The 72,089-nt window shown below is 46.0% G+C and overlaps 1 protein-coding gene across 5 annotated transcripts; it reads right to left on the bottom strand.

Moving 5' to 3' along the window:
* Positions 1 to 17,127: 17,127 nt before the first annotated feature.
* On the bottom strand, positions 17,128 to 63,326 carry HELLS (helicase, lymphoid specific). Of its 5 annotated transcripts, none has more exons than XM_074958410.1 (22): positions 63,149 to 63,326; positions 62,245 to 62,366; positions 47,844 to 47,966; positions 46,441 to 46,500; positions 45,814 to 45,850; positions 45,628 to 45,692; positions 45,073 to 45,114; positions 42,856 to 43,080; positions 40,319 to 40,501; positions 39,995 to 40,138; positions 37,610 to 37,806; positions 36,865 to 36,961; positions 35,583 to 35,744; positions 27,435 to 27,577; positions 27,043 to 27,181; positions 25,998 to 26,081; positions 25,765 to 25,884; positions 25,420 to 25,536; positions 24,296 to 24,455; positions 19,363 to 19,459; positions 19,064 to 19,140; positions 17,128 to 17,633 (listed from the first exon to the last, which is right to left on the bottom strand). In XM_074958410.1, exons 1-22 carry the CDS (start codon positions 63,177 to 63,179, stop codon positions 17,536 to 17,538), a joined length of 2,523 nt encoding a protein of 840 aa, XP_074814511.1. In that variant the 5' UTR covers positions 63,180 to 63,326; the 3' UTR covers positions 17,128 to 17,535. The 5 variants fall into 5 exon arrangements, with proteins under 5 accessions (XP_074814511.1, XP_074814512.1, XP_074814513.1 ...); XM_074958411.1 differs by having other exon boundaries at positions 63,220 to 63,298; XM_074958412.1 differs by lacking the exons at positions 62,245 to 62,366; positions 63,149 to 63,326 and adding an exon at positions 48,449 to 48,559.
* Positions 63,327 to 72,089: the final 8,763 nt, after the last annotated feature.

Below are 72,089 nucleotides of genomic sequence, written 5' to 3'. Positions count from 1 at the left end.
GTATTCTTGCCAGCAAGTTAAAAAAAGTATGGATTGGATAAATGGACTAGAAGGTGAATAGAAAACTGGCTAGATCATTGGGCTCAACAGGTAGTGATCAACGGTTCGATGTCTAGTTGGCAGCCGGAATCAAGCAGAGTGCCACAGGGGTCTGTCCTGGGGCCAGTTTTGTTCAACATCTTCATTTAATAATCTGGATGATGGGATGGATTGTACCCTCAGCAAGTTCGCGGATGACACTAAACTGGGGGGAGAGGTAGGGTCCAGAGTGACCTAGACAAATTGGAAGATTGGGCCAAAAGAAATCTGATGAGGTTCAACAAGGACAAGTGCAGAGTCCCGCACTTAGGACGAAAGAATCCCATACACTGCTACAGGCTGGGGACCGACTGGCTAAGCGGCAGTTCTGCAGAAAAGGATTACAGTGGACGAGAAGTCGGATATGAGTCAACAGCGTGCCCTTGTTGCCAAGAAGGCTAATGGCATATTGGGCTGCATTAGTAGGAGCATTGCCAGCAGATTGAGGGAAGTGATTATTCCCCTCTATTCAGCACTGGGTGAGGCAACACCTGGAGTATTGCTTCCAGTTTTAGGCCCCCCACTACAGAAAGCATGTGAACAAATTAGAGAGAGTGCAGCGGAGGGCAACGGAAATGACTAGGGGGCTGGGGCACATGACTTATGAAGAGAGACTGAAGGAACTGGGCTTATTTAGTCTGCAGAAGAGAAGAGTGAGGGGGGATTTGATAGCAGCCTTCAATTACCTGAAAGGGGGTTCCAAAGAGGATGGAGCTCAGCTGTTCTCAGTGGTGGCAGATGACAGAACAAGGAGCAATGGTCTCGAGTTGCAGTGGGGGAGGTCTAGGTTGGATATTAAGAAAAACTATTTCACTAGGAGGGTGGTGAAGCACTGGAATGGGTTACCTAGGGAGGTGATGGAATCTCCATCCTCAGAGGTTTTTAAGGCCCAGCTTGAGAAAGCCCTGTCTAGGATGATTTAGTTGGGGCTGATCCTGCTTTGATCAGGGGGTTGGACTAGATGTCCTCCTGAGGTCTCTTCCAACCCAAATCTCCTATAAGTCTATGTCTAGCAAAGTTTTCAGTTTAAGCTCCCAGTGTCCTCTTTTGAAAGTGTTGTGCAGGTTTCCTTTGAGGATGAAGATTGAGAGGTCAGATACAGAGTGATCGCTTTGTGAAAAGTGTTCACCCACAAGTGATAGTGGTGGTTCTTCGAGTGCTTGCTCATGTCCATTCCATGCTAGGTGCGTGAGTGCCCATGTGCACGGTTGCCAGAGAATTTTTGCCTTAGTGGTATCTGTAGGGCTGGCTCCGGCACCCTCTGGAGTGCTGCGCTCATGCACCGGTATATGAAGCATCGCTGGCCCTGAGCCCTCTCAGTTCCTTCTTACCACCCATGACGGTCACTGGAATGCCTCTCTCACTCTTGCTCAGCAAGTGTGATAGTGGTCTCTTCAAACCGCTTCGGTATCTGAGGCCTGGTCTACACTACAAACGAAGGTCGACATAAACCGCGTTAAGGCAATCTAATAAAGTGTCTACACTACCTAAGTGGTCTGTAAAGTCCACTTCTGTACTGCATCTCCGTGAGAGGAGTCACATTTGATTCGACATCCACAGGTCGACACTGTGTTGTGTAATTTGAATGAATTGGCCTCTGGGAGGTGCCCACAGTGCTCCGTGTGACCGCTCTGGAGAGCACTTTCAACTCCACTGCATATCAGCCAGGTACACAGGAAACAGCTGCGCTCCTGTTAAAGCCCTGGGAACTTTTGAATTTTCATTTCCTGTTTGATCAGCATGGAGAGCTCACCAGCAGTTGATCATGGAGACCCAAGGCCGCAAATGCGCTCCAGCATGGAGTACACAGGAGGTGGTGGATCTTATTGCTGTGTGGGAGAAGAGTCTGTGCAGGCAGAGCTGCTATCCAACAGAAGAAATGCTGACATCTATGCCAAGATTGCACAGGGCATGGGGGAAAAGGACCATACCAGAGACATGCAGCACTGCCATATGAAAATAAAGGAGCTTCGGCAAGCATACCAGAAGACAAGGGAGGCAAACAGTTTTTCTGGTTCTGCCCCAGACATACCACATTTATGAGGAGCTGCATGTGATTCTCGGCGGCGACCCCATCACTACCTCAAAACACTCCATGGATACCTGCCAGGAACCCCGGGTGACCTTGAGCAACAACAAGGAGGACATTGTTGATAAGGAGGAGAATGCGAGACAGGCAAGCAGAGGATCCATTCTCCCTGACATCCAAGAACTGTTTTTAACGCTGGAGCCCATCCCTTCACAGGGCCAGTTAGCAGTGGAGCATGATGCTGGGGAAGGCATCTCTGGTGAGTACACATTTCCAGTCAAACTGTAGGAGTTACGTGCCATTATATTTTATGTTTAATTTGAACAAAAAAGGTGTAGTGAGTATTGGTGGCCACTCTAGCTACTCAGAGAATGCTCTCCAAAAAAGACTTTATGTGCACAGGGATGGCCCGGGAATCCTCCATGAAGATCTCTAGGAATTTTAAAGATTCCCTGCCACAAGACCTGGGCCAGGAGTTCAGGGCTATTCTGGAGGAAGGCAGGTCTGTAGCCAGAGCTTCTCTCCAGATTGTGGTGTTTGTAGCTGACTTGGCAGCCAGGACCATGGCTATGGCTGTCTTGATGTGGCGGAGTTAGTGGCTGCAGTCCTCTGGCCTCTCCCTGGAGGTCCAACAGTCTGTTCAGGTCCTCCCATTTGAGAGTAATGCTCTATTTTTGGAGCAAACGGATGCCAGGCTGCACTGCCTGAAAGACTTCCATGCCATGCTCCGTTCCCTCGTGCTTTACATGCCACAGGCCTCTAGGAAGTCATTCCTGCCTCCTCCACTGCCACCAAGATTCTCTGGCCCCGCGAGGCAAGGCTCCTATAGGAGAAGGGCCAGAGACAAGGGCTTCAAACACTGTTGTCCCACTCTGTCCTCCTCAGCCACCCAATCTGGCTCTGTGCACCAATCAGGTGGCCCAAAACAGCACAGGCGCCAGCTTCCTCCGGGCCCCAGGGGTGCTCTACCTCCTGCTCTGCCCCAGGCCCTGCTTTCACCCACCCCCACCTATCCCTTCCCCTAAGTCCCCACCCCTGCCCTGAGTTCTTGCTCCTGATTCACCCCCACTCCACCTCTTCCCACCCAGTTCTGCCCACTCCCCTGAGTGTGCCCATCCCCACTCCTCCCCCAGCACCTCCTGTATGCTGCAGAACAGGTGATCGTGGTGGGCAGGAGGTGCTGGGAGGGAGGGGTAATTGAACAGCATGGCCACCAGCAGACAGGAGATGCTGCGGGGAAGGAGGGAGTCAGCTGCTGGTGCTAATTTTTTTCCGTGGGTGCTCCAGGGTGCTTCTTGGACCCGTATACTGCAGCGCCTTTGGTCTCCGATGCATCGGGCCTGGGATGTGAAGCCCAGCTTGGTAACATCAGCACGCAAGGTGTCAGGTCACAGGAAGATCGTTCCCTGCATATAAACATCACGGAGCTCAAGGCGATTCAGCTGGCCTGCCAAGCTTTCCTCCCCTTTCTGGAGGGCAAGGTGGTCCGAATCCTAGCAGACAATACCATGGCAATGTTCTACATCAACAATCAGGGCAGAACCTGCTTGTCAGGCCTGTGCCAAGAGGCTCTCCAACTGTGGGACTTCTGCATCCAGCACACCATTCATCTTGTGGCCTTGCATCTGCCAGGCATCAAGAATGCGTTGGCAGGTCTCCTCAGCGGCTCTTTCTCATCTCACCATGAGTGGTCTCTCCACCCAGAGGTGGCCAACCACATCTTCTAAAAGTGGGGGACTCCCCAGGTGGACCTGTTTGCATCCAGACAGAACAGGAAGTGTCACTGGCTCTGCTCTGTCTGTGGGCTCGAAAGAGGCTTCCTATCAGACGCCTTCCTGTTCCCATGGCCAGGGTCTCTGATGTATGTCTTCCCTCCGATACCACTGGTGCACAGAAAGTTCCTGAAAATCAAGCGGAACAGGGTAAAAGTCATCCTGATAGCTCCGGCATGGCCGTGCCAACACTGGTTTGGTACGCTTTTAGAGCTCTCAATAGCAGCTCCATTAGAGCTCCCACTCTGGCCGGACTTGCTGTCTCACAACCACGGTCATTTCCGACACCTGAATCTAGCATCCTTCCACCTGATGGCATGCTTCCTGCGTGGCTGAATGTGGAGGAGCAGGCATGCTTGGCCCAAGTACAACAGATCTTGATGAGCAGAAAGGTAGTCCTGGTGCAGGCTATCTGGCCAAATGGAAACATTTTTCATGTTGGGCTTTGGGCAAAAACCTTCCTGCAGACCAGACCTCCCTACAATCCATCCAGGACTACTTGTTCCATCTAAAGCATCAAGGTCTGACTCTTTCAGCAGTCAGGGTTCACTGTGCAGTCATCTCAGCTTTTCATGGTCAGATTTCTGAAAGGTCTGGAGAGACTTTATCCTCAAGTTCATGACCCTATCCTGCTTTGGGATCTGAACCTAGTGCTGTCAAGGCTCACTGGCCACCCTTCGAGCCATTAGCTCCATGTTCCCTGCTGTGCCTCTCATGGAAGGTAAGGATTAGCGCACTCGCATCAGAACCAACCTATACAGTTTTCTACAAGGATAAGGTCCAGCTGTGGCCCCACCCAGCCTTCTTGCCAAAGGTGGCGTAGGTGCCGACTCTGTGAGTGATCCAGGGCTGGAGCATTCATGGGGAAAAAGTGGTGGGTGCTGAGCACCCACCGGCAGCTCCCCTAACCCCACTGTCAGCTCCCCTATTTCCCTCAGTGCCTCCTGCCTGCCGGTGGATCAGCACTTCCCCCTCTCTCCCCATGTCTCCCGCCCACAGCGATCTGTGGTGTGCAGGAGGCTTGGGGGGGGAAGGGGGTGGAGCAAGGGCATGCTCGGGGAGGGGCTGGAACAGTGTGGGAAGAGGCAGGGTGGAGCAGGAATGGGAAGAGGTAGAACAGGGTGGGGCCTTGGGGGAAGGGGTGGAGCCAGAGTCGAGCACCCCCCAGCACACTGGAAAGTCAGCACCCATGGAAGGTCATGTGTCACTGTTCCACGATAATCCGGATACATTCCTGATGGTATTCTATCCAAAGCCTCCTAAATCCAGTGAGGAATGCAAGCTACACACCCTGGATGTTAGAAGGGCGCTGGCCTTCTACCTTGAGAGAACAAAGCCCTTTCGTAAGTCGACATAGCTCTTTGTCACAGTGGCGGACAGGATGAAAGGCCTGCCAGTTCCAGCCAGAGAATCTCCTTGTGTATATCTGCTTGCATTATGTTCTGCTCTGGGCAAGTAGGGGTGTCACCACCAGTTGTCATGACTGCCCATTCCATCAGAGTGCAAGATTCAGCAGCAGCTTTCCTCGCTCTGGTACCAGTGCAGGACATCTGCAAAGCCTCGACCTGGTCTTCGGTCTACACCTTTTGTCATAAATATAAAGGGAAGGGTAACCACCTTTAAATCCCTCCTGGCCAGAGGAAAAACCCTTTCACCTGTAAAGGGTTAAGAGGCTAGGATAACCTCGCTGGCACCTGACCAAAATGACCAACGAGAAGACAAGATACTTTCAAAGCTGGAGGTGGGGGAGAAACAAATGTTCTCTCTGTCTGTGTGATGCTTTTGCCGGGAACAGAAAAGGAATGGAGTCTTAGAACTTAAAAGTAATCTAGCTAGAAATGCGTTAGTCTGTTTTGTTTAAATGGCTGATCAAATAAGCTGTGCTGAATGGAATGTATATTCCTGTTTTTGTGTCTTTTTGTAACTTAAGGTTTTGCCTAGAGGGATTCTCTATGTTTTGAATCTGATTACCCTGTAAGGTATTTAGCATCCTGATTTTACAGAGGTGATTCTTTTACTTCAATTAAAATTCTTCTTTTAAGAACCTCATTGCTTTTTCATTGTTCTTAAGATCCAAGGGTTTGGGTCTGTGTTCACCGATGCAAATTGGTGAGGATTTTTATCAAGCCTTCCCCAGGAAAGGGGGTGTAGGGTTTGGGAGGATTTGGGGCGGGGGGAGATGTTTCCAAGCCGACTCTTTCCCTGTTATATATTTGTTAGATGCTTGTTGGTGGCAGCAATAAAGTCCAAGGGCAAAAAGTAAAATAGTTTGTACCTTGGGGAAGTTTTAACCTAAGCTGGTAAAAATAAGCTTAGGGGGTTTTTTCATGCAGGTCCCCACATCTGTACCCTAGAGGTTAGAGTGGGGAAGGAACCTTGACACCTTTGCATTCCATTTCATCATTACCCAGCAGGCCTCTGATGACGTCAGCTTCAGTAGACCGGTGTTGCAAACTGAAAAACCATGAATGCTGAGGCCACCTCCAACAATACTGCTTGTGAATGACCTAATGTGGAATTGACATGAGCAAGCACTTGAAGCAAGAACAGTTTTCTACCTTCCACAACTGGTGTTCTTCGAGATGTGTTGCTCCTGTCCCTTCCATGAACTGCCCTCTGTCCCCACTGTTGGAGTTGACGGAAAGAAGGAACTGTTTTGAAATGTCTGCCAAATATCCTATCTTGGTCCTCAGTCATTCTTTATCACTGCATTGGCTCGAATGCCCTCACCTTGTTTACAATACAGCCACTTGATTCAGACAACTCAAAGGTTCCCTTGCTTACAGCATCCATAAGGTACTTGGCTGGGCTCCCATAAGCTAGAAGTGTAGCAATCTCTACTGTGCTCTGATAACCATGGTATGACAGGTAAGGTACTTTTCTTTGACCATCTTAAAATGTGCTGCTCAGTGAACTCTTGAAAAGGAACAGAACAAAGGGAAAACAGAACAAAGGGAAACAAGGTCTGCCAGCTCCTTCTCCAGTAACTCAAGATCTGCTTATAATCAGGAAGTGTTTATCCTGGAATATAATGAGAGGAAAGGAAGGCCGGGGTGAGGAGGGAAGGAAGTGGATTCAAGTTAGTGACAGACATCTGGGAAAGCAAACTCACCAGAGCTGCTAACTAACATGGCTGCTACTCTGAGATCTGCCACCAGAGCATACAGGATCCACTTGGTTTGGAAGCAGCTCATTTGTGCAAGTCCAGGGGCCTTGCACAAGTTGCTGTCCTTTGCATGGGGCCCTGATGAACGTTGCGTATTTTGTCTACTGACAACTTGATCCCAAGCCTCTTTCAATATATTTGATATTCACAAGACCACTCAAGTGAAAAATTTAAGAAATGTCAGCCTATGGATTATGTGCAAGCTATTTGTTTTTACTTTGTCCATTAATTTGCTGTCATTTGTTCATGCTTTTAGATCCAGACACCCTGGGTTCAACTACCACAGATGACCCACCATCATTTGTGGCATGTGATTGATCACTAAAGTCTCATGCCATTGTTTCTGATTTCTGATTGGATGAGACACTTTAAACAGGAGACTAATGAATGGCATCCAGCGTGATTTCATAGAATCATAGAATATCAGGGTTGGAAGGGACCTCAGGAGGTCATCTAGTCCAACCCCCTGCTCAAAGCAGGACCAATCCCCAATTAAATCATCCCAGCCAGGGCTTTGTCAAGCCTGACCTTAAAAACTTCTAAGGAAGGAGATTCTACCACCTCCCTAGGTAACGCATTCCAGTGTTTCACCACCCTCCTAGTGAAAAAGTTTTTCCTAATATCCAACCTAAACCTCCCCCACTGCAACTTGAGACCATTACTCCTTGTCCTGTCATCTTCTACTATTCTCAGTGGTATCCTCTTTGGAACCACCTCTCAGGTAGTTGAAAGCAGCTATGAAATCCCCCCTCATTCTTCTCTTCTGCAGACTAAACAATCCCAGTTCCCTCAGCCTCTCCTCATAAGTCATGTGTTCCAGACCCCTAATCATTTTTGTTGCCCTTCGCTGGACTCTCTCCAATTTATCCACATCCTTCTTGTAGTGTGGGGCCCAAAACTGGACACAGTACTCCAGATGAGGCCTCACCAATGTCGAATAGAGGGGAACGATCACGTCCCTCGATCTGCTCGCTATGCCCCTACTTATACTTATATTTGTGGTTTTTACTAATGGAACTCCAGGGATTAACAAACATTTCCATGAATAAACCAGTTGGTCTGAATCCTCATGGGAAATGAATAGCATGAATGACAAATGAGCTTACATGCTTGTTTATAAAAATACTGGTGAAATGCTTTTTGAATTATTCATCCTGCTCTTTTGAAGAGAGAGAGAGTTTTCATGGGTTTGCTACAGCCAATCTTTGTAAAACTACTAAAACTTAACTCATCATGGTTTGTGTTGTTTTGCATGATTTTCATCCCTGGCATTTACAGCACCTTCTGTTACTGCTGCATTTGGTGTCTCCTCTCCCCAGGCCCCCAGCACTGTCAAATGGGGAGTATACCTTGAATGGTGCAAGCACTGATTCCTCAGCAAGCTGCTGGAGATAAGCAGCTCAGTGGTAGTTGGGCGAGCATGCAGCTAGATATGAATATCGGAATGAGCTTCTTGGCAAGGATTAATGCTAGCTAGCATTGGTTTTGTTCCCCTATCCACTCAATGTAAATGGATCAATAGAGCAAGTTTTCAATGCTGTATGCAGGCAGTGAGGCTCCTGCCACGTCTTGTGTCCTAGAATGGATGGTTAAGGTTGAAAAGGGGCCATACAATGTGCATCTCTGTATGGGTGTTCTTGCAGGATTCTGATGGTTTTATCTGTGTTTCACTGCAGTAAGTGTTGGCCATGCAGAGAGGGGATGAATTCAAGTGAGGAGTCCACCAGCATGTTTGGAACGGCATCCATTCCCAAGTTGATCATGTGTGCGCGTGCATAAACGTTACTACTTCCAACTTGGAATAACTATTTTCTTTTTCAGGATGAAACTACCAATAGTCTTCCAACAAGTAACAGGAGAGAAATTAAATCCTTATTTCCTTGACAGAATACACACTCCCATCCACATCCACACCCCCAACTGGTGGGTCATCTGTGGTAGTGGAACTCAGGGTCTCTGGATCTAAAAGCATGAACCTCGCTGCCTGACCCATAAAACTGTCTACATGGTCCACCTGCTAGAGAGGGACAAAGACCCACACTGGTATTAACATGGGGGGTCTCTCTCTCTCTCACACTCTCTCTGTTAATCTGATTTTCCTAGGTACGCAGCACTCACATTTCCAGCTGAGCTCAATAGGCATTGAGGATGCTCAGCACCTCTTTGAAATCTTGTGTGTGAGTTGGGACATCCCTTTGGCAGTATTTTGAATGAAAGTCAGTCATTTTGGATTATTCTATTATATAGGCTAAAGGAAAACCTCTCACTCGTGTGCTGAGCATTTTCAGGAGGAAACTCCTGGTCCTGCAGTGTGGAGAGTGACAGCACCAGCCTGAATCTAGACAATAATGTGAACTAATGTATTTTGGATTAAATAAATGTTGGCCTCTATGGGCCAAATCCACCATTGTCATGAGTGGGTGCAATGCCATTGACTGCAGTGGTGCTGCAGTCACAGCCCTTATGCCAGCAGCGTATCTCCTGAGGCTTTCTGTAGCCAAGTATCTTGGTGCTAAAGTATTGGCTGCAAATTCCCAAAGTCGAGTGGCGTCTGAATAATGGTGAAGGAGGGAAACCTCCCAGAAATACAGCTCTCTGCCTTTTCTCTGGCTCTCCTACAGACAAGGAAGGGGGGTACGTCAAATCCTTGAGCAATAAAAGGAGGAATTCCCCGGAGATCCCAACCTTCCTGCTCTGCTTCAGAAGGGGAGGTTGGCTAACCCTTCCTCACTGCCACAGGAAGATTTGAAGCAGAGCTCTATGTGGCTCGGAAGCGAGGGTTGCCAACTTTCTGATTGCAGAAAACCTAACACTAGGGTGACCGAAGTTCTCTATGCAGAATACAGGATACTTGGTTAAATTACTCATATATAAGCTAGTTCAAGGGCAATCAATCAGAACTATGCAGTACAAACATTCAAATTAACATCTAGTTCACTGAGCCCCTGTTAAAAAGAAATACTGCATAGTTGGATTCTTTTTATTTACCTTCTTATCTTTAAGGCTCACAGTGGGAGGGAGGGAGGGTGGGCACGTGACACACCCCATTCCCCTGTCTTACACAGGGTGTATGTGACCGACCGACCCTCCCCTCTCTGCCTGGTGCTCTCTGCCCTCCATGCCTGGCTGGGGCCCCGGGACAGACCCACTCTCCTGGTACCCCCGGGCGTTGCGTCTTCCCAAAGCACTGTGTGGGGGCATGCAAGGTCATATGCCCTGCCCCTGCTCCCCAGATTTCTGCCAGGGTTCACACCAGAATGTGACTAGTAGCAGCCTTTCAGCAATGTGGGGGAGGGAAGGGATGGGAGCTGCTTCCAGCTGCAGGGAAGGAGGAGGCGAGGGGAGAGGGATGACTTGGCCTGTGTCTTTGCAAAGCTCATCTCTTCTCCCCCTACTCCTACCTCTCCCCCACTGCTGGAAGAAGCTTGTCCCTTCCTGCTTGCACAGTTTTGAAAGGCTGCTACTGGCCACCGACATAACCCAGCTGCAGCACAGACAGGAAGGGGTTAAACCCTAAGGATTAGGGTTGCCAACCCTCAAAGATTGCCCTGAAGTCTCCAGGAATAAAAGATTAACGTCATGTGATGAAACTTCCAGGAATACATCCAACCAAAATTGGCAACTCTACTAAGGGTGCATGGTGCACCAGAGCCCAGGGAACCTGACTGCAGGGGCTTCAGTGAACCCAGCCAGAGAGGTGGCACAGGAGGGGAGGGTGCCTACGGGATGGAGCAGTCCCGTGTTCCCTGGGGGCAGGACGCAGGGCAGGGGAGGCGGGTGAAGAGGATGCTAAACCCCTGTCCCGGGAGCTGCTGTGGATTCCGCAGGTTTGGGGTGTGAACAGCCTGGAAATTGCTCCCCCCCCCAAACTCCAGAGTTTAGCTGAGGGGTGGAGAGGCTTCCCTGTGCCAGCACTGTGTGGCTCTTTGGAATATGCAGGGCTTGGCTCCTTCTGGCCAGTGCCCTGGGTTGGAGGGTCTTGGGCTTTCCCAAGTGCCAGCTGGACATGGGACAGGGAGGGGGAGGTGGGGGCCGAGCTGAAGGACCAGCAGGGGGAATGGCTGGCCCTGCACGCTGCATCTTCACTCTGCCACCAGCCTTGCATACCCACCCCCATTGTCGGTTACTGGACCCTCTCCCCCCCCTCACTCTCCGCTGATGGTCAGGCGGCTGTGAGCAGTGATCCAGCCAGCAGCAGGACCCGCCGGTACTGATGTGGGGGAGACAGAAAATATGGGACAATTTGTCCATTTTTAAGAAAAAGTTGGGACACCTGCAGGAGGGCTTAAATACGGAACTGTCCCTTTAAAAAGGGGACATCTGGTCACCCCACTGAACACCCTTGCCCTGGCCTGTTCCTTTCCCAAGGCACATCCCTGCCCTGCCCCTTCTCTGAGGCCCTGCCCCCTGCTCAGGCCATTTCTCCCTCCCTCCATTGCTCACTCTTCCCCCACCCTCACTCGCTCATTTTCACCAGGCTGGGACAGAGGATTGAGGTGTGGGGGGGGTGAGAGCTCTGGCTGGGGAAGGGGGTCGGGGGGCCGAGGGGTTTGGAGTGTGGGAAGGGGCTCCAGGCTGGGGCAGGGGCTTGGGATGTGGGAGGGGGTGAGGGCTCCGGCTGGGGGTGCAGAGTCTGCGTTGGGCTGGGGATGAGGGGTTTGGGGTGCAGGAGGGGGATCTGGGGTTGGGGATTGGGGCATGGGGTTGGGGTGTGGGCGCAGCAGGGGTGCTAAGGCAGATGGGAACTGGCCAATGGGAGTGTGGTGCCAGCGCCAACTAGAGCCACTGCGACCCAGTACGGGGTCGTGACCTGTAGTTTGAAACCATTGAGTTACATAGTGAAGAAATGTATCACTATGGGAACAGGGTATCCAATATTGCTGGGAAGGAATGCACTGGATTTTATGATGCAGTACAACATAATTTTTGGAAGTTGTATTCACTCTAGTCTGATTTTCCAAATTCCTCCTAAGTGTAGCAACTGGCATCTGGAGCTTGTCAACAAAATATGTCTGATCCGATCTGAAAGCATCCCACTTTGAAAGTTAAAAATAATGTAAGTACTGGGTAAAAAGTTACTCTTTGGAAAGAGCCAGCAGCAGCTCTCTGCAAAGCTCAAAACAGGGACGGCCTTCGTGTCCTGCATAGCACAGCAGTGAGTGCACTGTGTGCATTTAACAAATAAATGACTAGTTTTGCTTCCCCCCTTGGAGAATTTTCTCATATAGTGGGTGTTGTCCATGGCTTCTGCCCTCTGCTGGATTAAATTGGATCTGCCCTGGAGTTTAGCAAAAGATTCTGCTAGGGGTGTGGAGTTAGTCTCTAAGGTGCCACAAGGACTGCTCATTGTTTTTGCTAGTGCTGATAGCTCAAAGAGATTTCACTAGCACAAATGGAAGGAGAGGGTTGAATCTGCAAAGCTTTATGCAAAGGCAGATGGCAACTGTAGTGCTATGTGTGGGGGGAACAGCACAGATCTCAAGGTGCAAAATCGGTCTCACGTTTCATCTGAACTCAGCACTTCAGGGATCTGTCTAGAATGTCTATAAAAGGCCAAATCCCTGAGAGCAATTATGCTGATATACAAATCAATAGGAAAGCAGATGGCAAGGGATTATTAATCAAATCCTGTAATTTTCTCGGGGAACACTGTCTTAAAGCAATACTGCCTTTAAAGCTTTCTAAAGGCAACTCTGATTCCTTAGAGGAAAGTAGTGCCCAGTTTTACAAACAGGCTTAGCATGCAAGTTAAAATGTTTTGCATTTCCCCACTGATCCAAACTCCACTGCAGACCTGACCATGAGTGCTTGCTGGCTCGTGCCTCAGCTCTGTTACAGGCAACTGGTGAAATTTCATTGAATAAAGTATTTGCTAAATATTCAACCATCGTGTGAGCTGGTGAACTAATAATCATACAAGGATCAGGCTGTGTAATGAATAATTCAACCATACATGGTCAATAGCAAAAAATTCTACCCTACCCCCCCCACCCTCCCTTCTGGGGAGGGACCAAAAGACCACACACCTCCTGGAGACCCACCCCCATATGGAATCCCCCTTGTTCTTGTACCCCCTGCCCTGGGAAGGGACTGATGGCCCCACAGCCCCCTGGGGACACCCTTTCTGCATCCCCACACAGGGAATCTCCCAGACCCCCTGTCCTAGGGTGGGAGTGGCAGAGCCCCATTCCCCCAGAGGGACCATCCAGTGCCCTCCATAAGGAACCATCCCCATGATCCCACAACCCTTGCCCTGGGGGAGTGGGGGTGGAATTGACAGACCCACACCCTGCAGGGGACCCCCCCCCCCGCATGATTCCACACCCCCTGACCAAAGGAGGGACCAACAGCTCAAACCCCCCCCCCCAACAAACCTGGCAAACCCCACTTTGGCCACCAGGAAAGGGGCAGGACTTCCCACTCCCACCTGCCTGCCCCATGATGGGAATTCCCCCCTGCCAGGCACTAGGGAGATGGGACAGAGCCCTTCCCTGACTCCCCCCCCCCCCCCCCGGCTTCCCATTGTTGAGGGAAGATGCTTTCTCCCTGCCCTCCCATGGACCCTCTTATCAGAGGGTGAGGTCCCCGCTGATCTGAGAATGAACCCCCCCCCCCACCAGTCCCTGCTCACCCATCAGAGAAATTCCCTCCATAACCGAGGGATGACACCCGCGATCTAGAGTAATGCCTCCGCCAGTTGCTGCCCCCGCCCCCAGTAGCTGGAGGATGACAGCCTTTTAGCTAATGTGACACCACCCCAGTCCCTGACACCTCGTCTCTCACCTTGCTGTCAGCACAGGGGCATTGTTATGTGTGGGCGCCCACCCCAGAAAGCCAAAGGGGTGCTGCTGAAAGCACTAGCAGGGGAGGAATGGTGTCCCCATCCCCAAAGGACTTGCTGGCTAGAATGTGGGAGCTCAGCTTGTGCTGATTTAGCCACAGCTGCACCAAGTGGTCATTGGGCAGTGGTGCAGGCAAGGTGGGGGTGCTGCAGCCTGTGGGCCAAGAGCTGCACTCTCGGCTCCTTTTGTCTGGCTGGTAAATTCAAGACCCCGAAAGGTGTTTCCATTTATTTTATGCCCCCCATAACCCTCCCAGGCTCAATGTGCTGCACATTTTTGCCTGGATGACAATATTGTTGGAGTTGTCTGAAGGGACAGCTTGGTGGGAGATAATGGGTGTTTGGTCTATAATTTACATTTTGGCAGCAGAGATGTGAACAAACTCACACCTGCTCTACCAAGCTATGCTGCCAAAGCCCCCCCGCATAGCCACAGCTACATCAGTAGCTTAGAGCATCTGTTTACATAGCTAAAGTCCTTCTAGGACGCCTTGTCTCGACTCAGAATTTCAGCACTGGGGGAAGAGGTGGGAAACTGGTGTATGGCTCTTTACAAACTGTGGTGACAGTGGCTGCAGAGATCAAAGCTTTGCTGGGGGTAGATGTAGCTCTATGCAACTTGTAAAAGAATTTGCAATTAATTGTGGGGGTTTGTTAGATTCTGCTCCAATTGGGCAGTGTAGTTAAAAGGCATGCCTTGTTCACTGGATGGTGGGAAGTGTAATAGACTACTTGGGTTTCAAAAACCTAAGAGGAAACAGACTTTTGGCAGTAGAGAAGGGCTTGACCTCCTTGCTCTCTGTTCTAGCAACGCTTGAGAATGACTACCCCCCTGCAGCCCGTCTTTCAAAGGGGCCAGTACCAGATACTTCAGAGCGAATGACCAGAACAGGGCAATTATGAAGTGATCTATCCCATTGGCCAGTCCCAACTTCTGGTAAACAGAGATTTAGGGACACCGTGACTGATGAACTTATCCTCATCTTATTCTTTTTTGAATCAAGTGCTACTTTTGGCCTTCACAACAGCACAACAAGCTCCACGGGATGACAAGGAAGTCCTTATGTTCATTTTAAACCTGCTGTCCACTAATTTAACTGGGTTACCACTGGTTCTTACATTACATGAAGGGACAAATAACGCTTCTGCCACACTCTTCATGAGTTTATAAACCTTTAGCCTATTCCCCTTAGTCATCTCTTTCCTAAGCTGAACAGTCCATCAAACTCTCCCCTTACGGAAGCGCTTCCATACTCATCGTTCTTGTTGCCCTTCTCTGTACCTTTTCCAATTCTTATATATCTTTTCTTGTGACAGGGTGACAAGAACTGCACCCAATATGCAAAGTGTTGGCATACCATGGAGTTATATAGTGGCAATATGATATATATGATCTTAACTATTCTTTTCCTCATGGTTGCTAACATTGTTTGCTTTTGCCAGGATTACTTTTGGAGCCCCTTTTTTTTTTTTTAAAATCAGTATTATAGTATCTAGCCACCACTGTGACAGCTCCTGCTGTAAGTGATAGGTTACATACCAAAGTTAGTAGCTCTGTAATTTCATATCTGAGTTCCTTCCAAACTCTCAGGTGAAGATCAGCTGGACCTGGTAACTTATCAGTAACTTTGTTCCAAAACCACCTCTATTTGGAATAGTTCCCTAGATGTGTCACCTAAAAAGAATCTCAGATATTGGAATCTCCCTCCCATCCTCTGCAGTGAAAACCAATGCAAAGAATTCATTTAGCTTCTCTGGAGTAGCCTTATCTTCTTTGCGTGCTTCTTTAGCACCTCAATCATCCAATGGTCCCACTGTTTGGCAGGCTGCCTGCTTCTCATGTACTAAAAAAACAAGCTACTCTTCAAATTCTTTTCTTGCCTGCATAATTGGGGCTTTCCAGCTATCATCTTTTCTTGGAAAAAGTTACTTCTCTCTTACCACATCATAAATGAAAGCTACTGCCAGCACCGGTGCAGTGGCTTTAAAAATCAGTTTCCTATACAAGGGTTCTGCTGCAGAATAGCAATTCATTCTAAGGGCTGCTGTCCAGCTCTGGTTAACTGTGGCCAGTAGGAGCTGCTTCTAAGGAAGGTGTAAACGTGCTGAAGGTAGGTACTAGGTTTAGATCTCATGTGGAATAATTCCCACATTTCAAAGACTGGCTTAAAGCCGCAGAGCATGAGGCTTAATATTCCTTAATGCCATGCAGTTTTAATATACATAAGAGATTTTTTAGAAAGAATCAGTGCTATTAGCCTTTAGGACGACTCTTTTTCCTTTATCTATTGGGTGCTTTTGAAACTCTCCCCTGAAACCACAGTTCAAGGTCCTGTCTATAACAGAAGAGTGCAGTGCTTTACTCAACTTAATTCAAACTGGTGAAAACCCTTAAATACCACTGGTTTGACAGGGGATTTAGGAAATCAGTACCACTAGGTGCTTTTGAAACTCAGTCAGTCTTTGTTATAACACTTCATTAGTTCTTAACTCACTTGAGCCATTCAGGATATACAGTACTTTACTTTCCACTGTAAAAAAAGTGTAAACTTAAATTCTGCTGTAAGCAGCTCAACTACACTACTACAGTCAAAGTATTGCTAGCTTCTGCCATAGTTCTTCCGGCTTTGGTAGCACTTGAATATACCAGTTTAAAATGCCTACAGTTTGAAAATGCTGTGTATTTGTACTGAAAATGTGTTATTACACGATGGGAGAGAGCTTTTGACTAGTAATGTAATATTTGCACATTGTATTTAAAAGCTAACTGGCCACTGAAATGCATATCCCAATTCATACCTCTTAGGGCATACTAAGCTGACTACAGACTGAAGGTGATAACATTGTGCCAGTTTACATGGCCTAAATTAAGATTTCTTTGGTATTCTCAAGGAAAGAGGTTTGTTTGTTTTTTTAAAAGGCATAGATCTTGAAATACCAGTCTGGCAAATTCCATGCTTAGGGCATGCAGTCTCAGGTGACTGCTTTAGCCCATTACCTTAAGAATATGCAAAAGTTACGCATGGAAGTTGCATATTATCTGAAAAGTATTTAACTTTGGTCACTTTCCCTAGTTTTACCTGCAAGGGCCCTTTCACAGATCAGAAAGAGGCATGATTAGACAAAATGTTCTTACACTGAAAGCTGCCTCACCCCCAATAAATTCACATGACAAAATGGACAAAATTTATTAGCAAAATATTTTGCAAAATTTAAAACTGAAGTTACACAATTGGTTCTAAACAGATGTACTAGACAGTCTTCCCATTCCCAATAAAATCATAATTGACACATTAGGTCAAATTAGAGAGAAAAAAAATTGTTTTTGCAAGACTTCCACAGGAAGATTTTGTACAACCTGGCAGTGTTTGTCGCTGGATCACACATGCTACCAAAACACCTGAAACATGTTCATTTTCTTAATTGTTCATGTGAGGTTTCCAAGTATGAAATTTTTAGGTATGCTACATCATGAAGTATGCTACCTGACATGTTACAACTCACTGAAAAGAAAAAAAAGAGATCTGAACCAGGCTTTGAGAAAAAAAAATCAGCATAATCAAGTGTCACTATATGTAAATGATGGCCTTACGAGATCAGCTGTTAGTCACGAGACATTTGGGCTGCACTTTTAGAAGCCAATCACACTTCAAAATACACATTCTGAATTGGAGTCTTCAGAATCTTCTAGGACCTTGAACACTCCCACTTTTTCTTTTTCAACTGATTCAGACTTTTTCATTTGGTCTAAGAGAAAAACAAACAAAAGTGAAGGTTAAACAGAATTGTGTAGTGTCTTACATTGGAAGTAGAACAGTGCAGAGAAAGAAGCTTGTGCTTCCTACTAGCAGATGCTGAATGAAATACACAGCATACTGAGTATTAGGTCTTGGCTACACTTGCAAGTTAGAACGCATTAAAACAGTCTCGGACATCCTAACTCCCGATGTGTCCATACTGGCAAGGCACGTAGAGCGCCTGGACTCTGCAGCTGGAGCGCTCCAGGTAATCCACCTTCACAAGAAGCATAAAGCTTGCTGCGTCCCGGCTGAAATGCCTGGCTGTCAGTGTGAACGAGGCATTGCATTACTGCACTGTGATTGGCCTCCGAAAATGTCCCATAATCCCCTGAAGTCAAGTGGCCACTCTTCTCATTGTTTTGGAATCGGCTGCAGGAATGCAGATATCCCCTTTCAAAGCTCTGTTTCTGACAGCTGGCATGCTTATCTGCTCTTGGACAACGCAACCATTACTGTGGAATGCTGCTTGCGGTTGGGGGGTGGGGGGGGTGGGAGGGGGAGGAGGGCTGCTGCCTGAACTTACAAGACAGCATGCTAACACACACACACACACACACACACACACACACACACCACACTCCCTGTCACACTCCACCCCCGCCCCATTTGAAAAGCACTTTGCAGCCACTTGCACACTGGGATAGCTGCCACAATGCACTGCTCTTTGTGGCATTGCAAGGACTGCTAATGTGTGCGTTTGCAGCTGACAGTGTAAACACAAGGCAGCGTTTTCCCTGCTGCAGTCTCTGAAGGCTGGTTTAACTCCCAGTGCTCTACATCTGCAAGTGTAGCCATGCCCTCAGTTGTCAATAGAGTTGGGCAGGAAATGGTTACCCCATCCCAAATCAGGAGGAAAACTAAAAAAATCTGAGACTTTTTTGGCTGAGGTCAATTGAAACATTTCATTTCAACAATTTCAAAATGTTTCATTTAACAGTCATTAAAAAAAACAAACTATAATTAGCATGTGTTTCAAAACAAAAAGCTGTTTCAAGCCCCCCCCCATGTTTTAAAAATGTCGTGTTCTGACAATTTTAAAGATTTTCGAAACAGGAAATTCATCAAAACAACCCCTCATTTCCCAGGAACAATTTCAGTTTTGATGAATTGGAATTTTCTGACCAAAAAAAGTTGTTAAGACTTCCTGACCAGCTCTAGTTGTCAATGTAGTAGTAGACAATGGTACTTCACATACATCCATTTTGTTTGAACAGAACACGGACATAAAATTTTATTAAAAATTTCTGTGGGGACCATGCTCTTGGGCAAATAAAGGCATTGGCAATTCTCCTCTGCTTTTACACATAAAATATAAGGGAAAAATTCTATATATTTTACTGTCAAATAGGAAAAGAGGACCAAATTAGTTTTACTTACCAATAAGGTCACTTCTATCCAGCAGTAACTCTAGATCTTTGTCACTGATTACTTTCTCTCTGGATCCTTTAACCTCTCTATAGAAATAAGAGTATCTTAGTCTAAACACTAGTTCTCAACATTTTTCCACATAAAGACATCCCCCCACCGCCTTTCCATACCAGAATCCCCCAGGACCTCCCCTCCCATATAGCAGAGACCCACATCCCATTTAGCAATATCGGAAGAGCAGGGTAGTTGAGATCCTCAGAAGCTTATTTGCATCTCCCAGGTCTAACAAAATGTGGAAGTTAACATACCTTTCATAGTCCCTGGATTTCAGTAATTCCATTAATTCCTTAGGATCCAAGCAACCCTTTGTTTGGATTAACCCAGATTTACCACCTTTAAACTGATCTATAAAAAGAGAAACCTTTCTTGAATATAAAGGCTGCCAAATTACCAATGAATTCTATAAACTGACATCTAATGTATGCTGTTAACCCAACACAGAAAGAGAGAAAGAACTATTCTTGGATATACTTGGATTTGTTGCCTAAACATATACCAAACATGCCCTAAATTGTGACGACTAAATTAAATAGTGAAAGTCAGAGCTGCATAAAAGGTTTTCATGTAGGCCTTTACTTTCTAATCGTGGCACGCAAAAAAAAAAATAAAAAAATAAAAAAAAAATAAAAAAATAATAAAAAAAAATAAAAAAAAGGTTGCAACACGCTGATTTGACATGCACACACACAGTGGAAAAGCTATTAGTTCTACTTACAGTAAAAACATTGCAAATAAAGTTAGATGGTGGATGCCGAAGTGTGTTCCGTTTGCAATGTTGCTGATTGAAACAAAGTGAGGAGTATTATCACTACAAGATAGAGAATAAATGAAAGATATCCTGTCCATTTTATTGGGGTGTATTTCGCTCAGTGAATTAGCTATAACTGTTTTGATTAACATTTTTAAAACAAAAACATTTCTTCAGACGACAACATCCAGACACCTTTTTGTACCCAAATCTGGATGTTTTCCAATTCAGATCTGACTGTGGGAACAGAAGAGAAGTCTTCCAGACAACAGAATGTACTGGTGTTGTAAAAACAAGAGAGATAGGTTCAGTCAAAGTATGACTGAAGATGAGACCTGGAAGGTTTAATGAAAGAGGGGTCATTTGGATCAGCTATCACGTCTATCAAGAAATGGTGTAAGATTAGTTCTAATTGGCTATAGTTGAATGAGGTCAAAGCTAAGGACAACACAACACATGCCCAGAAGGCTTTGCAGCTTTCTGTTACCATTGGACTCACCCAACCTTGCCTGAACTTTTGTACATTTACTGAAGCATCTGTCCATCCTTGTCTCCCGCATTACGCACTTCTTTCTTTCCTCAGTCACTTCTAAGATCTTGCTTTCAACTCCCACCCTGGCACCCCACAAAGTTTTTGTTAATTCTCCCTGTAGTGCTTTAGTACTTAACATATGCTACAGGTTAACAATGTACTTCTCAGATGTAGAAAAAGTTGCATGAAATACTGAGAAATAGTATGTAACCATTTTAAAGAGACACAATCAATGTATATACAGTGTGCAGAAGTAAGTTTACATGTATAACTTTACTTTGAGATTTCCTGACTTGAGATCTTAACCATAATCTTCTCTTAATGCAGCTTTTTTAAAGTGATGTTTCCTATGGGTTTTTTATTATATAGATAAAACAAAATGCATCAAGATCTGAAAGCTCTGCTGATTTGTAACCAATTCCAAATCTGGAGCTACTTCTATTTTACCCCTCAAATACCATCAAAGCACCGGTCCCATGCACATGACAAGGTTCACAAGAGAGAGTCCCTCTTCTGCAAACTTTAGGTGCTTTTCATAGATTTTTTTTTTTTTTTAAAAGGCTAGAAGGGACCATTAGATCTATAGTCTGACCTCGTGTAAAACAGGCTATAGAATGTCACCCAGTTTCCCCTGTACTGAGCTGCAAACCTTGTAATTTCCACCTGCTCCAGTGCATCTAAGTGAAACTCCTTGTTGCAAGCTTTACATCAGCCCTCTGTAACAACTTCCAGGACCCCTTAGGTCAAAAGTCACTTTGGAAGAGACCACTGCTTAAAATCTAGTACTTAGTTACAGGGAAGAGCAAAGTTTAGCAAATTAATGAGAAGAAAAATATTTGCATTAGTGCAATAGGTCAGCCTACTCAGTTAACACATTCCATGCCATCTGTCTCCTCTCCTTTAGTATAGGACTTTACATTTATTAGTCCCAATCCCTCCCTCGCCCTTGCTGCCTGAAGCCCTCATGTCTCTTATCTTTGTAGGTCATTTTACAGTTTTTCCTTTGTTTAAACTAAAATGGGAGGGGTAGTGTATCTGCAAATTGGATCAGTTGCATTTATACCAAAGAAATTCCTGAGAGATATGCTTTTTCTCCTATTTTAATAGGTCATAAAAGCCAAGAAATTTGCTGGCAGATGCTAGAGCAGTAACCAGGGTGGGTTGAGAGAGGTAGCCGCCCAGACCCAAAACCGCGGGGGCAGAAATATGGGGCAGCGTGGGTGGGGGATGTGGGGTCACTATGAAGAATGCCCCTCACATTTGAAAACGGTTGCCTTCTGGTTGCTTGGAAGCTAGTGGGAGCCATCCGACCCGCTCTAGCCTCTCCCCTGAAGGAGTCCAGCCCCTGTCTCCAGAGCCCAGCTGCCATGAGATGCTCCCTGATGCACTCGCCCCGCCACTGCCCAGCCTAGAGGAGCGCAAGAGCAGTAGCACGCAAGTGCCTCTGGGAGCATCCCATGGCAGCTGGGCTCTGCGGACAGGGGTTGGACTCCTTCGAGGGAGAAACAAGAGCAGGCCGGGTGGCTTCTACCAGTTTCCAAGCAACCAGAAGGCAACCGTTTTCAAACTGTGGGGGGTTCTCTCCATAGTTTGAAAACCTCTGTGTTAAATGGAAGTCAGAAATCTGGGGGGGCCATATGCCCCCACATACCATCCCCCTCCTCCCATGCCACCCCATTTTTCTACCTGGGCGGCTGCCCTACTCTGTTTATGGCCCATATCACCATGATGTAAGTGGAGTATAAAAATCAGAGTAGGCTAAAAGAGGAAGCATAGAATCATAGAAGATTAGGGTTGGAAGAGACCTCAGGAGGTCATCTAGTCCAACCCCCTCCTCAAAGTAGGACCAACCCCAACTAAATCATCCCAGACAGGGTTTTGTCAAGCCCGGCCTTAAAAACCTCTAAGGATGGAGGTTCCACCACCTCCCTAAGTAACCCATTCCAGTGCTTCACCACCCTCCTGTTGAAACAGTCTTTACTAATATACAACCTAGACCTCCCCCACTGCAACTTGAGACCATTGCTCCTTATTCTGTCATCTGTCACCACTGAGAACAGCTGAGCTCCATCCTCTTTGGAACCCCCCTTCAGGTAGTTGAAGGCTGCTATCCAAACCCCCCCTCATTCTTCTCTTCTGCAGACTAAATAATCACAGTTCTCTCAGCCTCTCTTCATAAGTCATGTGCCCCAGCCCCCTAATCATTTTCCTTGCCCTCCGCTAGACACTCCCCGATTTGTCCACATCCTTTCTGTAGTGGGGGCCCAAAACTGGACGCAATACTCGAGATGTGGCCTCACCAATGCCGAATAGAAGGGAATAATCACTTCCCTCAATCTGCTGGCAATGCTCCTACTAATACAGCCCAATATGCTGTTAGGTGGCAACAAGGGCACACTGTTGACTCATATCCAGCTTCTCATCCACTGTAATCCCCAGGTCCTTTTCTGCAGAACTGGAATTCTTGCCTGGGATTCTTCTGTCCTACGTGCAGGACTCTGCACTTGTCCTTGTTGAACCTCATCAACATCATTAATTCAAGACTGGCAAATATCACCCAAAAACTAGTAGTAGCCTATGATCTACACTTTGAAAAACATCACACCAAGAAATTTAATTCTCTCATTCTCCCTGTCCCCACCCAAACATACAGCTTTTGGTGTATTATGGGAAGTCCTTACCTTCCTCTGAAGTTTAAAGTACAGGCTACTGTCAGAGGCCCACCAGATTATTAAAAAAATCAGTGGATTCAGTGCTTATGAAAAAGGCCAGAGTGCAGAACTGTTAAAATTTCATCAACAGAATAATTATAGCAAAGATTTATCACAGTGCCCAATCAATATTCCTTCACCAGTAACTATTAGAGGGAAATAGTTCCACCCAACCATTTGTTACTTGGATTGTGCAGAGATTACCAACTAGGAAGACAAAATAGCAGCAAGTAAATTATTGGATTGTGTTGCATACAAAATGAGACATGATTTCATAACACAGTGCCCTAAAAACTATTTTACCTGGGTTATTTTATTACAGAAATTACTTTAGATAGTAATTTTTGGATAGTTTTTGTGGGCAGGGTCCTGCGAATACCATGATTCTAGGACTGCAAGACTGGCCATCTGGACCAGATGCTACAGAAAACCCCAGTAGGACTGTGTCTGTCTGTGTGTCTGTCTGTGTGTCTGTGAGAGAGATGCAAATTCTGCTAATTTGAACATTGTCACACAACATATTGTTCTCCCTGCCTTCCTCTGCCTCCCCATTTCAGCTGATTTCAATGGATGTGATCCAAAGCTAGACAAGTTTGCCTGTGCCGCTAGAAAGCCCCTTTCCCAAAGCTTCAGACCAAATTAAAGACAGAGTTCTGAATCTTGTCTGTCAGATATTTTCCTCCCTGAAGGTAGATAACTGTAAACCTGGAAGCTGATATTGCCGACAGCTGTCTCATGTCCCCAACAGTCATCCTGACCACTCTCGCTCCTTACTGTCTGGTTTCATTCCTGTTTCTCTCCCTGGCCAGCACACACTGTCCTTGCTCCTCACTCTCCCCAGCAGCCAGGAGGAGGTATAGCACACACTGACCCCAAGTTCCACATCAAGGGCCCATAATTTTAGTGGCAAACTAATGAGGCAGCAGTGTGAAATGCATGAAAAGAGTAATTTGCAGCCAAATTCAGCATCATGTCACAGAATTCAGCCTAGATGCTAAAGAATGCATGGAGTGCTGATTAGAAGGGCTAAGAGAAACAGGCATATTTAGAAAAAGGAGACGAACTACTTACATATAGAGAAATTCTCTGTTAACAAGAACAACTAGAAATAATCTTGAATTACAGCAAGAATTCCCCACAGTTAATGGAACAAAAAAGTTTTACAAGTTCCGAAGAATGAATTTACTAACTTTTATGAATAATCAACTTCTCTAGCTTCCTTTTGGCAGCAGCTCTCTCCACAATCTTCTGATCAACAGTATTTGCTGTCACGAGGCGATAAACAACAACTGGCTTTGTCTGACCAATTCTGTGACACCTATCTTGGGCCTGAAGGTCAGACTGGGGGTTCTAAAATGAACGAGATTAAAGAAATCAAATTAGCTTAATTGTTAAAAAAGATGCACAGTGAATTCCATTTTCCATCACTCAGCTTTCCAAGCTATCACTTTTCAGGATGAAAAATCTACCACAGGGGGTTTTGTATGGTGGGAAGAGGGAAAGACTGAGAAAAAACGATTCAGATGTTCTGGAGAATGAGTGAGAGATATTTATCCCTTTACTAAAAAAGTTGTAACTTAATTAAACCAGTTCTACAATTGAAATGGATGATGGAATTAGCCCTCACTGGGAAATACTTTTGCACCAGAATTCTCAATTTGTTTATTTGGAGCTCTTCATAGTTCCTGAAATGGGAAGAGATATGCTAAGTATGCTTGTGCAGCCTATGTAGCTGTATACTGAAAAAGTTGAAGATGTACAAGTCCATAGGGATTAGCCTCCTAACAGCTCTTCAACCATCCTCCTGAGGCTCACAGGAGGTAGTGGGGCTGTAGCTGGCTGGAGCTTTGGGATGTCAGTTGACTGGGGAAATTTTGGGCACCAGAGACCAACAAGGCAGCTGTTGAAATAGGGAAGTTTGCAAAAGTTGTCTGCCCAAGAGGTCTCAAACCTCTTTAAGAGCTTTAAACTTCTTCTCTCCAAGGTAGGCATTTTAATAATCATCAATACTCAAGCAGTATGCATTCTTTTCAACTAGCAGAAAAGCCTGTTTTTAAGGAAATTCAGGGGACCAGCCAGTTGCCTACAAAGCAATCTTAGTTGTGATCTTACGTGTTTTGAATAGGCCAGCACATTTTTACTTATTACCCTATATTTAATCTGAATATATATATTTTACTATGTAATTTTCACATACATTACTTTCATAGACTATCTGGTAGAGCATCCCATACCACAAGATGCTAAGTGAGTATCTAGGGTTACAGTAGAAAATTGTATGATGTAACATTTGAGAAACAGTATGTCATCTTACCCAGTCACTATCATAGATGATGACTGTGTCTGCTGCAGTCAAATTAATGCCCAGACCTCCAGCCCGTGTACTCACTAAAAATATGAAAACTTCAGGATCTGTATTAAATTTATGCATCTGGAAAAGAATACATCTAACATGAAATAGCATACAGAATAAAAGGATATGGTCAGTGGGTGTTTTTTTTTAACCCATGTTTTAAATTAAATCAGATGATGATTAAAAATATATTATTTGCTTTGTCTTTCTACAAGGCATTACATATAAAGCTTACCAACAGAGGTTGAATTTGTTGCAATTAGTTGAGTTGGATACATGCACCTAAGCATTTAAGCTATTACTTACATTTTCTTCTCTCTCTGTATAGGACATAGATCCATCCAAACGACTAAATTTGTAATTCCGCAGATAGCAATAATCCATCAAAATGTCCAACATCAGTGTCATTTGTGAGAACAGCAACACCTACAAGTAGTTAAGATTCCTCAGTATCCCTATTTTAAAAAATAAAACCAAACACCAAAGACACACAACAAGGCAACTGATCAGTTATGATCCATATTCATAAACAAAAATACCTTGTGTCCTCTCTTTTTCAGTTCTGGCAGCATCCGGTCCAAAAGTAGAAATTTGCCTGAATTCTTCACTAGATCTTCATCAACCTTAAAACAGAGTAAAAAGGAGAAGTCAAGATTTACAATCTCTCAGATGCATCAACATTCAGGTACTAGGGATGACAGTTAATGCACTAGGCTTCAACCTGCGTGGCTAATCCTATCCCATCCTTTTTCAGCCTAGATCATTTGATTGTGTCAACCATGAGTTGTGGCTCAAAGTTCCTGACAGCCTTTAAGTGGCCCCTCTGAATGATAGTGGATTCAACTAGCTGGCAGTCATGCTCATGTTAATTTGCAAGACTATATTTAGAAGGAGATCCTTTGGTTTTCATTAATGGCTTATTAAGGGTTAGTAAAAATGTTAGAGGGTTAAAGCTACCATACACACATCATCCAAATTCTTTTCCCCTTTTCAATTTAGTAAGAGGGTTTATGTAGTATAGAAAAGCTATTAAGATGATCTTTATATATATTCATTATAGGGCTGGGACAGAGGGTTGGGGTGCGGGCTTGGAATGTGGGGTTCAGGGTGTGGGAGGGGGCTTTGGGGTGAGGCCAGGGGTGAGGGGTTTGGGGTGCAGGAGAGGGCTCCGGGTTTGGAGGAGGCTCAGGGCTGGGGCAGGGGATTGGGGTGCAGGCTTATCTCCGGCGGCTCCCGGTCAGCGGCGCAGCCAGGGTGCAGAGGCAGGCTTCCCACCTATCCTGGCACCGCTGTCTGCATTGCACCCTGGAAGCAACCAGCAGCAGGTCTGGCTCCTAGGCAGAGGCACGCAAGCAGCTCCGCGCAGCTCACCCGTGGGCACTGCCTGCCCCCCACACTGGTTGGAACCAGACACTGAACTTACTCTCTCCCATATCTGCTGTAGGAAATTTCAAAACAAGACTGAATCACATTGGTAGGGTTCTGTGGAGAAACATACTATACAAGTCTAAAGCTGTTCACCAGCATTACATTACCTACAGTAATTTTCAAAAAACACTGCTTTGAATGCTTCAGGATATGTACCTTAAATTGCTGTGTGGCAGGGTCCAGTGGATATTCAATGAGATATGGATGGTTACAACATTTCCTCAGTAACATCATAATATTCTGCAGTTTAAGGTTGATTTCTGAATCCGTAGGAATGGTCATTTCTATCACTGGCCTTGCAAAGACACGTAATGTTATTAGTACAGCAAAACGTCAATGCATTTCAAGTGCAGTACAATCTAACAAATGTCTGGAAGGCCTACTGTGAACTAGATTTTCAGAATTAGAAAAAGGATAATGCAGCTTTTCATTTATCTTGATTCAAAATTTAGTTTCAATTTTATGTAATATTTCATAGTGTATTAAAAGGGATCTTCTAAGTTAAAGATAATTTTTAAAACAGGGATTTTTTTCTTCGAGATATGCACCTCTCTTTTTCTACTTCTTCTTGCATTTTGCTGATCAGTTTTTCCAGCTCATCAGGTGTATCACCATCTCGTTCACGGTAATCAACCGCTTTTCGACTCCGACGCTTTGGTCGTCCTGTAGGACTCAACTCCACTACTTCTTCCTGTAGCAAGTGATACAAATTGACAGTCAGCAGACGTTTCTCATGTGTCATTGGGGGGGAAGGGGAGAGGGCAGCTAGATGTGACCCAACACCTTGGTGTCCCAGTGATTCTCAACGTATCTGCTGCTTAAAGAGTCTCTTCACTAACAGTACACACTTCCCAATATTTATTATTGAAGGTACATTATTGGGAAAATATTTTATACTGCCCAGATTTCTCTGACATGGATGTAGTGAAGACTAGTCTGCAGCTGACATCAGAAAAAGACAGTTACCTTTTTCTGTAACTGGTGTTCTTTGAGATGTGTTGCTCATGTCCATTCCATATTAGGCGTCTCCCAAGCAGTAACAATGGAGACAGGTAGGAGTTAATAGATTGTCACACAACTCTGCCAAACCCAGCATGCACTGTGAACGTATGGACAGATGACCAAGTCACAGCTCTACAGATGTCCTGGATAGGGATGTGCACTAGGAAGGCTGCCGAGGATGCCTGAGCTCTAGTCGAGTGAGCTCCGACGATCGGCGAGACCCCCCGCCAGTTCGTAACATGTCCGTATGCAAGAGGTGATCCAGTTGGAAATCCTCTGCGAGGACACTGGAAAGCCCTTCATCCTATCCGCTGTGGTGATGAAGAGCTGTGTTAATTTACGGAAAGGCTTGGTATGCTGTAGGTAAAAAGCCAAGGCCCAACGGATGTCCAGCACGTGAAGACGGTTGGGACAGAACACCGGGGGAGAGGGGGGGGCGGCGGCGGTGAGATGTTCTGGTTCATATGAAAGATGGATACCACCTTCGGCAGGAAGGCTGGGTGGGGCCGCAGCTGAACCCTGTCTTTGAAGAAGACCATGTACGGCAGTTCTGAGGCCAAGGCTTTAATCTCAGACTCGTCTTGCCGATGTCACCGCCACCAGGAAAGCGACCTTCCATGACAGGTGGGAAAGGCAGCAGGAGACCAGCAGCTCAAAGAACCAAAATGCCACTGTGGGACAGGGGTCCGTACCTGCGGGAAGAGTCTCTTGAGGCCTCTCAAGCATCTGACCATGATGTCATGAGAAAACACCATCTGGCCCTGGATTGGTGGGTGAAAAGCAGAGATGGCTGCGAGATGTACTCTAATGGAAGAGTGCGCCAGGACCTGGTTCCTCAGATGAAGCAGGTAGTCTAAAATAGAGCGTACGGAAGAATGTGAGGGAGAGATGCCACACTCGGACGCCCAGCGGGAAAACCTCGTCCAAGTAACTCAGTCTGGTTGAGGGCTTCGTACTCCCTGGGAGGACCTGTTGGATCTCATCCGAGCAGGTCCGCCCCCCTGGGTTCAGCCACGCAGCATCCACACCGAGAGGTGGAGGGACGTGAGGTTGGGGTGTAATAGCTGACCGTGGTCCTGTGACAGCAAGTCCAGCTGGTTAAGCAGGGGCCAAGGAGGGGCTGCTGCCAGGTTCATGAGGGTGCCGAACCACCATGCTGGGGAGATCATGATAACCTGTGCCTTGTCTCTCTTTATCTTTGCCAGGACCTTGCTGATGAGTGGAATCGGAAGGAATGCATACATCAGGCTCCCTGACCAGGACAGGAGGAAGGCATCGGAGAGGAAGTCCTTGCCCAGACCTGCTGAGAACAAAACCGATGACATTCCCGGTTTTGCCTGGTGGCAAACAGGCCCACATGGGGAGTTCCCCACCTCTGGAAAATCATGCAGGCTACCTCTGGGTGGAATGACCACTCGTAGTGAGAGGGTAAGTCTCTGCTGAGGTGATCCACGAGCGTGTTCTTGACACCAGGGAGGTGACATGCTTCCAAGTGGATTTCATGGCTGATGCAGAAGTCCTAGAGATGGATTGCCTCTTGGCTGAGAGCCGATGAGAGCGCTCACCCTTGCCTGTTGATGTAGAAAATCAAGACTGTGTTGTCCATCAGGACTCTCACCACGTTGCCCAACAGGTGAGGTAGGAACCATCTGCATGCCAAGCGGACCGCTCTGAGTTCTTTGATGTTTATGTGACACATCCTCTCCTGTTGGGACCACATACCCTGGGTGTGGAGAGTGCCGAGGTGCGCACCTCAGCCAAGGTGTCAGTAACTAACTCGATGGAGTGAGGGGGGGTGTCGAATGGAACTCCCTCTAGAACTGTCCTGCGATCGATCCACCATCACAGCTAGGTAAGATTGTTGGGGGTTGGTAAGGATCTTTTCCAGGTGATCCCTGGACTGGGAATAGACAGTTGCCAGCCATGTGGACCCCAAGACGCAGGCAAACCCTGGCCATAGTCAGGGGGAATGTGGAGACTTCCGCGATGAGGTCTGCCAATGTCTGGAACCTTTCTAGTGGCAGAAATGCTCTGGCACAGGTCGAGTCAAGCACCACTCCAATGAACTCTATCCTCTGCACCGGAACTAGCATAGACTTTTTGTCATTCACCAGTAGTCCCAGGGAGAGGCACGCGGCTTGCAGCGCTGCAACACCCTTTTGGACCTGAGACCTGGAGCTGCCTTTGACTAGCCAGTCGTTAAGGTACAGGTAGATCTGGATACCCCGATGCCTGAGGTAAGCAGCCACCACCGATATGCACTTGGTAAACACCCTCAGTGCTGTTGCCAGGCCAAACGGGAGGACTGCAAACTGGTACTGGTCAGGTCCCCACCATAAATTTGAGGAAGCGTCTGTGTCCTTGAAAGATCGCTATGTGGAAGTATGTGTCCTTCAAGTCGAAGGCGGCATACCAGTCTCCCGGATCCAGGGAAGGGATGATAGAGGCCAGGGAGACCACATGGAGCCTCAGCTTCTTTAGGTACTTCTTGAGGTCTCGCAGGTCTAGGATGGGCCATAGACCGCTCTTGGCCTTTTGGATTAAAAAGTACTGGGCATAGAACTCCTTGTTTCTGTACTCGAGAGGAATCTCCTCCACTACACCCAGCTGCAGTAACCCATTTAAGTTGAGCTCGACTGCGCAGAGGGTGGAAGCGGGTGGCTCGGATGACATTTGTAGCCCTGGGCTTTCTTGTGAAGCAGGTCCTGCTGAGGCAGACTCGCCGGCCCTGAGGCTGTTGTGGTTTGTTGTGGTTTGAACCACTTATGCGCCAGGCCTGGGACGTAAAGGCCCAGAGTTTTGAGGGTGGTATAGTAGTCCTTTAAACCATGCAGCTTGCTGTCTGTTTGCTTTGCCAATAGGGCCCGGCTGTTGAAGGGAAGGTCCTGCATAGACTACTGAGCCTTGGCAGACAAGCTAGAGAGGAGCAACCAGGAGGCTTGCCACATGGAGATGGCAGAGCCATGGTGTGAGCAGCAGGATCTGCTGCATCTGACGCCACCTGGAGGGCCGCCCTGGCCGCAGTCATACCTTCGTCAATAACCGGTTGGAATTCCATCCTGGACCCCTCAGGAAGCAAACACTCGAACTTGGCCATGGCTTGCTGCATGTTAAAGTCATATCGACCAAGGAGAGCCTGGTGTTTGGCACTCTTAACTGAAGGCTGGAAGATGAATAAACTTTACGTTCAAAGAGATCCAGTATCCTTGAGTCATTGTTGTCCTTGCCTTTCCCTGTGGTTAACTGCCTCAACCACAAGGGAATTGGGGGGCTGGGTGGGAATAAGTACTCATGTCCCTTAGCTGGCACAAAAGTACTTGCGCTTGCCCTTTTGGAGATGGGGGGGGATGGAGACTGCCACAGGGCATTAGTAATCTTAGATACCCCTTCATGAGGGGGTAAAGCCACCATAGGAGGAGCAGAGGATGTCAAACAGGGAGTCCGAAGGCTCCTCCAATTCCTCTGCCTGAAGCCCCAGGTTAGATGTGACCCTCTTGAATAGTTTCTGGTGCGTCTTAGCATCATCCTGAGGAACTGGGTGAGAAGGCCCCATGATAGCCTCGTCTGGTGACAAGGATGATGACGGGGCGCAGGATCCTAAATGCCCATTGGTGGTCCAACAGCTCCTGGACCTGTGGGGTCTTTCCCCCCCCCGAAGCCTCAAGCACTGGAGGGGGCCGGCTTTGAGTGGGCAGCCTGGGTGACCCCACAAGGGTCACATGGATAGCATGGCACTGGCCAATGTGCTTGGGGCCATAGGATGGATTTCGGTGCAGATGATGTAGATGGCACCGGAGCTAGTCCTGCAGTCAGGGGACCCTGCTCCATGCTGGAGCTATAACCGGTGCAGTTGGTACCAGGAGACCAAGATCAGATGGGGCAGTGGCTCTTGTCTGACTGGTGTTAGTCACTGCGCCTCAAGGTAGATCTGTCTCAGTGAGCCAAATGCCTTGGTCGGAGCCTCGGGGACCTACTGCGTTCAGCAGATCAGTGTCCGAAATCCGGCAATCTATGCCTGACGTGACTCAACTGGTACTGGGAAGTTAAGTGGGACCACAAGCCAATTGCCAGGAGGATCGTCTCAAATACGACAATCTCCATCTTGGAGACAGATGACGATGGGCTAGTGATCACTGCTTTCGGTCCCCTGATCAGTCCGTGATTTGTACCGAGCCCTTGGAGACGCGAGGGGTTGGTCTTAGTGCTCCTGCCAGGGGGCACATGCCTTGGTGGGTCTGTGCCAGGCTACTGGCGAGGTATGCCTTGAATCCTGCTGTCAGTGCCCGAAGTCGGGAGACAGGAAAAGGGCTCCGTTGAGCCTGCTTCTCTATCTCTGAGGCGGAAGGCTTTCAGTAGGCAAGTGGTGGCGGGGTGTCCCTTACGATGGGGAATGGTGCCACTGAGGCAGGAACATACATAGAGGTCCCAAGGCGGGTTTACCCTGAGACCAGGGTACTGCCGGAGTGGGCAGCACCGGAATCGTCAGGATCTCCTGAGATAGCTGTAGGGCTTCAGGTGTCAATGGCACCTGAAGCTGACAGAGGCCTCCACTGCTATCCAGAGTTGCAGACAAGGTATGGGATGGGCTGCACCACTCGACTTGAGCTGGGGCCCAAATTTCTGAAGGAAGTGTTGAGCTGCCAGCATGGGTCTTGGCTTGCCCCAAGCCCTCTCCTTTCCCTTGTGGGAAGCAGGAGATCTTCCCCTCACTGTCTTCTTCAGCTTCCTGGCTGGCAGGGAGGGACAGCTCAGTGGTTTGGGCATTGGCCTGCTAAACCCAGGGTTGTGAGTTCAATCCCTGAGGGGGCCATTTAGGGATCTGGGGCAAAAATTGGAGATTGGTCCTGCTTTGAGCAGGGGGTTGGACTAGATGACCTCCTGAGGTCCCTTCCAACCCTGATATTCTATGATTCTATGATCCATGGAGGGGGATCGGTGCTGGCTCGTGGTAGTGCCGGCAGAGCACTGCGCATCAACGCTCTGGTGCTTGGTGCCAAGTTGGACCGTCGCTCCGGTGTCGGAGCGAGTGCCGACTCCATCAGGAACACTTTAAGAGGGTTGTACCGCTCTTTTTTCATCCTGGGTTTGAAAGACTTACAAATACGACACTTGTTACTTATGTGCCCTTCACCCAAGCACCTAAGGCAGCTACTATGGGGATCGCTGATGGGCATAGCCTGTTTGCAACGATTGCAGGGCTTAAAAGCATGCCCCATCCCCAGGCTGAGTCCCGTTCGGGATTAAAGAAGACTTTAAGAACTACTACCAAGGGTAACTAATTTGACTACTAACTATATACAACTATATTTCCACAGTATTCTTGCCAGCAAGTTAAGGAAGTATGGGCTCGATGAATGGACTATAAGGTGGACAGAAAGCTGGCTAGATTGTGGGGCTCAACGGGTAGTGATCAATGGCTCCATGTCTAGCTGGCAGCGGTATCAAGCGGAGTGCCCCAAGGGTCAGTCCTGCACCCTCAGCAAGTTTACAGATGACACTAAACTGGGAGGAGTGGTAGGATACGCTGGAGGGTAGGGATAGGATACAGAGGGACGTAGACAAATTAGAGGATTGGGCCAAAAGAAATCTGATGAGGTTCAACAAGGACAAGTGCAGGGTCCTGCACTTAGGATGGAAGAATCCCATGCACCGCTACAGACTAGGGACTGAATGACTAGGCAGAATTTCTGCAGAAAAAGACCTAGGGGTTACAGTGGACGAGAAACTGGATAGGAGTCAACAGTGTGCCCTTGTCGCCAAGAAGGCTAATGGCATTTTGGGCTGCGTAAGTAGGAGCACTGCCAGCAGATCGAGGGATGTGATCATTCCCCTTTATTCGGCATCGGTGAGGCCTCATCTGGAGTACTGTGTCCAGTTTTGGGCCCCACACTACAAGAAGAATGTGGAAGAGTCCAGCGGAGGGCAACAAAAATGATGAGGGGGCTGGAGCACATGACTTATGAGGAGAGGCTGGGGGAACTGGGATTGTTTAGTCTGAGGAAGAGAAGAATGAAGGGGGATTTGATAGCTGCTTTCAACTACCTGAAAGGGGGTTCCATAGAGGATGGATCTAGACTGTTCTCAGTGGTAGCAGATGACAGAACGAGGAGTAATGGTCTCAAATTGCAGTGGGGGAGGTTTAGATTGGATATTAGGAAAAACTTTTTCACTAGGAGGGTGGTGAAGCACTGGAATGCGTTACCTAGGGAGGTGGTGGAATCTCCTTCCTTAGGAGTTTAAGGTCAGGCTTTACAAAGCCCTGGCTGGGATGATTTAGCTGGGGATTAGGTCCTGCTTTGAGCAGGGGGTTGAACTAGATGACCTCCTGAGGTCCCTTCCAACCCTGATATTCTACGATATTACAGGGTTTGTAAGGTTCTCAAGAACGGAGAACAAAACAATGCTAGTCAAAGCAGCAGATGCCCCAGCACCGTCACTGGTGGCAAGAAGGAACTGATGGTGGGGAGAACCGGGGGTGCCCCTTATACTGCAGCATGTGCGCACCACTCCAGAGGGCACCAGAGCCAGTCCCCTATAGATACTGCTGAGGGAAAAACTTCCAGCACTGGTGCATGTGACGAGCACACACACCTAATATGGAATGGACTTGAAGAACCAGGCTCTTATATCTGACCCTACCATGTGTGTACCTGGCTTTGATTTATCATGCCAGTCAGGGTCCTTCTGATAACTTTTCAAGTGGGCCAGGGTCAATGTGCAGCCAGCCTGCACACCTGGGGCACATCCAGTTATGGCCAAAGAGACAATGTCACACATTATTGATGACTGCCCTCTGACAAGATTTGATGGCGGTCTGAGGTCTCTACACTTTGTAGAGGAGGCTGCCACAAATTGGTTTGGCAAGCTCTGCATTTGATAAGAAAATGACTCGAAGGTCACCCTCTTGTCCTACCTAAAAAAGTTATGTTGTGACAATAACTGAAGTATGACTACTGAAGATGTCCAGCGGTTTACTACTTAACTAAACATAAACTCTAATTTTTTTTAAAAAGTGGCTTCAATTCTCAGTACACAACTTTAGATACTGAAAGCCTCATTTTCTAAGAGGTGCACGGGGACTCATTGCTTTTGTGGACTATCACAACCACCTTAACTGTCACTTGAGCAAGAGGAAGGTCTCTTAGCTGTGATCTACAGAAATACCATTATGTCCTTTCTAGGCTAAAACTAGCCAAGGAGCAACATGCTTTCAATTCTATACCCACTGATGTCAACAGCAATGAATTCCAATTGAAATAAGTGGCAGAAGGATTAGGCCCAGAACTATTCACAACAAAAAGCTTTTGCTCAATTTTATTATTTTCTTCAATAACAGTCAGTGCTGAAGTTTAAAAAGACTTAAGTATATGGAAACTTTGACAGGGTAATAAGCCAATTTTGAGCTGAGAGGCAATGAAATAATAGACAAAAGTCAAAAATCTCAAATCAGGAAAATATTTTAGAGACCTGTAACAAAAAAAATTTGACACCAAAATTGATAAGGTAGAATGTTTCTATTCAACTTCAATGTATAGAATTCTAATATAACTAATGAGCTATACATCTGTACACAAAACAAAACTGGTAAAAAAAAGTGTTTTAGAAGTCACTACTAGTGTAACCAATGCTATGGTATTTTCATTTGTGAACTGTAATTGTTTTTATACATTTCTGAAGTCCACAGCAGTAGGTACCTCATTGTTTCCGAGCAGCTTTTTAATCGTCCGATTTACAATAGCAGTATAGAAGGTTTCTTGTTTCTTTGCCAGTGGTGCATAGACCACAACTTCTCGTTTAGGAGGAACCTCAAGAGCTACATCAGATTTCAGTCTTCTCAATAAGAAAGGCGTCAAAATCTAAAATGTAAACAAATACATATCACAACCATTAAACATGTGGGGCCAAGCTCTCTAGTGCAGTGGTCTCCAACCGTTTTATGCTCAAGATCACTTTTTGAATTTAAGGGCAACCCAGGATCTACCTCGCCCCTTGCCCGAGGCCCTGCCCACTCCACTCCCCCCCCTCCATTGCACACTCTCCCCCACCCTCACTCACTTTCAGCAGGCTGGGGGTTGGGGTTTGGGAGGGGGTGTGCGTTCTGGATTGGGGCTGAGGGGTTCATACTAAAATACTGAGAAATCCTTATAATGGTAATGCAGTTATTGTCTACATGCCATAGCTTTGAAAAGTGGCTATTTAAAAATTTTGAAAGTTACATTCTCTAGGAACTCTATGGACTTAAACATTTATGTGATCCTGACACAACAATGAAGTAGTGCCCCTACTGGATTACAGGGGTTGTCAGTGAAGAGTCAGCATTTGTCAACAGTTACCACATAGCATATCTGGGAGACAAGTTTTTCCGTAGAGCTAGAATAGGAAAACAGTGGAGACTGTTGGCAAGTATTGACTTAAAAAAAAAAAAAAAAATAGCGACCACCTAACAATAGTTTGGATTTTGCCTTTGAATAGGGTAATAAAACCCCATTACAAACTTGGAGAGTAAGAAGTGATCCCTGCCCACAAAGCTATGCCACTGCCAACAAAATGACCTGAGATAAAAATATGTTTGGGTCACATTCCATAAAAGACAAACTGTTGAAGTTATTTACAATGACACACACAACTCAACTTAATGCTAATGATAGTGCATGGTACCAGTTTAATCTGCTGGTGAAACATCAAGTGCTAAAGTGCAGAAACAAAAGTTGCAGTTAGCTTTAGTCTTCAGAATTCTCAATTTCATTCCAAAACCAAAATCAAAGACTTATGCCATTCTTTTAATCTTCTAATGTTGAGAAGGTCCAATACAAAATAAATGCAGAAAGTGCCAACAATGCCAAAGATACAACACCAGACCTGCTAAGTTGTGTTATGATCAACTCCAAAGAAGAAATCTGTTCTAATAATATGCTCGGGATTAAAGGTGCAATAAAACTTTAAAACAAGAACAGCAAAATCATCAAGATCCCAGACCTGGTGCAACATGTGTAAGATGTTCTGCTCCCTTTCTTTAGCAACAATATCTTCAGCAATTTCTGTAATGCTTGTAATGTCAAACCAGGACTCAAAGCTAGAGACAGACAAAACAAATTCAAGTTATTTCATATGCATTATTCATTGTTATTTGAATGTGTGTCAAACTCCAAATAAGTTTCTAAAGCACATTATGTATGAAAGATGTACAACGGTTAGAATTAAAACAAGCATTTCCTTTTATCTAAGGCCAGACAACTGTAAAACTGAATTATAACAAATAGAAATGTTAGCTGGAAAGCACAGTGCAATTTGTTATACAAAATAACATTATTTCTGCTGTAGAACTAGACCTTTGCAATCTCTTTCCAGCTTAGCACTGAATTCAAAGTTGTTTTTTGGCACTGCGATGTGACAGGTAGTCATGAAGGAAAACTTAATGCTTCCTGCTTGGCTCAGAGGGTTTTAATTTTTGCTCACTGGCTAAGATATGAAAATTGTTTCCCTCTCTGTAGAAGCAACTCCAGAAATGGGGGGGGGAAAAAAAAAAAAAAGTCACCTGAGGAAGGGAGAAACCATTCAAGCCCCTCCATCACTGAACAAAGATGAATCCAATCATTGTGTGATATGTTAATTTATGCAACTCAAATGAACAGACGGATAGTTGTAACGATGCAGGGCATTAGTTCTGAGCAGCTCATGCAGAACACACACAAACAGTCTGGGCCAATAGACCATGGCCTACCTTTTCAAGTCATCAAATACATCTGGCAGCAGGAAGTTAAGTAGTGACCAGAGTTCTGCCAAGTTGTTTTGCAAGGGAGTACCAGTTAACAGAAGTTTATTGTCAGCATTAAACCGTTTTAATTCCCTGATAAGACGACAGTTCATGTTCTTAATCCTATGTCCTTCATCCACTATCAGATACTTCCAGAAGCAATGCTACAGAAAGAAAAGAAGTCACCTAGCATTTCAAGAAACGTGATCTTTGCCACATTAAAATATATATTACAGACAGCACCAGTAGAACTGCCTATTATGGCTGCCCAACACTTCCCATCATAAGACCCTATTGTCATTTTCTTATAACTTTGCCAAACTTCAACTGTTTAGGCAAAAATTTCCCATGCCTGGAATCTACCTCAGGCTGGAAGTTTTTTGGGTTTTTTCTGGGGGGGGGGGGGGGGGAGGAGGAGATTGGGGCGCGGGAAGGGGAGGGAAAATTTCACCCACAACAGCCCAAGTTGTTTCCAAGAACAAGGCTAACAAAAATATCTTAAATTCATGTGACTTTATCTGGGCTCCAGTGGAGCAGGGAGTTAAAATCGGCAAGGACTGACCTGTGTGTCAGGAAAGTGTCTTTCTAAATATTCATAAAAACCCACCCCAAATTTGGCCATGTTATAAAGCTGTGGAAAAGTCTCAGTTTGTACACACTCAGTGAAGACCATGCTTGAGCAACGGGCAACCTTAATTCTGGCACTTCCTAACTGTTGACTTTGCAACCTTAATGTTTTTAATGTAGTTTGTGTAATATTTTATTCAGTATATTATTCAGGAGTGCACAAACTGATGTAGAACTGAAATGTTATTACGCTGGATATCGAAAAATGTGCTGCATCAGGAATGCTCCTTCTTTGACTCTACAGCGAAAGAGATGACCATTATTAAGCAACCTCCTGTCTTAAGTGACCACTCCAATGTACTGTACTGAATACAAATTCTACTCCAAAACCCACTGTGACAATGCACCCCATATTCTTCATAGTAATATTACTAGGATATGATTATGGCATAATTATGATGTGTTTTGTACAAGATAAATCATGTGGCGTGTCATTGAAAATGTTATGATTTGACGAACATAATTATACCATTTGTATGCATGTAACATATTTGTATCTGAAGTTATGAATACTGACTAGGGATCTGTATTTCAAATGGGCTTACTCTGGAAAACACCCATAGCCAGCCTTTCAGGTACAACAATAAAGCCAGACGGTACCAATGGCCCATCGACAAAGACAATGGACCCTGGAAGAACTTAATCTTCCTGTGAAGGTTCCACGCAGCCTGTAATTAATGGCTGCTATGACTCAGGGTGTGTATACACTACGCAGTGTGTGTGAACTTAAAAGTCTGCGTGTAAACGCTCTCTGTCCAGCCCCGTGAGTGGCGTTAGCTTTGTCAGCAGGAGAGCATTGCTTAGTTTGTGTTTTGTTTATTTGCTAGGTAATCTGCTCCGATCTGTTTCCGGTCCCTTATAATCACTTAAAATCTATCTTTTGTAGTTGTTAAACTTGTTTTTGCTTTATCTAAACTAGTGAGTTTGAGTGAAATGCATGGGAAATTGTAGTTCAAGGGGCAAAGGCTTTTGCATATTCCTCTCCACATGGGGGGGGAGGGGGAAGAGAGAGAGAGAGAGAGAGGCGGGAAGGGAACACTATGAGCTTATACTGTACAAATCCCTGTGCAGTGCAAGATGGTATAATTTTGGGTTTATGCTCCAGAGGGGGTGTGTGCCTGTGGAGCGGAGAGTCACTTTGGCTGCAGACTTTCTACTGGTGCTTCATGCAGTGGCTGGTCATAAAGCCTGTATGTCACTGCAGCTGGATGTGTCCCTACGTGTGTGAATGCTGGTGGAAGTGTAGGACTGGGAGTGGGTCTGCAGCTTATCACAGCAGCACAGTGAAAGAGGGAGCCCAGGCTGGTATATCAGAGAGCTCAGTGGTACCCCAGTTCCAGGTGGCACCCCGGGGGAACCAGTCATAATCACCTCCCCTTTAAACAACCAATTTTTGTCCATCTGTTGAGAGATCACTTAGGACAAGTTTGCATCAGGCTATGGATTATGCTTGCCTTCTTATTGTAATTTCCCTACCATTGTCCACAACCCCTTTTGGGTAGTGCATTCTACCTTTTTCATAAAGTTACTAAATATGCCAATCCAGGGCTCTAGACATGGAGGGAACAGTGCACTTGGAAACTGATAAAAGCAGCTATAACTGTTACAGTGTGACACTGCCACCGGGCAGATAGAATGTTTGAAGTTTCTACTGCAGTAGAAAGCACTGTTTAAGCTATATTAGGGATAATGAGGCATTCCACCTGTCAGGGTGCACTTGTGTACCTGCAAGGCATTTCTGTCTCTCATGGCTATTTCAAACGAAGTAATGACCACAGGATGAATTTGCAGTGAACCTTCTCGCCTGTGAATTTTTTGAACCAATTTACGACGTTCCTGCTGGGCTCCATGGTACAGCATTATGGGAATCTAAAAGGAGTTTTTATACTTCCATTAATAAGTAGCAATCAAGAACCCACACATTTTAAAGTAATCAGACTAAGAACTACCACTGAGGTTACAATACATATAGAAGAAGTTCCAAACCAAAACAGTTATGAGAATGAAATAATTTGCTCTTCTAAACACTAAAAAGTAAATACTTTTTACCTCTGGAGTGAATCTCTTGAACTCGGACATCCAGTTAGGAAGAGTAGACAAGGGACCACATACTAAGAATGGTCCAGGGACTCCTCTCTCTACCATCAGTGCTATTGTAGCAATACATTGGATTGTCTTTCCCAGTCCCATTTCATCTGCCAAAATGCCATTAATGCCATTTTCCCAAAGCATCTGCATACACAGAAAGATACACATGCCTAATAAGCACCAGGCATCCAGATGAATATAAACACCTGACTGCATTCACCATTTGCCTCCTGCTATCAATCTTTTCCCATATGCATATTTTCAGAGTTAGATGAATAAAATTTCTATTTGCCTAACTTAAAATATAAAGGATCTATGTGCATGTGCCAGTCAAATATTTACGCATACATGTGACCAGTTAGGTGGCCACCTGGCCTTGTGAACGTGCAAGAACTTGGACACATATCAGGTATCTGCATGCCCTTAACAGAAAGCTTATCCTTAACTGACGTGGTAACTTCGCTGGAAATTTTCTGCTGACACTTTTCATGCTTGTTTCTAAACTAAAAGGTAATTTTTTTTTTTAATAAAGTTTGGTAAAAATTCTGTTCGGTCATTTTTGAGTGATCAAAGCAGAATATAGATACAGTATTTCATATTCAGACACTTTAGTGTTTAGTATAAAAATAAATTTTAAAAGTTAATGCTTGCTCCATGAATAAATATGCTTTACAAGTTAAACAAATACAGAGACATAGCTAACAAAAAACCAGCTGCATAATTGTACTGTCATGCTTCTGTACAGAAGTAGGAATCTCCCTACATAGTTACACTGATATTTTAGCCAACTAGCCTTTATCATCTGCTTTCTAAAAATCAGCACATTGTTACCTTTAAGTTTGAGCCAAAAACAATCAGAGGAAAAAAACTTGCACTTGTATCCTTTTAAGCTTCTTTGGTGGATAAAAGGCAATTTAAAGACAAACTGGGAGAGGGGTTTGTGTTTGTTTGTTTTTTAAACATTAGAAAGTTAGGTCTTGTCTACCCGGAAAGACACTATGGCCACATCTATACTAGGAGCGCTTTGGTAGTATAGATATACCAGTATACTATACAGACAAAGTGTGCTCCTAGTGCGGACACAACATATCCCAGCAAAACTGCACTTTTTCCAGTAAAGCTTATTCCAACCCCCTACCCTGAGAGAAATAAGCTATAACATGAAAAAGCGCAGTTTTGCGAGTGTACCTGTGACTATAGTAGGGGCCATTTGCTGGCACACTTCTTCACACCCTTGACCAACATAACAGTGCCAGCAGAAATCTGTAGTGTAGGTATGCCCTGTGATGAATGCAGAAGACTTAATTGGGTCTATTCTGTTCTTGTTGCTAAGTCAGGCTTTCCTTTTCAGTATGTAGTGAAGTGTACAATTTAGATGAAACTGAATGTGCATGTAGGCTACTTTTATTTAGCAACTGGAACAAAGATTCAAGAGAGAAATGGATTTTAAAACACCTTTTAGAAGGCTCTTGGGTCAATACCATTGGTCACAAATTCCCATAAGGAGGAAACACATGCCTGAAGCTGGGTTGGACCTGCTGGATGTTAAGCAGTTGGTATACTCAGGTTCCTGTCTAAGAGTGGGAAAATGGCACAAGATTCCACCCTGGGACGGGTACAGGCAAGAGGCCTACCACCTGAAGAGGTGCACTCAGAGAGACCAGACATGGAACAGGTACAGTTAGCCCTGTAATCATGAGAAGTTGAAAGAGGAAAGACTTTTAGTCAGAATATTTAAATCTTCTAATACATTTGACTCCAATGCCCAATATAAAGTCTTTGTTAAAAATTCAAAATACCAACTCTCCAAATAGGTTGCAAGAGCTCACAACACACATCAGATCCCCAAGACATTCTCTAGTTTGAGCAGGGAAGACTAGACTTAACGCTCCTGATATTTCTAAAGTGAAAAATCAAGAAGAAAATTTTTTTAAAATATCCACGCCTCTTTTATACATCATAAAGAAACAATAGGAGCATGAGCCCAATTTTGTGTTTTAGAAATCCTTTACAGGCCACTTGTCATTCCAAAACAAAGATGGAAGCACTGAATTTTGACACTTGGGATAGAGCGAATCTGAAGTCAGGTAAGGAACATCCTGCCTGAAATATCAGTATGTTGTAACAGGGGAAATGGAATACAGTCTCCCACATGCATTTTTTACTCCTATTAGGAGAGTGGCTTTAAGCTGTCTTCCTTGAAAATTTCCACCCGGACATTACGTGGCAATGCCCCCATACATATTCCCTTCTTTTAAAGGAACGTGTATGTAATTTCTGCTGTTCAGTCAACCACACAGGGCTGGAAAGGCCAAAGCTAACATGGACCAAGAGTTCCTTAAAACAAAAATACAGCTCTGCACAGCTTTTGTGCCAAACCCAAAAGAAACACTGTTCCCCCAATATACTTAATCTGGAAGACTTTGAAACATGAGCAATATCATCTTCTGTTGAAATAAGTAGAAACATAAGATTTAGGCTAACATATAGATTCATACCCTGAGCCATTCCATGCCTTCAACTTGGTACCACCTCATAACACCTCCTGAAAAAAGCTTTGGCTGTTGAAAGGGTATTGGCTGCCCGTTAAATTTCCGTACTGGATCAAGGAAGTGCTTGGCATTATGTCGTACAGCTTGTGACAACCTATCTTTAATGACGCTATTAGAATCGCCATTTTTCTGTAGGTCTTCTGCACACAGTTTGTTAGAAGAGCTTTCATCCTACAGAAGGAAGTTCAGAGAATTTAAGCACAAACATTGCAAAGCTTAGTTAACATACTGAGCAAGCTGCTGAGACTTCTGGCAAATCTCCAAGTCAATGTTATTGCTACAGTTAGGCAAAACAGCATCCAGCTGCAATGATAAAGGCAGATTTAATCAAAGTGTGGCTGACCACACACAATAACTCAAGCACAAAATTTCCAGTGATGATATTGCCACTTAGCCAATTAATATTTAAAACATTCAACTGCTAAATGGCAATGTATCCTTCAACTCTTTGTAGTTTAAAAGCAATAATATTTACTAAATAAAATGATAATGCTGAACACCAAGTTGCTATGCATAAAAGTGAACCGACCTCAAAACTTGACACACAAAGGACAGCATATTTCACGTGGAATGGTTTCCCTTTAAGGGAATTCTAGTGACCACTAAAAGTTGGCTCCCCCCTCACACTCAATTCCCTAGAAGAACAGAGCAGAAAACTAACAGCCAACCCGCCCCCTCCCCCCCGCACCTTATTAATTCTCAGAACTAGAACACTTTATCATGTGTCCGTTGCAAGCCTGATCTGATATTCCAGCACTTGGTTTTTCCTTAGCATATGACTTATACTTTGAGAGGCAAAGATGTTTCCCTTGTGCTCCACACTACACTATCAAAAAATTCACATTTAACACAAGACAAATTTAGGCTCCAACTTCTGGAGGCTTGAGCTTAATACTAAATCAGTGCACCATTAAACCCAGGGGTGGGCAAAGTTTTTGGCCCGAGGGCCACATTGGGGTGCAAAACTGTATGGAAGGCCAGGTAGAGAAGGCTGTGCCTCCCCAAACAGCCTGTCCCCCACCCCCTCCCACTTCCCGCCTCCTGACTGCACCCCTCAGAACCCCCGACCCATCCAACCCTCCCTGCTCCTTGTCCCCTGACCGCCCCCTCCTGGGGTCTCCTGCCCCTAACCACGCCCCCGGGACCCCACCCCATATCCAACCCCCCCTGCTCCCTGTCCCCCGACTGCCCCGACCCCTATCCACACCCTCACCCCCTGACTAGCCCCCCGGGATTCCCACGCCCTATCCAACCCCTCCTGTTCCCCATCTCCTGACTGCCCCCCCAGAACCTCCACCCCATCCAACCACCCCCTTCTCCCTGTCCCCTAACTCCCCCAACCATGCCGCTCAGAGCAGCAGGAGCTCGCAGCCCTGCCGCCCGGATGGAGCCAGCTGTGCTGCCTGCGCGCCGGCGTGGAAGGGGGGACAGCAGGGGAGGAGCTGGGGGCTAGCCTCCCCAGCCAGGAGCTCAAGGGCCGGCAGGATGGCCCTGTAGGCTGGATGTGGCCTGCCGGCCCTAGTTTGCCCACCTCTAATTAAACCCCTTACTTTTAAAACTTCTAGTAGAGCACCTAATGCTATAGCAGCCAGGCATTTATTTACAGACCAAGTTTAAAAATATACCACATAAAGTCATTCATAATGTATAAGTAAAACCACCACTTTGTCATGAATAAAATCAAGTTAGACAAAAATCATATATCTTATATAGGGTTCCCAGTGCTTATTTTTCCTAAGATTGTATTTATTCTATATAAATGTAAAAGATGCATATTTGTTTTTTTATCAGTTAGAATGAAGAGAGAAATTGAGCTAATATATCTTAGACATTTCCTCCCAGTTTAATACAGAGAACAACAAGCAGCAAAACTGTATTTCATACCTCTCTCTTTAGCAAGATGTTTGGAGGCATAATCCAATAAAAAAATTTCAAGATAAAGAATTTTATTTTCAGATACTTTGATTTTAAAATCACTTATTCCATGTTGGTATGTGTAACTTAGTTAAAAAAGTAGGTTTTCAGTAATAAACAACAATTAAAATATGGGGGCAGGAAATGAGGTAAAGACGATCTAAAATACAATGAGGAATTTTGAAATTACAGACATTTAAACTGGTTTTACAGTGTACACTTAAATTGGAACAATATGAAAGGACATACCTGATTTTCTACTTTGCTTTTTTTGGCCACTGACAAGATTTCCTAGAAATAAAAAGAAAACGCTAGTGTAAAATATGCTTTATAGCAACTTGAAAAACTAGTATAGCAACATCTATTTTTGTAAAATCTTTAATCCCAGGATCTGAAAGTGCTTTAAGTGAACCTCAACAAAGAAAACATGCATAGATAAATTAAGTACCTTGCTCAAGGTCACACAGATGGGAATACAAAATAAAGTTCACATTTTTACACGCACACACGTTGGGGAGAGAAGAAATGGGTACACCTTCTGGAAGTCTGCTTAAATTCCTCATTTTGTTAACAAAGGTGTGTGTAATTATGCTCAAGAGACGATAATATAAGCTGCAGAAATCACATACCATCACATTTTAGTCAATAACCTCTCCGAAATGGCACATCAACGAATTCTACGTATGTTTAAAATATGCTACAGTACCATAAGACAGCAGTATCTGGAAGCTACATCACAAGTGAATGCTAATGTATAGAAAATACTTTTCTATTTGCTGCAAATTACATAAAATGCACTCTTACTTCTTTGGACATGACTTCTGAAATGTAATAGGTTTCATCTTCTCTTCCTCTTTTTTTCTTCACAACTACAAGAAAATATCACAGAGCTCTTAAAAGCTCAAAATACTGGTAAGCCACATCAAAAATTAAGAAAACTGAGAACTGAAATATAGACAAAAAGCAAAACCTAACAATAGATAAACCTACCAGATTTCTCCTCTTTTTCATCAGTTAGATTCTGACTCTAGAAAGTGAATATTTAAAAGCGTTATCAACTTAAATATTCTCTAATATCTCTTGGATAGATAAGAGAAAGATATAATCAGCATTGACATGTTTACATAGTTTGTAACTATGTTTGACATCATTTTTGAAAATTGTTACTCCCAAACATTGTAAAGATGTTTCTAAAAATATCATCTAGCTATGTTAGAACAAGGTTCAACATAACATGCTCAAAATATACCATCAGGTAGTCGTGAATAAAGTTTGGGCTAAAAACTGTTTTTTCAAAAAGTCTGGCCCACCTTGGAGAATCAAGCCCTTCTAGATACAACTGTTCAAAAAAAGGTTTAAGTATGGCTTTGCTTAAGAGGACAGTTGTGTGACATGGACATACATGGAAAAGGCTTTATGATGGTGTATGTACACGCAAAAGTAAAGCCAAAGACTGGGGAAAAAAACTTTTTTTCTACTAACTTATTTTTAACCTTTACCAATCAAGGAAAGGTTACATACAGCCTACTCTGAAACCCATATTGCTGTATCGATTTTAGGGAATTTGTCATGCTGATCCCAGAGAAGCATTTGTATAAAACAGCCAACACATCTTACCGTTGCCGCTTTTAATAACATTTCTTTCTTTTTTTCTAATTTCTCTTTCCTTTTCTGCTCCTAAAAAACACGAAGTTCTTACTTGTATTGAACAGCTGCAATAAATCTACCCATTATAAAAATACTAATATACACCAAGTACACACAGCTCCATATTAACAATGGAAACTGGGGACTGGTTTTGCTTTTGTAGTCATATATTTTAAAATGGTGCCAAGATGAAAGTTGATAAGTAGCTGAAATTGCTTGGCAGTGGGTAAGTAGAATTATTTTGTACTGCTTTTTGCTGTATATTTTACATAAAACCAATGGCTTAAATGTAATGCCTTCCCTGCAATCTATTTTTGCATGACATGCAGCTGCACTTTCAGTTTTACACATTGCATTGTTCCAAATACAGCAAAAGTGACAATTTAACTGGACTACAGTGTCTTTAAAGGAAGTAGTCTTCTGATTACGTTGAAGAAACTAGGATTTCTGATTAAATACTGTTAAAATTCTCACTTTTCAGTCAGGAATTCTTAGAATCCTCACAGATCTCTTTGGTACATGTAACATGGAGCAATAAATAAAAGCATGGAGTTTTAAAATAGGAACACGTTAAGCAAAATACCCTTTCCGAGTATGCATTTATACAGGTGTAATAACTACAGATTGCTCTAATCAACAGATTAAAAAAAAAAAAAAAAAAAAGACTGAAGACTCCACTATTTGGGAAAAGACGCCCTTGTAGTCTACCAAAATCAATGCTCTGTCTCACTGCTGACCACATCTATCCCCTTGAATCCCTTCACTGTCTTCCTCTTTCCTTTTATACCAAGTTTAAGCTTATTTCTTAACTTTCAATATTCTGCAAAACTCTTACTTCACCTCTTGCTCCTTGTTCTACCTTACATCTTTGCTCCATCATCATCCTCTCGTGCCTGGTTTCCCACCTTTTTTAATGTGGTCTTTTATTTGAAATATCCTCTCAATTTGTTGTAAAGAGACCTCTCCTTCTCTTCCACATCCCCCCAGACTGATGCCATTAATAAGAATTCTGCTGATTTATTATTATCACGGACCTTAGTTAGGATATAAACTCTTTGGGGGTGGCTTCAGATTATTTTTAAAATGATATCAATGTTATGCAAAGGACTGTGGCACCCATAGGCTGACACTATATTAGGAACTTAAAAAAACCAACTTGAGAAGGAGCTGTAATATAGATAGGGTTGTAATAGTTCTGGCATTTTTATCTGGGTTTAACTAACAAGGTGACAGACATCAGAAGCTCCCACTGAGGGAATTTTTTTTTTTTTTTTTTTTTTTTTAAGATTCCCTAGTGCAGATTAGGATTTACAGTCCTCTATAATTAAAGAAAAAAATCAAAATTCTGTCATTTAAACTTAGAACACATTTACCTCCAGTTGCTGCTGTTCCATTTTGGTCAGCAAGAATTTTGAATATATGTTGCTTTTTTCAAGCAAGTGTTGAAGCCTCTTGTAGCGCATTTCACTGGAGTCTCTGTCCCAGGACATGCGAGCCTTGCAAACAAAGAAGGAAAGCAGATCTTTAGCCATTTCAACTTTTACTCTTTAGAAATGAATAAAACCATTCCGTACATCTTGAACAAGATGGCTACAATTGTATTACACATATACAGACCCTTCCCTCCCAATCATCATACACTTGGGCTACATCTACACTACACGCCGCCACCACGCATGCATGCATGCCATATATGTGCAGCTACATGCTGCAGTGAAAAGCAGACTGCAACCACTGTGGCGTGTAGCTACACCTCAGTGAAAGGTTATGTTACAAGAGAGGCAGCAAGAAGGGCTCTGGCAGCAGAGAGTTGCAAGGGCCTTTCCCAGCTGCCTCCCCTGCCAGAGCTTTCTCTGTGGAGAGGAAATGTGCCAGGAAGGGGGGGTTGGGGTGTGTGACAGAGCGTTTCCCTCCTGCCACTATCCCTCTTTTTGGTGGGAGAGTGCTCCAGCAGCAGGGCACTGCTGGAGGCCTTTACCTGTGGCAGGGAAAGGCTCCACAGAGGGGAGCAGCCCAACCCTTTCTCCGCTGTCTCCTGCTAGCAAAGCCTTTCCCTGCTAGGGAAGTCTTTTCTTTCAGAGGGGAAAGGCTCCAGCAGCAGGACACTACATGGCTAAAAATAGCAATGTAGATAGGAAGACAGCTTGGCCGAGTAGAGAGCATGTATGGTATATACTTGCATACATACCCACTGCGTTCAGGTGTGTTTTTACTTACCTAAGCCGTGTCTCACCAGCTATACTGCTATTTATACCCATGCAAGGTGGGCTAGGTGGGTATGAACACTACACATCACCAAAAGATGTATCCTTTGAGGGTTTGGACAGACCACACCCTCCCACACAGTTTTCAGTGTGTAATTTCTTAGATTTTAACACGATGCCTTCAAATAGCTTGTCAACATAAGGTTTCTAGACATATACTCAGTAAACAAAACAGCCTTTAAATGATGCCTGCTCTATACTTGCCAAAAAAATCTTAACTTACAGTGTGGACAGAGCCCAAATTAACTTTACTAAGCAGAGCAAGTCAGTCGCACATGCACCTGGAATTATCATCATTAGTGCATTTGATACAGAGTAAAGTTATAGTAAAAAACCATGACATTTGTGAATTACTTTTCTAAACCCAAACAAAAAAGTGGAATAAAGCTTAGCACTAATCAGTCAAAATACTAAAAAACATTTGACAGGAGGGTGAATTAGCATATCTAAAAACCATGTTCACCTGGATAACTCTGCAACTACCTTTGAAAAGCTCTCTAGTGGGGGAGGGAGAGGGGAAAGAAAGGTCTGGGAAATCTTCCAGACCTAAATGGAAGCATGTTAGTAGAATGATGGGGCAATAATCATTGTATGGGAACAGATTCATTCATTTCCTCCAGACAGTGTACCTGACCACACATTACTTTGTGGAAATGCTGATGTACTCTTTGCCCTGATAGGATGAGCCTTGGAGAGGAACTGCATGGATGGATTTACCAAAAAAAAGGCCACAACAGTCAGGCTATCCATGAAGAAGGGGGTTTGAAGCAGAGGAGGGAGAAGCTGTGCCAGGGTGAGGGGACCGATTAAGAGATGTACGGTATTCTTTTAATTTTATTGTTAAACTGAGAATGCCTTATCTATTTTTAGCTTTAAGCCTAGATGTTACGAAAACCCTGTTTCTGCTATTCTACTATAATTTTCTCTCCACCTTTACATAAAATAAATTTGTTAGTCTCTAAGGTGCCACAAGTACTCCTTTCTTTCTCCACCTTTAATAAAATCTTGTTTTTAAACATGATTTGACTGGTGGACTATTGGCTGGATAATTTCACACAGACTGAACTAAAAAGATGAGAATCTCTCAGCTTCTAACGAGAGGTAAAGAAGAATAAGGGAGTTTTGAGTCTCAATCCCCCATTGAGGGTCTCTTAACAGAGCATGGACAGCGAGGCCTTCTATCAAGGTGTGTCACAATGAACTCTGGGAAAGCTAACACAAGGGAAGAAGCCTAAAGACCAAGGCCTTGTCTACACTACAGAGCTTGTCGACACTCAACAAGAGCTATAATAAAAATTAAAGAGGTAGCAGTGTTAGTCTGTATCCACAAAACAACGAGGAGTCCGGTGGCACCTTAAAGGCTAACAGATTTATTTGGGCATAAGCTTTCGTGGGTTAAAAACCCGAGTTCTTCAGATGCATCTGATATGGATAGGAACAACTTTAGATTGCTTTTGGCATTCACAGAACAGCTGCAGACAGTGAACCGTCGCTTTTAGGCTCCGGAAACAAGCATTGAATGGTGGGATCGTATCCTCATACAGGTCTGGGATGACGAGCAGTGGCTACAGAACTTTCGGATGTGGAAAGGCACCTTCCTGGAACTGTATGCGGAGCTTGCCCCAGCATTGCGGCGTAAGAACACCAGAATGAGAGCTGCCCTATTGGTGGAGAAGCACATGGCGATCTCTGTGTGGAAATTGGCGACTCCAGACTGCTACCTGTCGGTCGCGAAACAATTTGCAGTCGGGAAGTTGAGCGCTGGGGCTGCTTTACTGCAAGTGTGCAGAGCAATTAATCACATCCTGCTACGAAGGACCGTAACTCTGGGAACTGTGTGTGAAATAGTGGATGGCTTTGCAGAAATAGTGCGTGAAATAGTGGATGGTATCCCTAACTGTGGAGGGTTGATAGATGGCACACATATTCCAACTTTGGCACCAGACCACCTTGACACAGTACATCAATAGGAAGGGGTACTTCTCCATGGTGCTACAGGCGCTTGTAGATCACCGTGGGCATTTCACTGACATCAACACGGGGAGGTCTGGGAAGGCACATGACGCATGCATCTTCAGGAACACCGGCCTGTATAGAAAGCTACAAGCAGGGACTTTCTTTCCAGACCAGAAGATTACAGTGGGGAAGTTGAAATGCCCATAGTGATCCTGAAAGACCTGGCATATCCTTTACAGTCATGGCTCATGAAACCTTACACGGGAAACCTGGACAGCAGTAAGGAGCGGTTCAGCAATAGGCTGAGTAGGTGCTGGACGACAGCGGAATGTGCCTTTGACAGATTAAAGGAGTGCTAGCAATGCCTTTAGGGCAGGTTAGACCTCAATGAGGATAATATTCCCATGGGCATAGCTGTGTGTTGTACGTTGCATAATCTCTTTGAAGCTAAGGGTGAAAGGTTTGCTCACGGGTCAAGTGTGGAGGCAGATCTCTTGGCTGATGATTTTGAGCAGCCGGATACCAGGGGCAATTCGAATCAGGGAGGCTTTGAGGCAACACTTTGAAAATGAGAACCAGTAATGTGTATCTTTGTGATTACATGTAGTTTTCCTAGGAAGTAATAATGAAATCTGGGGCCTTACATTCCAGTAAGCAAATGATTAAACTGCCTGTGTATGTACTGGTAGTGCCTGCTATCTGAATTTGTAGGAAACAAATAAAGATGAGTTACCACTCAAAAACTTTGCTTTTATTGCACAAGAAACACCACACACACAGATGCTTGGTAGGTAAGGAGGTACCAGGGAAGGGCAGACTTTCAAAGCTGTGTGTAGGTCCAGTTATCATTTTGAAAGTTGTCCAAAGGGGTGGAGCGAAGGGGAAACTGAGAAGTCCCAGAAAGTGGAAAGGAACCTGTGGGCCGAGCTCAGGGGCATGGAAAAGAGTTCTGCATGTGCTGCAGGGGAGGGCGGGCACGGATCTGCTCAGTCTGTAGCATTATTAAGGATTTCAGTATCTGTGTTTGCGCCTCCATTACTTTAATCATCTGCTCAGTAGCATCCTTAAACTCCTGATTTTCTTTTCTGTCCTGCCTTTCGGCTTCCCTCCACTCCTTGTGTTCCCTTTTCTCTCATTGGAGAAGTGCAGTACCTCCTGGAACATGTCTTCTTTGCTCCATCTTGGGCACTTTCTTATCTGGCAGAGACGCTTGGATGGTGTGCATGGGGTGTTCCTCAAGGCCACATCTGCCGAAGCACAAGGAACAATGCACAGAAGCATGATTGTTAAAATTCACGCAGCATTGAAACATGTCAGTAAAATACACCTCTGGTAACAATCACTTTCTCATTGATCCTTGGAAAGCACGCATCTCGGCAAACAACCAAAGCATGGTGAGTGTTGGCTGGGGAGGCGCTCTACACGGGGAAAAGAGCATTCTGCAAGGGTTGCGTTGCAGCCGAGTAGGGAAAAAATTCTAAAATTCTCCCACTCTTTTGCACAGGTGGGGTTCATTGTAACTGATCTCACTTCTGAGGGTAAGCAGGGAAGCAAAGGCACATCTACTACACGCTTGTGGCTTCAGCCTGGTCCCTATGCTGCTTGCCTGTGTGCTGCTTTGGTCCATGCACAAGTGATTGCCAAATGGCATGGGAAGGTTTCCTACAATGGGGGAAAGAACGACGCAGTTCTGCCAAGGAGCCTTCAGCCGAGGATTGCCAATTACCTCCAGGAAACTTTCTTGGAGATCTCTCTGAAGGATTCCTGTGAGATCTCGGCATGCATCAATACCCTGTTCTGCTGAACTGACTAGCTGCACAGGGGAACGTCCAACACACAGAAACATAGCCAGCCTTGTACATTTCTATACCCTGAACCCACCTCCACACTACACAAACCACAGCCACTTACCAGGCATCATCTCTTCTGCTTCTTGCTCACCAGAGAGCAACTGCTGAGAATGGCTACACATCTCCGGAGTGCTGAACAATTCCTGGATGCCCACCCTACCAGGAGCTCCGCATCGTCATCTAACTCCACCTCTTCATCAATGACTTCGTCCTCCGGGTTAGGTCCTCTTTCCACCACCTCCAAGCCCGCCAAAGTATCCATGGGGCTCTTGGTGGTGGGGTCACCACCGAGGATACCGTCCAGCTCCTTGTAGAACTGGCAGGTCTTAGGTGCAGCACCGGAGTGATGGTTTGCTTCCCTCACCTTATGGTACACCTGCCTCAGATCCTTTATCTTCGCTCTGCAGTGCGGCATGTCCCGATCATAGCCCTTTTTGCATAAGCCTTGAGAAATCTGCCTGTAGGTATCAAAATTCCTACAGCTCAAGCGCAGCTGGGACTGCACAACCTCCTCTTCAATATACTGATACAGTTCCAGCAGCTCCATAGTGGTCCAAGCGGGAGAGCGTTTGCTGTGATAACCTGCCATGGTCACCTGAGAAGATGTGATGAAACCCCTCCATGCCAAGCAAATGGGAAATGGAATTTCAAAAATTCCTGCGGCTTGTAAGGGGGAGGAGTTGTTTACCTAGCTGCAGGGCAGTGGAGTTCAAACTGCTGATCAGAGCGGTAGGGTGGGCATTGTGGGACACCTTCCTGAATTCAATTAAAGTGATAAAAATCAAGCATGGTGTTTACACTGGCACTTTGCCGGCAAAAATTTTGTGCCAAAAGCCTTATGTCTCTTGTTGGGGTGGTATTATTTTGTCACCAAAGCAAGATATTTTTGCTGCCAAAAGTTGCATCGCAGTGCGTACGCATTCACTGTTTTGTCAACAAAAGCTGCCTTTTAAATGCCATGCAACATTTAAAACCTTTGACTCACTCAGTTTGTCCAGAATAGGCTCTCATTTTGTCCACCTATTCAGTCTCCCTCTGCCCAGCAGGATTTTTCAATCAGGTTCCTTATTACAGAATGTTTCCCCTATCTTTTCATCAGACTTCGTATTCTCGCAGTTTTGCAAAGCAGCATTTTGCCTCCAGCACACACAGTAGAAAAGTGGCTCCTCTGTTGAACTGCTGTGCAAATCACCTAAGCAGGGGGTGCAAAGTAGTGACAAAAAAAAAATGAGGCCTTCTTCAACATGCAGTTTCTAGCAGGACCCCATGCTGCTAATGGTCCTCCCCTGCCTGAAAGATACTGGAGATGGTAGGAGAAGGAAGAAGGCATACAAGAAAATAAAGTGTTGCCAATGCTAGAAAGGAACTTTGTAGATTCAGAAGAACTGTAGGGGGCTGCTAAAAATAAATCAGTCTTATTACATTCTAGCAATATTATAATAATGGTTGGGAAGGCACTTGAACTATAAGCCCCTTTTTCACTGTTACTCTTTGGATTGAAATCTCATTATTACTCCACAGCAGAAATTTCTCTCTTCTAACGTGAGAGTTTGAAGAAAATCCATTCAGTTATTTGAGTTATCAGAGCAAGAGATCTCTGTTTTTATAAGTTAAGAAATTTGATTTATACTGAAGCGCTGGTCAGATAAAGCAGGTTTGAATTTAAAATGTCAAACCCATCATAGCTGGAATCCTTGTTAATGAATGTGTGCGCTTTGCTAATTTTTGCAAAATGCTTACGCAATAAAAAAAGTTAATGAGCAAAACTGGCATATTGTTATTTTCTTCACAGACTCATTACCAAAAAGTCTGTAAATATATGCATGCTCTCAAAGTCTTTGCACCTAATGTCCACTGTGGTAATTCATTCTTTCTTTGCCTTGAAAGTGGTATCAGAAAGGATGCCAGATGTGTTAGGCCCTGAATGTTTCCAATTTCAAAGCTTGCATAAACTGTAAGATACAGTAAAAAATTGGTACAGAGTTCTGGTATTCACTAAATTTGAACTGATTGGGCATTATTAAAGAAAAATTTCCATGAAGCTGAACATAAGATCACATTCAAACACAATGTGAAAAATAAGGGAGAATTCAGTACAGAAGATTGTAAGAAATGAGGAAATACAAGACTATAGTTAAAGATTTAATTTTTGCTTTAACTCATTTCCTCCAGAAACTCCGCAACATTAAAAACCTCCCTCAGAACACCATCTTTGCCACCATGGATGTCACTTCCCCATACACCAACATCCCACCCAATGACAGCATCACTGTCTGCCTCAAACATCTACAAGACTACATCTACACTGCAGCCTATGTCGGAAAACTTATATTGCTCAGGGATGTGAATATTCCACCCCCATCTGCAATGTAAGTTACACAAACATAAGTGTTCATGTGCACAGCGTCACATGGCTTATGCTGCTCACAGAGGTGGTTTTTTTATGCTGATGGTAGAGCTCTCTCCCATCGGCAGAGAGCGTCTTCACCAGGTGCATTACAGCGGTGCAGTGTACTGGTACAGCTCCGCCCCTGCAGCGCTGTATGTACAGACATACCCCAAACATCACCAAACTCATCCATTTCATACTCACCCATACCAATTTTATATTCAAACACTTTGTCCAAACCATGGGAACAGCCATGGGTACTAGGATGGCTCCCCAGAATGCCAACCTTTTCACTGACTACCCAGAGAAAGAATTTCTGGACAAATGCACCACAAAACCAATTATATATCTGAGGTACATCAATATTTTCATTCTCTGGACAGACAACCAAAACTCCCTCATAGATTTCTACCACATGGAGCTTTAACTCATTTCATGGAGCAGGTCCTCAAAGAATCAATCCTGAAGCACTTACATGAGAGGAAAGTGATCAGGAACAGTCAGCATGGATTCACCAAGGGAAGGTCATGCCTGACTAATCTAATCGCCTTTTATGATGAGATTACTGGTTCTGTGGATGAAGGGAAAGCAGTGGATGTATTGTTTCTTGACTTTAGCAAAGCTTTTGACACTGTCTCCCACAGTATTCTTGTCAGCAAGTTAAGGAAGTATGGGCTAGATGAATGCACTATAAGGTGGGTAGAAAGCTGGCTAGATTGTCGGGCTCAACGGGTAGTGATAAATGGCTCCATGTCTAGTTGGCAGCCGGTGTCAAGTGGAGTGCCCCAGGGGTCGGTCCTGGGGCCGGTTTTGTTCAATATCTTCATAGATGATCTGGAGGATGGTGTGGATTGCACTCTCAGCAAATTTGCAGATGATACTAAACTGGGAGGAGTGGTAGATACGCTGGAGGGGAGGGATAGGATACAGAAGGACCTAGACAAATTGGAGGATTGGGCCAAAAGAAATCTGATGAGGTTCAATAAGGATAAGTGCAGGGTCCTGCACTTAGGATGGAAGAATCCAATGCACCGCTACAGACTAGGGACCGAATGGCTAGGCAGCAGTTCTGCGGAAAAGGACCTAGGGGTGACAGTGGACGAGAAGCTGGATATGAGTCAACAGCGTGCCCTTGTTGCCAAGAAGGCCAATGGCATTTTGGGATGTATAAGTAGGGGCATAGCAAGCAGATCGAGGGACGTGATCGTTCCCCTCTATTCGACACTGGTGAGGCCTCATCTGGAGTACTGTGTCCAGTTTTGGGCCCCACACTACAAGAAGGATGTGGATAAATTGGAGAGAGTCCAGCGAAGGGCAACAAAAATGATTAGGGGTCTAGAGCACATGACTTATGAGGAGAGGCTGAGGGAGCTGGGATTGTTTAGTCTGCGGAAGAGAAGAATGAGGGGGGATTTGATAGCTGCTTTCAACTACCTGAAAGGGGGTTCCAAAGAGGATGGCTCTAGACTGTTCTCAATGGTAGCAGATGACAGAACGAGGAGTAATGGTCTCAAGTTGCAATGGGGGAGGTTTAGATTGGATATTAGGAAAAACTTTTTCACTAAGAGGGTGGTGAAACACTGGAATGCGTTACCTCGGGAGGTGGTAGAATCTCCTTCCTTAGAGGTTTTTAAGGTCAGGCTTGACAAAGCCCTGGCTGGGATGATTTAACTGGGAATTGGTCCTGCTTCGAGCAGGGAGTTGGACTAGATGACCTTCTGGGGTCCCTTCCAACCCTGATATTCTATGATTCTATGATTCACATCATTCTACCATCATCCATCCATTTAAACTCTAGAGCACTGCCACAGTAGCATCAACTTCCTGGATACCACGATCAGCTCCAGCAATGGAATCCTACAGATAGCTATATACAAGAAACCCGTAGATCACCACACCTACCTTCACAGATGTAGTAACCACCCCAAACACACCAAAAAAAGATCTTATTTACAGCCAGGCACTCAGATTCCACATAATGTGCTCTGACGAGAACGTCCAGGATATACACCTTAAAGCAGGGGTTCTCAAACTGGGGGTTGGGCCTCTGATGGGGTCACGAGCTGTCAGCCTCCACCCCAAACCCCACTTTGCCTCCAACATTTATAATGGTGTTAAATATATAAAAAAGTGTTTTTAATTTATAAGGGGGTTGGGGGGTGTCGCACTCCCCTATGTGAAAGGGGTCACAAGTACAAAAGCTTGAGAACCACTGCCTTAACACATTCAAAACCGCTGTCATCAAACAAGGACACTCCCCAGAGAAGTAGATTGCATCATGGAATGGGCCACTGATTTACCCCCTAGAGAACCTACTTCAATACAGAAATAAAATTCCCTCCAACCGCACACCCCTAGTTGACACTTACCCCATATGGGTTCCATTGTGGGCTGGTATCATTAAACAATTACAATTCATACTTGATGAGGACCACATCCTGAAAGAAATCTTTCCTGAACCTTCTCTTCTGGCCTTCAAACAAACCCCAGCCTCTCCAAGCTCATCATCAGAAGCAAGCTCCCCTCAGATCAGGACAAATCAACTCAGAGAGGCACCGGACTCTGCCAGAACAACAGACAAAACCCGTATACAGATCTCTATTGCTACAATGATCTACCCCATCCCCCACAACACACCTTTCAAGATCCATAAGCCCTACACGTCCATCACAACATACAATGTACCTCATCCAGTGCACTAAATGCCCCAACAACTACTATGTGGCTGAAACCAGATAATCACTATGCTCTCAAATGAACACTCATAGCAAAACGATAAGACAAAAACACCACATCACCTGGTGGCAAATGCTTTTCACAAAATGATAACTCCATATCTGACCTCTCAGTCCTCATTCTCCAAGGAAATCTGCACAACACTTTCAAAAGACGAGCCTGGGAGCTTAAATTCATAACTTTGCTAGACATTAAAAATCAGGGACTGAACAGACCAGTGTTTCTCAACCTTTCCAGACAACTGTACCCCTTTCAGGAATCTGATTTGTCTTGAGTACCCCCAGTTTCACCTCATTTAAAAACTACTTGTTTACAAAATTAGACATAAAAATACAAAAGTGTCACAGCACACTAGTACTGAAAAATTGCTTAGTTTCTCATTTTTACCATATAATTATAAAACAGATTCATTGGAATACTCTTCTGGCAACTCGCAGAAGCTACTAGATCACACGCCTTGGTTCTCATGGGCGACTTCAATCATCCTGATATCTGCTGGGAGAGCAATACAGCGGTGCACAGACAATCCAGGAAGTTTTTGGAAACTGTAGGGGACAATTTCCTGGTGCAAGTGCTGGAGGAACCAACTAGGGGCAGAGCTCTTCTTGACCTGCTGCTCACAAACCGGGAAGAATTAGTAGGGGAAGCAAAAGTGAATGGGAACCTGGGAGGCAGTGACCATGAGATGGTCGAGTTCAGGATCCTGACACAGGGAAGAAAGGAGAGCAGTAGAATACGGACCCTGGACTTCAGAAAAGCAGACTTTGACTCCCTCCGGAAACTGATGGGCAGGATCCCCTGGGAGAATAACATGAGGGGGAAAGGAGTCCAGGAGAGCTGGCTGTATTTTAAAGAATCCTTATTGTGGTTACAGGGACAAACCATCCCGATGTGTAGAAAGAAGAGTAAATATGGCAGGCAACCAGCTTGGCTTAACAGTGAAATCCTTGCTGATCTTAAACACAAAACAGAAGCTTACAAGAAGTGGAAGATTGGACAAATGACCAGGGATAAAAATATTGCTCGGGTGTGTAGGAATGAAATCAGGAAGGCTAAATCACACCCAGAGTTGCAGCTAGCAAGAGATGTTAAGAGTAACAAGAAGGGTTTCTTCAGGTATGTTGGCAACAAGAAGAAAGTCAAGGAAAGTGTGGGCCCCTTACTGAATGAGGGAGGCAACCTAGTGACAGAGGATGTGGAAAAAGCTAATGTACTCAATGCTTTTTTTGTCTCTGTCTTCATAAACAAGGTCAGCTCCCAGACTACTGCACTGGGCAGCACAGCATGGGGAGGAGGTGGCCAGCTCTCTGTGGAGAAAGAAGTGGTTCTGGACTATTTAGAAAAACTGGACGCGCACAAGTCCATGGGGCCGGATGCATTGCATCCGAGAGTGCTAAAGGAATGGGCGGATGTGATTGCAGAGCCATTGGCCATTATCTTTGAAAACTCATGGCGATCGGGGGAAGTCCCAGAAGACTGGAAAAAGGCTAATGTAGTGCCAATCTTTAAAAAAGGGAAGAAGGAGGATCTGGGGAGCTACAGGCCAGTCAGCCTCACCTCAGTCCCTGGAAAAATCATGGAGCAGGTCCTCAAAGAATCAATTCTGAAGCACTTAGAGGAGAGGAAAGTGATCAGGAACAGTCAGCATGCATTCACCAAGGGCAAGTCATGCCTGACTAATCTAATTGCCTTCTATGATGAGATAACTGGTTCTGTGGATGAAGGGAAAGCAGTGGACGTGTTATTCCTTGACTTTAGCAAAGCTTTTGATATGGTCTCCCACAGTATTCTTGCCAGCAAGTTAAAGAAGTATGGGCTGGATGAATGGACTATAAGGTGGATAGAAAGCTGGCTAGATTGTCAGGCTCAACGGGTAGTGATCAATGGCTCCATGTCTAGTTGGCAGCCGGTATCTAGTGGAGTGCCCCAAGGGTCGGTCCTGGGGCCGGTTTTGTTCAATATCTTCATTAATGATCTGGAGGATGGTGTGGATTGCACCCTCAGCAAGTTTGCGGATGACACTAAACTGGGAGGAGTGGTAGATACGCTGGAGGGCAGGGATAGGATACAGAGGGACCTAGACAAATTGGAGGATTGGGCCAAAAGAAATCTGACGAGGTTCAATAAGGACAAGTGCAGAGTCCTGCACTTAGGACGGAAGAATCCAATGCACCGCTACAGACTAGGGACCGAATGGCTCGGCAGCAGTTCTGCAGAAAAGGACCTAGGGGTTACAGTGGACGAGAAGCTGGATATGAGTCAACAGTGTGCCCCTGTTGCCAAGAAGGCCAATGGCATTTTGGGGTGTATAAGTAGGGGCATTGCCAGTAGATCGAGGGACGTGATCGTTCCTCTCTATTCGACATTGGTGAGGCCTCATCTAGAGTACTGTGTCCGGTTTTGGGCCCCACACTACAAGAAGGATGTGGAGAAATTGGAGAGTCCAGCGAAGGGCAACAAAAACGATTAGGGGTCTGGAACACATGACTTATGAGGAGAGGCTGAGGGAACTGGGATTGTTTAGTCTACGGAAGAGAAGAATGAGGGGGGATTTGATAGCTGCCTTTAACTACCTGAATGGTGGATCCAAAGAGGATGGATCTAGACTATTCTCAGTGATAGCAGATGACAGGACAAGGAGTAATGGTCTCAAGTTGCAGTGGGGGAGATTTAGGTTGGATATTAGGAAAAACTTTTTCACTAGGAGGGTGGTGAAACACTGGAATGCTTTACCTAGGGAGGTGGTGGAATCTCCTTCCCTAGAAGTTTTTACGGTCAGGCTTGACAAAGCCCTGGCTGGGATGATTTAGTTGGGGATTGGTCCTGCTTTGAGCAGGTGGTTGGACTAGATGACCTCCAGAGGTCCCTTCCAACTCTGATATTCTATGATTTTATTCTATGATTCTATGAATAGAAGTATTGTACTTACATTTCACTGTGATACTGAGCCTGTTTTTCACTTGTAAGCCTTGTCTGAAGCCCAAGCCCTGCCGCCTGGGTTTGAAGTATGTATGTTAGCTTTGCATGGGGCCCCAGGCAACTGCTCTGCTTGCCACCTCCTAATGCAGCCATGCATTTGCAACCCGCCTAAACCAATCCCATGACCACCCTCGGGGCTGCAAGCCCCCGATTGAGAAACACTGATCTAGATGAGCTGAGTACCCTTTGGAAGACTTCTACCTACCCCTGGTTGAGAACAACTGGAACAGACACACTGGATTTATAGCTTATTACAACAATCTATAACCCGCTAATGACCCCACCACCACCAAGCTGCCTTTTCTTCCCTCCCATCCTTTCAGGACTGAAGGAGTGTTAACGGGCCACTTCACCTTGAATGGTCCCTTGAAATATGTATTAACTACTTGTGCTAAACCATCTGTTCCATTTTGTATTTAACAGTGACACTCCAGGTAGTTTCCTAAACCTGAACAGCTCTGTTGTAAGCTCAAAAGCTTGTCTCTCTCACCAAAGAAACTGGTCCCCAAAAAAGTATTACTTCATCCACCTTGTCTCTCTCAAAAAAATCATAACATTCTGATCATCTCATTTCACCCCCACTTTAAGTGTAACATATTTTTTGGAGACATTCTCAGAAACTGCTAAATTTAGAGATGACTACTGCTTACCATAAGTATTAATTTCTAGCTATGGTTATTATTAACTAGAGGCTATAATTACATGATGTATAAAATACTAGTTTCTAGCCAGAGCAGTTTAAAATACTCAAGCTTAAAGGGATACTGTCAAACTGAAATGCAGTCAATGAAAAAATGATTTTAAAGTAGTTTCAGGTACTAGTCCAGGCAATTTTTGTGGTGCTATATTCATGTTTCCATTTAAAAAAAAAAAGCTTATTCTTCCCTGCTGCTGTAGAAAAACCCCATACACAAATAATAGAAGATGACTAGTTTCAGAGTAACAGCCGTGTTAGTCTGTATTCGCAAAAAGAAAAGGAGTACTTGTGGCACCTTAGAGACTAACCAATTTATTTGAGCATAATGGGAGATTCAACTGTTGTGAACTGCCTACCAATTCACTATAAAGCTACTGCCCTTTTCCAAATCATTTTTTAAAGTATAACATTCAGTACTTTTAGGCCCAAGAAATGACACAGATAAATGGTGACAGCTATATTGGATTTTAAGTTCTAAAGCTTTTATCAAGCTTGTGTTATTAGTAACATAGTTTAAAAAAAACAAATTTATTTAACAAAGTTGTAAGCTGAGTGTCCCCTTAAAAATCCATTGTTGATAAGGTAAAAAAAAGTTAATAATGCTGTCCTTTGACCATAACAAAATATTAACTCTCACAGCTTCTGAGAAACAGATTTCGCTTGAAGTGCACTCTGTTGAACCATTTCCACTCTGGAAAGCATAGCTGTAGATAATTAAGAGCATGCCTAGCCCAACTTTACAAGTGCCAACAAATCAGGTCCAAGTATGCAATGATTCAGTTAAGTGAACACAAAAAATCTGCACCTACAGGCAGAAAGTAATACATAATTTTTGGCTTTGCTGGTGACAGATAGGTAGAGGTGGCAGAAATATTTTAACTTTGATCACACCCTTCAATTTACCTTTTCCAGCATTTGCCTCTCCTTCTCCATCCCTGCTGCCTCCAGCTGCTCCTCCTCTTCCAGCATGGATGGTGTAATCACGGCTGCTTCTGCTTGTTCACCCATCTCTGCCCCCAGGTGCCCTACAATACCATGAACACCATAAATAAGCCCAAAGTTCGCCAGCCTGCCTGCAGTGAGGACAGTAGCAGATGCTCCTTTCTGCACAATACCGCAGTACGCATCACTGGCTCAGCAATCAAGTGGCATGTGCCATACAAATGGGCACAACAGTCTCAGGCTTGTTCTCATTGGAGCTCAGTGGCAATTCTCTGACCCTGTACATGAAATGTTGAGATACATTGTGGAGAAGGTTCCCCTCTAACCACTGCAATTGCCACTATCAACCCCATCCAGACCCTTTGCAGCCGTTCCCTTCCCTCACTGTCCAGCCTCCTGCACCTGTATCCACACTTCTCAGCCCAATACCCACACCTCCGAACCCTTTGACACATACACCCGCCTGCCTACTCCCTCCTCTCAACACTTCGCACGTACCCCCTCAACCCATGTGCCCTCTTTTCCTCCTCCAGCCCCTGGCACTGCGCCCCCTCCAGCGCCCCGCCCTCCTCCCTTCCTTCCCCCCTCCAGCTCCCGGCGCTCCCCCCCGCCCCGCCCTCTCCCCTTCCCCCCAGCACTCCCCCCCACCCCACCCTTCCCTCCAACCCCCGGCACTCTCCCCTTGCCCCCGGCACTCGCCCCGCCCCGCCCCGCCCTCTCCCCTTCCCTCCAGCCCTCGGCACCCAGCTCTCTCCAGACCTAAACACACACAGTAAAACCGCCCCTCCAGCCCCAGGCACATCCCCGCCGCTCTGTCCCCTTCCCACTCCGAATCCCGCACGCCTGGGAAGAGACCGACGCTCACCGCCGCTGCTCGGGGTGTTGCGGGCCGGCATGGCTGGCTCGCGCGAAAGCTCCGGAGGCCGCTCCACTCACACAAACTCACGCGCCAAGCTTCCTACCGCGCGCCACGAGAGCTATGAGTGTCGCGAGACCCATCCAGCCACCAAAACCGCGCGCTACCCAAGGACCGCGAGACGGGTGTTATCGCGATACCATCCTGGTTCCCGCTAAGGAGTCAAGTCACGCACGATTACCCGCCTGTCTTCGAGCAAGTGAGGTTCAACATCCAGACACTGAACGTGGAAGGGGTAGCTCTGCCCAGCCGCCCCCGCCAACCCCTTTCCCGTCATCACCCCACACGGGCGGCCAGGACCAACGCTCCATTAACCCCTTCTGTGACATCACCCCCACCGCCTGCCGGGTCCTCCGCCCTATTAACCCCTTCCGCACCGTCACCCCCCCCCCCCGCCTGCCGGGACCTCCGCCCCATAAACCCCTTCCACACCATCAGCCGCGCCGCCTGCCTTGTCCTTCCCCCCATTAACCCCTTCCGCACCGTCACCCCCACCGCCTGCCGGGTTCTCCGCCCCATTAACCCCTTCCACACCATCAGCCGCGCTGCCTGCCTTGTCCTTCCCCCCATTAACCCCTTCCGCACCGTCACCCCCACCGCCTGCCGGGTTCTCCGCCCCATTAACCCCTTCCACACCATCAGCCGCGCTGCCTGCCTTGTCCTTCCCCCCATTAACCCCTTCCGCACCGTCTCCCCCACCGCCTGCTGGGTTCTCCGCCCCATTAACCCCTTCCGCACCATCTCCCCCACCGCCTGCCGGGACCTCCGCCCCATTAACCCCTTCCGCACCGTCTCCCCCACCGCCTGCCGGGACCTCCGCCCCATTAACCCCTTCCGCACCGTCACCCCCACCGCCTGCCGGGTCCGCCGCCCCATTAACCCCTTCCGCACCGTCACCCCCCACCGCCTGCCGGGACCTCCGCCCCATTAACCCCTTCCGCACCGTCACCCCCCACCGCCTGCCAGGACCTCCACCCCATTAACCCCGTCCGCAGTGTCACCCCCACCGTCTGCCGGGTCCTCCGCCCCATTAACCCCTTCCGCACTGTCACCCCCACTGCCTGCCGGGTCCCATTAACCCCCTCCACACACACACCCTGCCTTCCAGGGCCACCACCCCATTAACCCCTTCCACACCACCACCTGTTGGGGCCTTCACCCCATTAACTACTTCCAAGACATCATTCCCCGCACTGCCCACCGGGGCCTTGCCCTATTGACCCCTTTAGCACTACCCCCCGCCACTGCCCGCTAGGACCACTGCCCCACTAATCCCTTCTACAACATCTTCCTCCCCACCCCCTTCACTGCCAGCTGGGGGCATTGCCCCATTAATCCCTTCCACACCACCACTGCCTGCTGGGCCCACCATAAGAACGGCCAGACTGGGTCAGACCAAATGTCCATCTATTCCAGTATCCTGTCTTCCAACAGTAGCCAATGCCAGGTGCCCCAGAGGGAATGAACAGGTAATCATCAAGTGATCCATCCCCTGTCACCCATTCCCAGCCTCTGGCAAACAGAGGCTAGGGCCACCATCCCTATCTATCCTGGCTAATAGCCATTGATGAACTTGATGAACCATTGATGCACCACGAATTTATCTAGTTCTTTTGAACCCTGTTATAGTCCTGGCCTTCACAATATCCTCTGGCAAGGAGTTCCACAGGTTGATTATGTGTTGTATGAAAAATAACTTCCTTTTGTTTGTTTTAAACCTGCTACCTATTAATTTCATTTGCTGATCCCTAGTTCTTGCGTTATGAGAAGGAGTAAATAACACTTCCTTATTTATTTTCTCCACACCAGTCAAGATTTTATAGACCTCTATCATATCCCCCCTTAGTCATCTCTTTTCCAAACTGAAAAGTCCCAGTCTTATTAATCTCTCTTCATATGAAAGCCATTCCATACAAGGAGAGATTTTTGTTGCCCTTTTCTGTATATTTTCCAATTCCAATATATATTTTGTGATGGGGCAACCATATCTGCACGCAATATTCAATATGTAGGCGTACCATGGATTTATATGGGGCAATATGATAGTTTCTGTCTTATTATCTATCCCTTTCTTAATAATTCCCAACATTCTGTTAGTTTTTTGACTGCCGCTGCACATTGAGTGGATGTTTTCAGGGAATTATCCACAATGACTCCAAGATCGCTTTCTTGAGTGGTAACAGCTAACTAAACCCCATCATTATATATGTATAGTTGGGATTATGTTTTCCAACGTGCATTACTTTGCATTTATCAACATTGAATTTCATCTGCCATTTTGTTGCCCAGTCACCCAGTTTTGTGAGATCCTTTTGTAGTTTTTCTCAGTCTGCCTGGGACTTAACTATCTTGATTAGTTTTGTATCATCTGCAAATTTTGCCACCTCACTGTTTACCCCTTCTTCCAGATCATTTATGAATATGTTGAATAGAACTGGCTCCAGTACAGACGCCTGGGGGACACCACTATTTACCTCTCTCCGTTCTGAAAACTGACCATGTATTCCTACCATTTGTTTCCTATCTTTTAACAAGTTACCCGGGGTGAAAGTAAGTTAGAGGACTTACCGGTATGCCGGAGTCCTGAGCAGGGGGCGTGGCCTCAACCGGAAGAGGCGCGGCCTTACCAGGAAGAGGCGGGGCCTTAAATCCCTGGGCCCTGTAAATCTTGATTTAAAGGGCCAGGGCTCCAGCTGCGGTAGTGGCAGCTGGGAGCCCAGCGCCCTTTAAATCACCCCCGAGCTACCAGCTGCAGAGGCGGCTGGGAACCCCAGGGCTCGGGGGCGATTTAAAGGGCCCAGGGCTCCAGCTGCCGCAGCAGAGCCCCAGGCCCTTTAAATCACTGAGGAGCCCTGGGGGCTCCCGACTGCCACCGCTACCCTGGGGCTCTGGGCTCCACTGTGGTAGCGGCTGCCGGAGCCCCGAGCCCTTTAAATCCCTGCCTGAGCCCTGCTGCTTGAGCCCTGGGGTAGCTCTGCTCCTGCTACCCCAGGGCTTCGGCAGCAGGGCTCCGGCGGGGATTTAAAGGCCTGGGGCAATAGCGGCTGCTGGAGCTCTGGGGCCCTTTAAATCCCCACCAGAGCGCCCCCCCCCCGACCCCAGGGCTTGGGCAGCAGGGCTCAGGCGGGGATTTAAAGGGCCCCGGGGGGGTAGCGGCGGCTGGAACTCCGGGGCCCTTTAAATCCCTGCCAGAGCCCCGCCGCTGCTACCCCAGGGCTTCGGCAGCAGGGCTCAGGTGGAGATTTAAAGGGCCAGGGTGGTAGCAATGGCTGGAGTTCCGGGGCCCTTTAAATCCCCGCCGTAGCCCCGCTGCTGCTACCCCAGGGCTTTAAATTGCCCTCTGGGAAAGCTGGTCCCGGTACAGCGCACCGGCTCTTACTGGTACACCGTACTGGGGTATACCGGCTTACTTTCACCTCTGCAGTTACCGATCCATGAGATTCCATCTTATCCCATGACAGCTTACTTTGCTTAAGAGCCTTTGTCGAAGGCTTTCTGAAAATCTAAGTACACTATATCCCCCTTGTCCATGCTTGTTGACCCCCTCAAAAATTCTGGTAGGATGATGAGGCATGATTTCATTCTACAAAAACCATGTTGACTCTTCCCCAACAAATTATGTTCATCTATGTGTCTGACAATTTTGTTCTTTACTATGGTTTCAACCAGTTTGCCCGGTACTGAAGTCAGGCTTACCAGCCTGTAATTGCCGGGATCACCTCTGGAGCCCTTTTAAAAAATTGGCATCACAGTAGCTATCCTCCAGTCATTTGGTACAGAAGCTGATTTAAATGATAGGTTACAAACTACAGTTAGTAGTTCTACAATTTCACATATGAGTTCCTTCAGAACTCTTGGATGTACTGACTACCATCTGGTCCTGGTGACGTATTACTGTTTAGTTTGTCAGTTTGCTCCGAAACCTCCTCTAATGACACCTCAATCTGGGACAGTTCCTCAGATTTGTTACCTAAAAAGAATGACTCAGGTTTGGGAATCTCCCTCACATCCTCAGCCATGAAGACCAATGCAAAGAATTCATTTAGTTTCTCTGCAATGGCCTTATCGTCCTTGAGTGCTCCTTTAGCATCTTGATTGTCCAGTGGCCCCACTGTTTTTTTAGCAGGCTTCCTGCTTCTTATGTACTTAAAACATTTTTTGCTATTACTTTTTGAGTCTTTGGCTAGCTGTTCTTCAAATTCTTTTTTGGCCTTCTTAATTATATTTTTACACTTCATTTGCCAGTGTTTATGCTCCCTTCTATTTTCCTCACTAGGATTTAACTTCCACTTTTTAAAGGACGCCATTTTGCCTCACACTGCTTCTTTTACTTTGTTGTTTAGCCATGGTGGCACTTTTTGGGTTCTCTTACTATGTTTTTTTAATTTGGGGTATACATTTAAATTGAGCCTCTATTATGGTGTCTTTAAAAAGTTTCCATGCAGCTTGCAGGGATTTCACTTTTGGCACTGTACCCTTTAATTTCTGTTTAACTAACTTCTTCATTTTTGTGAAGTCCCTCTTTCTGAAATTAAATGCTCTAGTGTTGGGCTGCTATGGTATTTTCCCCACCACAGGGATGTTACATTTAACTGTATTGTGGTCACTATTACCAAGCAGTCCAACTATATTCACCTCTTGTCAATATGGGAATAGTTGAAATCTCCCATTATTATTGAGATTTTTATTTTTATGAAGCCTATGAAGCCTCTAATCTCCCTGAGCATTTCACAGTCACTATCACCATCCTGGTCAGTTGGTCGGTTATATACCCCTACTGCTATATTCTTATTATTAGAGCATGGAATTACTATCCATAGAGATTCTTTGGTAAAGTTTGGTTCATTTAAGATTTTTACTTCATTTGATTCTACACTTTTTTTCACATATAGTGCCACTTCCCCATCACCGCCCCATTAATTCCTTCTGCACCCCTCCCCCCACTCCCTGCCAGGGCAACAGCCCCATTAACAGCTTCCATGCCATCACCCTCCCACACACTTCCTGCTGGGACCGTCATCCCAATAACTCTTTCCATGCCACCCCGCCCTCACTACCCACTGGGGCCACTGCCCCATTAAGCACTTCCATCCCATGACACCCCCCAAATTCCACACCGCCACTGCCTGCCGGGACCACCACCACATTAACTCCTTCCACACCAAGCCCCGCCCCCCCGGGCCACTGCTCCATTAACCCTTTCTACACCATCACTCCCACTGCCCACCAGTGCCACTGCCCCATTTACCCCTTCCATGCCACATCCCCTCCCTGCTGGCTGGGGGCACCTCCCAATTAACCTCTTCCGTGCCACCCCCCCACCTGCCGGGGCCACCACCCCATTAACCCCTTCCACACCACCACTGCCTGCTGGGGCCTGCACCCCATTAACCACTTCTGAACCATTACCCTGCCCGCCCGGGGCCTCTGCCCCAATAACCGCTTCCACACCACCACCCCACACTGCGTGCCGGGGCCACTGCCGCATTAACCCTTCCATGCCATCATCCCCCACTCCCTGCAGGGGCCATCACCCCATTAACCTCTTCTGTGACATCACCCCCACTCCCCACTAGGGCCATGGCCCCATTAACTCCTTCTACGCCACCCTCTCCACTGGCCCATGAGGCCACCATTCCATTGACCCCTTCCACAGCACCATCCCCCCACAGCCTGCTGGGGCCACTGCCCCCATTAACCACTTCTGCTCGAACACCCCCACTGCCTGCCAGCCCCCGTCCACTGCCTGCCAGCACCACCACCCCATTAACCCTTTCAGCGCCATTCCCCCTCTCCCCCGCACTCCCCACTGGTGGCACCTCCCCATTAACCCTTTCTGTGCCATCCCACCAGTGCCTGTTGGGGCCACAGCCCTATTAACCCCTTCCACTCCATCACCTCCCCACCTGCCAGCTGGGGCCACCGTCCCGTTAACCACTTCCACATCACCACCCCCACTGCCCGCCAGGGCATGGCCCCCTTAAGCCCTTCTGGGCCAGCACGCCCCCACTGCTCCCCATTAACCCCTTTTCCCCCACTGCTCACCAGGGCCATTGCCCCATTAACCCCTTCCGCACCACCCCCCACTGCCTGTCAGAGTCATCACCCCATTAACCGCTTCTGCCCCATTTCCTCCCTAAACTGCCTTCCAGGACCACCGCCCCATTAACCCCTTTCGCACCACCCCCATGGCACTCTGTGCCTCAAAACAGTACACTGGAGTCCCCATATTCACCAGTGTCATATGCTTATGCTTTGTTTAATATAAAACATGCCATGTCAGATATCATATGAAAAGTTATGATCTGCTGAAACCCATCGTTCTGCTCAAGTGTGTATATCACTAGTATGTAGAGTTATGAAATTGTGCTCTATGGTTGTTACTGAAATATGCTGTACATTTGCTAATGGCATGCAAAGGATTCCTGCTCTGGTGGGTGTCGACCATCAATCAGCTATGTGACTCAACTATGCAAACACCACACTTTGGGCTTGGGAACTGCTCTATCACTATGATGTCGGGGTTGCTTGTTCACTGCAAAAGCCCACCAGGGCATGCCTAGGCTAGTGTGTGCCAGGCACATGGGCCAAGGGTATAAAGTAAGGAACAGTTGCAGCATGAGGGGGCCTTTCTCCTCCCCCACCTATGCTGGAAACAACCATGACACCAAGAAGATGAAGATCATCGGAGGAGACTGGCCCAGGCTTCAAGGGGGAACTCTGTGCATTAAGAACTATAACATCCAGTGGGGTAAGAACATTGCTTGATCTAAATACTGTCTAGTGTGATAAGCCTTAAGATTTAGATTGTGCACATATTTTTATTTTCTTTGGTAACCATCTCTGTCCTTTTATGCCCTTATAATCACTTAAAACCTATCTTTGTGTAATTAATAAACCTATTTTATATTTTACCTATGTAACCGTTCTGCTAGGTGGAACTGGCAGCAAACAGGGCTGGGTTCAATATCTAGGGGTTCCTTTCCATCAATACCACACAGAACCGGCTCGAGCCCCAATCCAGTAACCTGGGAAAATTACACACCACTCCTGGGTGCCTCTGAGAGGCGATACTTCCCCACTCGGAAGCACAGAGTCTGAGTGTCGAAAATAAATTTTTAATGAAAGGAGGGAAGTCACCTGACATTAATTAGGAAAAATTCCACAAGCAGGATTCATAACCATAGAATTGTGAGCAGGACACCCACCCCAGAGTGCATGGGGCAGTGCCTTCCACCTCATGTTCTTGAGTTCTACAACTAAAAGTTCCTTTTCTGTGCCCCTCTGTGCTCCCTCACCATACCTCACTCACAGGGTTCAGAGGCGCATCTATGTGAGTTCACCTCCCACCCGGGGAAGAAGGCACCTTGCTTGCTCCGCCATCTGAGCACTTGCTTTGGCTGGCCTCCCTGGCAGCCACAGCTCCTTGCTGCCTGACCACCCCGCCAGCCGTGGTTCCTCTCCGCTGGCCATCCCACCAGCTGCTGTTCCTCTCCGCTGGCTGTCCTGCCAGCCACTCGTTCTGCTCACCACCTCACCAGCCACTCCGCCAACCGACTGTCAGTCACCTTCTGCTGTCACCTGCCTCTCTGCTGTAACCTCTGCACATCAGTCTCTTAGTAATTTTCAGCTCTTAGGAGGCTGGGCAGAAACACAGTCCTACCACAACTGATTTCAGCTCTGATTGAGCATTTAAAACAACAAAGAGGCTCCTATGAAGCCTATGTAGCTCTTTCTTTGAACAGTGTGCTGGGGAGGGGGGACAGGTTAAACCAGTCTGGGGACTCCGAGAGAGAGAGAGAGAGAGAGAGAGAGAGAGAGAGTCCACACCTCCTGGCTGAGATACCTGTCCTTACCTCTCTTACTTTCACAGGGCTTTGGCATTTGAGCCCCTGGCTTAACAAGGTCCTTTGAGCTGAGGGTGATCCCTTCATTGGTACCCGTTAAGCACAGTTCTGCTCCCTTTCATTCATACAATAATGACAACACACTGATTATAGAATTTCACTACCCCTGCATTCAGAAGTGATTTGTAACCCAAAACTAGGCAAAGTTGATTATTTTGAGCAACACCACTCTATCTGCTGGATATCTAAGCAGAGCAGGTGTGTTTATGTAAATAGAGTTTGTTCCTGAAGTCTCTCCCCCCCACCCCAAGCTAGCTGTCAGGGAAGAATTCATTCAGATCCTGCTTACACCTAAAACAGCGTATTTTGCTTGAAGTGCTTGGGAATTCTCAGCTCAGTTACAAAGGCATGTGTGTGTCCTCTCCACATGGAGATGGGGCAGACTGTGTTATAAATTTACACCGATCAGGCTCCTGCTCAGCACAGGATGGTACAGCTCTGGGGTCCTAGGCTGGGAAGCTGGGGGGAATTGGCTGGAGCCTCTCTGCTGTTGGTTCATGAGTGGCTGGGAGAAGCATACATGTAACTTAGCTGGGTGTGTCCCTGCCTATGGATGGCTGTATAAGTGCAGGACCTGGAGAGGTTTGTAGTTTGTCACAGCATCACAGTGTGAGAGGGAGCCCCGGTTGGTAAAACAGAGGGCTCAGTGGTACCCCAGTTCCAGGTTGCACCCTAGGGAACTCCTCACAGTGGCACAGCGAGCAGGGTGAAATGCACAGCTTGTTGTTCTAAGGGAGATTTGCACTTCATACACTGGTGTAGAGATTTTAAGAGATTTTAAGAGTGGTGGCTGAGAACAGTCAAAGAGAAGGTTACTGGTTTGTTATTTTCTGTTTGCTTATTTCAGAAAAGGGAAATGGGGACAGAAAAGCAGCAAGATGAGTGAAAGCAGTGAAGCAGTTACAAAGCTAGAGCTGTTCAGACTGCAGGCAGCAAAAAAAAAAGAGAGAGACTATGTCCTGGTCTACACTAGGACTTCAGGT

The sequence above is a fragment of the Natator depressus genome, chromosome 7 (genome assembly GCF_965152275.1).
Source record: "Natator depressus isolate rNatDep1 chromosome 7, rNatDep2.hap1, whole genome shotgun sequence".
NCBI lineage: Eukaryota > Metazoa > Chordata > Testudines > Cheloniidae > Natator > Natator depressus.
The sequence above is the reverse complement of the archived record's forward strand: the minus strand, read 5'-3'. Positions and strand labels throughout refer to the sequence as shown.

What these genes read in the sequence shown, in the direction of transcription:
- HELLS (XM_074958410.1), bottom strand. Translation starts at nt 63,179, where the DNA reads ATGCCGGCCCGCAACACCCCGAGCAGCGGCG. An exon ending in TCAAGAGATTCACTCCAGAG is followed by an intron (nt 40,139 to 40,318) that starts GTAAAAAGTATT and finishes AACTCCTTTTAG; the next exon opens with ATTCCCATAATGCTGTACCA. An exon ending in GAGACAGAAATGCCTTGCAG is followed by an intron (nt 37,807 to 39,994) that starts GTACACAAGTGC and finishes TTCTTTCTGTAG; the next exon opens with CATTGCTTCTGGAAGTATCT.